This window comes from Mixophyes fleayi, chromosome 8, assembly GCF_038048845.1.
Source record: "Mixophyes fleayi isolate aMixFle1 chromosome 8, aMixFle1.hap1, whole genome shotgun sequence".
In the NCBI taxonomy this organism is placed as follows: Eukaryota; Metazoa; Chordata; class Amphibia; order Anura; family Limnodynastidae; genus Mixophyes; species Mixophyes fleayi.
The window spans coordinates 126,745,466-126,817,554 of NC_134409.1; positions in this window are offsets into that span (position 1 = coordinate 126,745,466).

Sequence of the window (72,089 nt, forward strand, 5' to 3'; positions counted from 1 at the left end):
TCTAGGGATGCTACAAGAAAAGTTCATTTTTATTATGTTGGTGCTACAAACAAATCATTGAACCTGCCATGGTTTTCAGAGAATTACAATTTACCAATGGAAATTTACAGAATTCATAAGTTCCACTATAACATGCTAAAGGCATTTTAAAACAGGGTGTTTTCACTCCCCAAAATTGTAATGATATTAATGATAGATAGGTCAAGGTGACTGATGGCTACGAAGGCAGACAGACACGGATTAAGGCTTTGGGTGGACTGGGGCACTTAAGACAGGGGGGGGGGGGGAACTAAGGTCTAAAATTAAGAGCATAGTATCATTATTCACGAAACACAGAATTAGAAGTAGGTGGTAAATTTTAAAAAGGTAGACCAATACCATCATAAAACGAATGTTTATTTATCACATATCCCAATATAATAGTGTAAAAGTACTTTTTAAAATATATTATATATATGTATACATAAATATATATACATACACATATGTGCCATGAAAACGTATTCCCTGATTTCATCTCTTGTTGCACTTTTGTATCATTGAATGATTTTGATCTTTAGACTAAATGAAATAATAGATAATAATATCTGAGTGAGCAAATAACCCTATTTACCTGTTAATATTAATAATTATTATTGTTATATAGCCCAGATCATAACACACGGTAGTGTACAGAGAATATGTAGTCATCAGTCCCTGCCCCAATGGAGCTTACAATCTAAACACTCACAAACAGACTATGGTGTTTTAGCAAGAATTGGAAGAAAGTGGATAACCCAGTTGGCCCTGGTTCATTTAGGAACGTAAGTCCGTTTACCTGGCATGTTTTTTCATTAATGGCTAAATTATTAACATGTGACAATAATTGAATTTCCCCCGTGTGTTCTGCTGGGACATTATTTTCCATATATGTTTTGTACTTATCCTGCAGTGTGTTGTGTCTGTCACAATACGGCAAGTGTCATATAGGCCGAGCATTCCTACACCTGTATTCATCAAGAGACGTGCGTATCCCTGAATTACGTGCATTTTTTTTAAAAAAAAATCACTCCCCCTTCTTCCCTAATCGGACTCTGATGGCAGCCTTATTATAAATTTGTGGTTATTGCTATGGAGGGTGGCTGCAAGCAGACAAGATATGCCATTCAAATCATTCTCATTGGCTCATTACCTTATTCCGCCAGCCCTCCCGTTGATCCTGCAACCTAGTCTTCTAAATAATGGTAACACAAACAGCACAACTATTCTCTGACACTGCTGGACACTAGTATGGCATTTAAGGGAAGCGGAAGTTATTGAAATCCGAGGCCATGTAATAAATCACTGCCTTCCTACTGGCTGGTGTATTTTCCAAAATAGATTTCTAAAGCAATGATTGGTTACCATATTTGTGAATCCTTTTGCTGCCCGTTAAACACCAATAGATTAGTAGATTCTCCGACTTTGCTGATAAACTGTGCTCAGGTCTATTCTGATAGACCAGACACATCTACTAGTAGAACATTGTAAACCTGATTTAAAGTATTTCAATGTGCCATGTACAAAGGGAAGCAGATTCAGACATAAAGGGGTACATTTATCAAGCTGCGGGTTTGAAAAGTGGAAGTGTTGCCCATTGCAACCAATCAGATTCTAGCTGTCATTTTGCAGAATGTACTAAATAAATGATAACTAGATTCTAATTGGTTGCTATAGGCAACATCATCACTTTTTCAACAGCTTGATAAATTTACCCCTTAGTCATATAGAAATATAGTGAAATAAAGATATTGACGACACCCATAGCTCCCATGTAATTAACATTGTGGGAGATGACAATATTACAATTATAATGATGATATGATGCAGATAGGTAACTGTTCAAAGATGTGGTGTTCTCCACTGTAACCTGGATATATAGACTGTAAGGCTAGGATTTTATTTTATTTTTGAATGTATGACAAACAATACTGTTGTCACTTTGTAGAGAAAAAAAGTTTCCAGCTATCCGAGATTCATTAAACTTTCTAAAAAGGAAGGAGATGGAGATGTTGCCCATAACAACCAATCAGATTCTAGCTTTCATTTGTCTAGTACATTCTAGAACAGTGATGGCTAACCTGTGACACGCCAGGGGGTAAATGTATGAACCTCCGGATTCTTCAACTCCGGCGAGTTCAGCGTCTTCAGCGCTTAAATTTAAAGCAGCGCTGCCTTGTAAAGGGAAGTTTACAAGGCAGCGCCGTTTTAAATTTAAGCGCTGAAGACGCTGAACTCGCCGGAGTTGAAGAATCCGGACGTTCATACATTTACCCCCAGGTGTTGTGAAACTACAAACCCCAGCATGCTTTCCCAGTAGATAACTAGCTGATAGCTGGCAGAGCATGCTGGGACTTGTAGTTTCACAACACCTGGAGTGTCACAGGTTAGCCATCGCTGTTCTAGAACAACAATAGGCAACCTGACACACTTCTGTGGCCACAGGGTGCTGTCCTCTGACCTTTAACCTTACTCTTAGTAATAGGGTAAAACTCTATATTTAATCAAAGAGACACCTATCTGTAATAACATATCAGCAGGGATTTTAAACAAGTGTTACAAGCTATAACAAACAAGTCTGACAATAAAGCAGGAAGGAGCTGGGGCTGCAGGTGACGACTCGGAGAGCCGCCTGTTGCACACAGAGCCGCCAAGAGGAAATTCAGGTACCAGTACAGCCCCTTCCATAGCTGCCAAAGGAGGCGTGGCCACACAAGGTTGGTGGTTCCTCCCACTACAGAAGCAGTCCAGGGGGTAAATGTATTAACATGCGGGTTCTTCAACACCCGCGAGATCAGCGTCTTCGGCGATTAAATTTAAAGCGGCGCTGCATTGTAAAGGGTAACTTCCCTTTACAATGCAGCGCCACTTTAAATTTAATCGCTGAAGACGCTGAACTCGCGGGTGTTGAAGAACCCGCATGTTAATACATTTACCCCCAGGGCTCCGGTAATTTGTACCTGCTCCCCCCCTCTCTCGGCGCCCCTGGTTGCCCATTACTGTTCCAGACAATGATAGCTAGAATCTGATTAGTTGCTATGGGCGATACCTCCACTTATGCTTTTTAGTAGTTTAATAAACCCCTCAGAAAGAACATCCAGAGTTCCGACAATCTCAAAACTCTTGACTTTGAAATGACCAAACTTTAGCAAATGTGCATTTTTTTTTTATTATTAAACTGCATCAAAACACAAAATGCAGGCAGTCATAACCTGATAAAAACACACACAAATACAGCTTTGAAGATATTCTGCACCTCTGCTCCTGTCACCTTGTCCTTTTATAACAGCAGACAAACACGATGCTCTGAAACAAAAACAGAACGTTTGCATTTATCTGTAAAATTTTTCCCAGCAAGGGCTTTTAACTAGATGTGGAGATGTTTCTCCTCCTGCTGGGTCTTATCCACCTGGATTCCGAGCAATCCCCAAATACTTATGGTCAGTGTCTAGAATCTGAAGTGCGTTTTCATTATGGCTCGAAGCTAAAATGCAGAAGACAACAAGGAGAGAGCACTGAACAGCACCACGGGAGCGTACGATTGAAACACAATTTACCACTGAAAGGAAACGCAATGAACAAACACCAGTGTCTATGTTGACTGTATTTACTGAAAGGAGAAGAAAAAAACCAGACTCACTGACCTCTGCTAGTTAGGATTAAGATGAGCGCCCACTCATTTTCTGCATGCAAGTGAACTATTAAATGTTCTCATTAAAAGTACTCTGAAACAGAATCAAATGTAGTGAATATATAATTATGTTCAAATCCACTGTACAGGGCCTGAAACGACCCATGTTAAAGGACCTACGAGGAAAATTTATACAGCAAATTCTGAGACACAGCAAACAAAATGTACACATGTAGAGACCTGCAAAACAAGAAGTCCTTTATTCTCATAATATATTATAGGGATTGAAGTTGTGTAGGATAATGATATGTAGACCTTGTACAAAAATTACACTGGGATTCACGTAACATTGAATAGTGTATAACCAATTGATTCTCTATGATTGTCCCTACATATATCTTGTCTGAGTCCTTTCCCTTGATCCTACTAATAAAAGCCATTCTTTTTAAAGTGTTCATCATCCTCATTTATTTATATAGCGCCACTAATTCCGCAGCGCTGTACAAAGAACTCACTCACATCAGTCCCTGCCCCATTGGAGCTTACAGTCTAAATTCCTTAACACACACACACAGACACACAGACTAGGGTCAATTTGTTAGCAGCCAATTAACCTACCAGTATGTTTTTGGAGTGCGGAAGGAAACTGGAGCACCTGGAGGAAACCCACGCAAACACGGGGAGAACATACAAAATCCTAACAAATAAGGCCATGGTCGGGAATTGAACTCATGACCCCAGCACTGTGAGGCAGAAGTACTAACCACTTAGCGACCGTGCTACCCCAAAGTGTTCATGGGGACCTGTCCTGTTTGGGGGTCTTGCCCCTCTCCACCTTCAGGACAGGCAGCACTCTCTCTTCTAAAGTATATTAGAAGCGGTCGCTATTGACAACCACCTAGAAAAAAAAGCCTCACATACCTATTTGATATACATTTATTTTTGCAATTGTTGATGTTATTTCTGTTACCAGACCATAGTTGCCTACTCTCCCGGAATGTCCAGGAGACTCCCGAATTTTTGGGAGTTCTCCCGGACTCCCGAGAGAGCAGGCAAAAATCCCGGATCCCGAAGTCGCCACTGTTGAAGATGGCAGGGGGCGGGGCTAAATGTGCCATCGTGGCCCCGCCCCCTGCTGCGGTTGGCTAAAATGGGGTAAGATTGACAGGGGGTGGAGCCTAACGGCGCATCATGCGAGGGCACACCCCCTTGACGGACCCCCTCCCGGACAGCTGCCTCTTAAAGTTGGCAAGTATGTACCAGACTGATAGGGGAAGTTGTAATTTTTACCATCATAACGATAAATCACAATTCGAGATGATGCAGTTGTTGCTACTTGTATGCAATGATTGTAAATGAAGAAGCAGAGTTGTGTGTCATAAGATATACAACCATATTATAGCACATAGCAGCCTTCTGCTGGGTAAATAGCTCGAGGGAGTGACTGTGACATGGGACGTCGATGACAACATTCACCCCTAACCGCACCGCAACCCCGTAGTCTCTACCATGTACCGGGGCCAGGTTAACACAATACAATGCAGCGCATCTTCCGCAACCTGTCCGGTGGGTCATGGGGTTAAATTGAATCTCCACCCTAGGACCAATAACACAATAGGTGAATTAGTTCAGTCACCCATTGGCGTATATAAAATTTCATACTTTTATTAGCACTTTTTAACAGTAAGAATGAGAGGAGTCCGGGGGCCAGCGAGCACGGAGGAGCAACGTCAGGCCTCCGACAAAATGTGCTATGGGGCACTGCAATGCTGCGTCCTGCCTCTGGGGGCATCATTTACTGCAGCAAGCTCTGTCCATCTGTAGTATTGCTTATTACAACAGTATTAGCTATTAACTTCCTAACAAATCACATGTATGGAGGGATTAAGAAGTCTTTTGCCTCAATGGCAAACGGTAAATATAGTTATATGTTATCCCCCTCCTGTTTTAGGCAGCAATCTGTATTAGCATTACCTGCAGCCCTTTGTAGTGCTGTTAAGCACTGCAGGAGGTTCATCACTGAGTGTCTTCGTGGAAGGTGAATGTTTGTTTTTAATTAGAAAAGAGACAGAGAACCAATGACAGATGGATAACATCTCACATCTACATATACAGTTTTGGATTCCAGAGCAGAAATAACTGGGAAGGAATCTTGACTTTGCAGGTTCTGCTGAACGATCAAGGACAATACACTGCAGGGTACGTCCAATACATATATGGAATATAAAGTCACTAAAGAATGCAGAGAAAAAAACCCAAAAACTATTCCATTAATGTCACTTGTTAATAATGTTAACAGAACATACAAAAATAAAAATAAAAAGATTTTATGTAATTTCTTTGTTTCACAAGATACATTTATGTTTATTATTGTCTCCTTTACATAAAATGCATTTTTACAGCTGTTCCAGACAGGGCCCTCTTAACAAAGAGGAAAGCAGTGCACCGAGGCCCCTATATAGATAGATAGATAGATAGATAGATAGATAGATAGATAGATAGATAGATATCACTTTTTTTTTATTCAAATCCCCCTTAACTTACCTTTCAATCGCCCTGTTCGAGTCCGATCCTCTTCTTCTAATCTTCGTTGCTGTTCTCCACTCCTCCATGCTGCGCTCCTTCGTGCTGTGCTCGCAGTGAATGTCGGGCATGATGACATCATCACGCCCAACATTCACTGTGAGTGCAGCACGGAAGAGTGGACCAGGGAGGGAGCCGGATCGACACACGACCTGAACAGTCAGGTGACCGCAAAAGGTACGTTTTTTTTTTTTTTTTACAGGGGTCCCCCGGGCCCCCTTGTCTGCTGGGCCCCCGGGCACCTGCCCATCGTGCCCAGTCGGAAAGATGGCCCTGGTTCCTGATTGCAAATACAGGTCCTAGCATGCATACACAGCCGTCATCACTAGTAATCAGCACTTGAACCAGACCTGTAAGTGATATGACTGAAAAACACGCACCTGAGACATGCCCAAATCTTGAATTGGACGATGCAGTGTGCGCTCCAGCTTGGCACGCCCTTGCTGGAAATTGACTGCGTGCATACGCCCAGTCCCCTCCCTGTTCCGCTCATGAAATCGTAGGCTGTAGTAAGGGTCCTTTTTACGCTTGTGGATGAATTGGACGTTTCTGCCTTCACTGGTTCTGGGCAAGCGCAGAGTAATTGTGCGCAATTTAGGCAACATATCACCATTTATGTTCCTTAATGAATCAGGGCCCAGAACGCTCCAGGGATTCCTTCAGGTGGAGTCAATGCTGTGAAAGACATCGTGCTGCAAAGAAAAACATTTACCGCTGTTTAGTAAACTTTTGGTGGATGAGTTTTTTATGCTTTTGTGATGCCACGTGCCGATTGTTCTGTAATTGCAATATCTCATGGGTAAGTGAATGGCATAAAGCCGCATGGGTACTGTAGAAACAAAAATGGGTTCTGTAGGGTGTGCACAAATATGCACAAAGGCAAATAATGGACAACATATCCTAACAAGCTGCTTGTGGAGTAGACAGTTCATTTTGGGGTATTACGGCTTAATGGGTGCCCAAAGAGCATTTATCACCCGGCAAAATTATCTGACTTTTACTCATTCTATAGGGTGCCATTACTTTCAATGTCATGCCTTTTGCGTCATCCTGGAGAATTATACACAAGTGCACTGATAGTCGCACATAAACTGATGTAATAAAACAGTGTATAAATGTGACATTCTAATGTCTCCAGGACTTTGCCTGGGCTGCTCCCCAGCTGTGGAACAATCTTCCATGTTCCGTCAGGTTAGCATCTACTCTCAAAGGCTTCAAGCGTGCCCTTAAGACTCATTTCTTTATTCAAGTCTATCAGTCCTCCTCCTAACTCCCTTGTACTGCCTCTTATCCCCAGTTTGTACCACCCTATTTGTGTCTTCCCCTTTCCTTTAGGACATAAGCTCTCATGAGCAGGGCCCTCTTTTTTTGTATGCTCCTTCTACTATTCCATCACCCCCTGTACCTCTTGGCCTGCTTCCCTAGCCCTGTTTTCTTAAGCTTCGGCCTACTTCTCGCTGGTTTCTACCATCACTTTCACACATTGTCCCAGATATAATTTGATTTGCATTACCATGTTACCTGTGTGTATGTGGTTTTGTTTTGTTTTTTTGCTTTTTTTTGTTCTTCATTTTTTGTTCGTTCTGTATCATGTCGTGTCATGGGTCACTGTTTTCTGTATATGTCATGTACGGCGCTGCGGACCCTTTGTGGCGCCTTATAAATAAAAGCTAATAATAATTATAATAATAATGTCCCATAACTATAATGACATAAATGGAGCAATAGAAGGACATTGAAAAGCTAATCAATTAAATTTATTCCCTGTTTGTGAATGTTTATCTTATTGAAAATATACTGATAAAATCTGTTATATTTTACATGTTGCTATTCATCTGGCAAGAGGAAAATGTGATAGCAAAAAGGAAAATCTGTATACTTTATTATACTTTATTAAAAACCACTAAAAAGGCAGTTTTACTGTCCCCCAGGGCAACAGTTTCCAAAAACACCAATGACTTATATTAACATGATGCCTCTATTTATTTGGTTCCATTATGTAATGAAAACAAATTGGAGTATCATGGAAATTTCTGCATTATAAGCGCATCATAAAAATAGATGGTTTACGTTTAATTGGTTGTTTTACATCACAGTCATTCAAGGCCCCCATAAATTCTGCTAAACTATATTAATGTTTGCACGTTGTGAGGATGCGTTATGGGGTTTCAGTCTCGTAGCTTCAGTGGCAAAAACGATCTAATGTCTGTTTGTCTGCATGAAACAGTTCAGGAGTTATGTGTTTCTGAACAACACCAGAGGGAATGGGGCTGTATGCAGCACCAGATTAAGATTTCTGGGGGCCCCAGGGCAAGTAAGTTGATGGGGCCCCTGACACCTAAAAATGAATTCTCCAAAGTATTTGCCCAAAAGGCACATGTGCAGCATTCGTGGCCCGATCTAGCAGACACTGCACTGACTGCCTGCACTGTCCTGCCTTCAAGGTCCTGTCTGTACTAACTGCCTGCACTGTCCTGTCTGCAAGGTCCTGTCTGTACAGACTGCCTGCACTGTCCTGTCTGCAAGGTCCTGTCTGTACAGACTGCCTGCACTGTCCTGTCTGCAAGGTCCTGTCTGTACAGACTGCCTGCACTGTCCTGCCTGCAAGGTCCTGTCTGTACAGACTGTCTGCACTGTCCTGCCTTCAAGGTCCTGTCTGTACTGACTGCCTGCACTGTCCTGTCTGCAAGGTCCTGTCTGTACAGACTGCCAGCACTGTCCTGCCTGCAAGGTCCTTTCTGCACTGACTGCCTGCACTGTCCTGCCTGCAAGGTCCTGTCTACCATGGCAACCACAGTCATGTGGCACACTATGTAGTGAGCAGAGAGGCTTTGGAACACTCCTCTGATCTCTTTCTGCACTGTGACATCCTTCTTCTCCTACCCTCTGTCATCACATAACACACTGAGATCTGTGAGCTTGTGTCTGTGTAACAGACTGAATGTGTCTGTATCCGGCAGACATTGTTGTTTGCCACCCAGAGAGGCTTTGAAAAGGAGATAATGATTTGTAGGAGGGTAGCTATGAATCACAACTGTTTAAAAGAAAGCTACTACTAGCTTCTTTGAAGTACCCTACTTTGTAACATCTAGCACAGTGCATAAGAATCTGATTGCTTCTCTCTGATCTCAGAGCAAGGCTTCGCGGCATATTGGAGAATCTCACGTTTTAGATACTGACCTACTGTGGTTTTTATTGAGTTTGATATTGATTCAGGACTCCGTTGCAGGATTGTGATCTCATCTGTTCCGGATTATATCAAATCAAGTGGATAATGCTCCACATCGATTAGAAGGATAAAGATATTTAACAATTGGATATAACATTGTCTTCTGTATCCTGCTAACAGACAACTGTTTATTTATTGAATGTTTTCCTAACGAGGGTAAAGTGATAATCTTCTGATGGTGATTGTGAGAAATCTAAATATATAAGCCTATAGTGTTATTAGAATGTGTGTCAGAATGGATTTCTTTTAAATTGCTGTTTCTGTGTATTTTATTTTTATATGTTTTATAGATAATGGGTTTTGCCTTTTATAAAATTTGCAGTTAAAGTTCCACAGGATATGTCATATAAAATCTGCGGTTTTAAAAACAAACAAACAAACGATTCTTGATAGATAATGCCCCGTGTGTTTGATTTAAATATGGCGCTCAGTAATCTCCTTACTGAGGAGATCTGGTGAGTCTCACTCTCACGAGATCTCCTCAGTAAGGATCTTACAGCGCGCCGCGGAAGGACTACAGTGACAGAACAGAAAGAGGTAAGCGCTTGGGGTGGGGGGGGGGGAGGACGGCGGCTCACAGGGGGGCCTCACAGGGAAATGGAGGCCCCATTAGCCCAGGGGCCTCTATTCCTTTAATCCGGTCCTGATTGTAGAGCTAAGGAGCTATGGATCTACTTAAACAGTGTATTTTTAAATTACTATTTCATGCCTTTGTGAACAGGGGAGGGCTGGCAAATTTTAGCTTGGTGGGCAAGACTGGACTCAGCAGCCTGTTAGGAACATTTTAAAGGAATAAAAATACAGGTGGCCCAGTGACCCAGCCTTAGGTAGCCCACTATGGGATCGGCCCGGGGAGCAAATGCCCCCCCTGCCACCCAGCCCAGCCTTCTCCTATGTGTGAATGCTTAAGTTACTTGTTTTTACTCTGTCATTGCCTTAAGAAGAATAAAAAGTTTATTATTCTCAAGAGACAGCTGAAGGCGACGCTCTGACTTTCCCCCTCCGGTATATTATACCAGAGTAAAATTTGTCTTAATGTCAGTAAAGAACAATGGAGAAAAGCAGAGGTGAATCCAACGGAAAAGTGCATGTTTGCTTGAGCGTTACCTGGCGATAGAGCTGGTCTTGTAGTACAAAGAATTCAGCTATACAAATACCCTGTGCCATCTGTGTGTGGTGAGGGAATTCAGCTGGTAGAGGCTCAAGACCTATGTCAGTGTTTTCACAGAAGGACTGTTTATGAACAGATGTTATGTGGTGTTTCTCACAGAAAATGGACTCTGGAGAGGGAAAATGTCTGTCAATGGCTGTGATAGTATACTTAGCTGAAATATTTAACCTTGAAACTGGTACTTGTTTTTTTTTTATATATTTCTTTATTTTATTATTAAATATGTGGAGCTCTTGCAGGACAGGCAGTAAAATTACATGTCACGTTAACTAGAAATTATTTTTAAGTTATATAAGTAGAGACAATAGACTTTCTTTTTAAATTTGACAGACTTTTTCACATATTAAGGACTGGTAAACTATTATTATTATTATTTTATTATTACCATTTATTTATATAGCGCCACTAATTCTGCAGCGAAGTACAGAGGACTCATTCACGTCAGTCCCTGCCCCATTGGGGCTTACAGTCTAAATTCCCTAACAGACAGAGACAGGCAGACAAACTATCCATCTGTTCTGCTTTAAAGACCATAAAAACCATTGAAATACTTGCAGACTTCTGTCTATGGGGTAGATTGATCAAACTATAAAGGAAAAATGGAGGTGTTGCCCATAGCAACCAATCAGATTCTAGCTATCATTTTCTAGATTGTACTAGGTAAATGATAGCTGGAATCGGATTGGTTGCTATGGGCAACACCTCCACTTTTCCTTTATAGACGGTTTGATAAATCTGGCCTTATGACACTTCGTAAACTGGACTGTAATGGCGCTTTATGCAGAGACAAAGCCATAGATGCTGTGAGTAAAATATTTTGTAGGTAAATTATTCTATGGAAGAGCCAGACTGAAAAGTGCCTATAGCTCTAAGATTAGAAACTGGCATTTTGATATTATATATGGACTCGGTTAATAATATTATGCATACACATGCATAGCTGTGCTGTAACCTATAGCAACCAGATTCTGGTATTTGCTATGTGCGGGTGTGAGAGGGTGCCACTCAAATCTGGAGCCCATGAAAAGGGCGGAGAAGGAGGAACTGACTCACCTGACCAGCAATCCAGGGCAGGTAACTTCCCTTTCTTTCTTCTTGCAGATCCTGGTGCTGGTGATAGCGAATCGGCAACAATTCGAAACCCGACATATCAGTGGCCGGAACGGTGAGCCAATCAGGGCTCTCCGCGCCACCGTTCTACGCTGGCGCAATGGTGGCACAGTCCAACTGCGTGGCACAGTCCCAGTTCCTCACTGAGAGTCAAGCTGACAAGATCACCAGCAAGAAAACGCTGTGCTCAAGAAAGAAAACGGTGCTGTCAAGCCAGAAAGAAGACGCCGGGAACAACAGACAAGCTGGCTGAGATAAGAAAGAAGCCGGCAGAGCAGGACAAAAACTAAAGATGATGGCTCGAGGCAATGCAGAGCCAGGGAGCTGCGGGATCAAATTAGAAGACTGAAGTCTCCCCATCAAGCCATATTTACTGAAATGTGTTATAATGTAATTGCATTTAATAGCCTGTTCAACGGATAGTGCTGTACCTTATAAAGACCAGAAGATAATAATAAATGTTGTGCTTTGCCTTCAATATCAAGGAATAAGAGGAAATGTAGGCAGGGCCGCCAAGAGCTAGGCCAAGGGCTAGCTCGTGTGCCCCCTTCTTTGCCCTCCCACAAGTCTATAACCACAGCCTTAGCAAAAACCAGTGCTGCCCGTCCAGCATAGCTGGGTATGAAATCCGTCCCCCCTCCCCCGACTGCATACACCGAATCATCAAAACCTGGAACGGAGCGTGAAGGCCCGTTGCACGGATCCCGGCGCTTCATGCGCAACTTGTGATTGTGATTGTGTGGATCAATAAGAAGCTGCTCACAATACGGCTCAGATAAGTCTGTGAATGGACTGATGGGGACATTACTCCATCTGCCAACACCATCTTTGCCACAACGGGCTTGAGTTTTTGGAACCGTCATCCCTCGCACTCTTGGTGAACTTGAATGTAGGCTGCTATGCTCTAGTCTGAAAAATAGAGACAGTCCAGAGACAAAAATTTCAAACCTCTGGAAAACATAGAGCTATCACTGAGACAGTGAGATGACCATGGACGGCAGCTCCACCTGCTCCCGTTACTTTCCCCTGACCTCCCTATAACTTCCCCTAACTCAGTTACTAGCTCAAAGCATAATAGGAAAAGAGAATTGCTTCATTTGGCCCCACCCCCTCAATAGGGGCCAAAATTCCGTGACTCACTGCAAATTGCGACATGGTGGCTCCCACCCTGCCCACTTCACTAGGAAGTGAGCAGGATGCGGGAGAATTGCCTGCTCTCCTGGGAGTCCAGGAGACCTACCTGGAATTCGGGAGTTTCCCAGACATTCCTGGAGAGTGCACAAGTATGATATATATATATATATATATATATATATATATATATATATATATATGTATATATATATATATATATATATATATATGTATATATATATATATAAGTACAAAGATACAAGTGTTTGTGTAGTTTACTCAAAATCATCCCATTTGCCACAATATTTACAAACAAATTATTGTCATTGAGATAACTATAAACATTTATATAACGCTAGTATACTCAGCCACACTTTACAATTAGGAACAAACACAGCATAAAAATAAGTCTGGGTATTACCAAACAGACTAACAGTTTAATGATGGCCCTGCTCACAAGCTTACAATCTATGTGTCACCTTCTTTAACAAAATAACAGTATTAAATACAAAATAAGTAAAAAAAAATAATATAATTTACATTTTTAAATTCTATGCACAGTACTCCAGTGAAAGGCTTTGCTGTAGAATATTAAAATATTCAGTAAATAGTGTGTAATGACCTGAAATGACCTGTTGAAAAACACTGCATTTTGCATAATACGTACATATACTTTTTCATCTTTTCTTAATGCCCCTATTATTTATTCAATAAATCCCTTTTTTCTTCCTGACAGCAGTTGTATTTATAAAGATAAATCCAGCGTTGAGAAATGTTCATCTTTCTATAAACGAAATGCTAATGTTTTATTTATGTGCAACGGAGAGAGAAAATGAACCAATGCGATGTTTACCTAACAAGCGGCAAAAAAATGTAGAGACAGAATAGAATAGATCACAAGCATTCTGGCTTGTAATTTTTGATGTCAACATTTGAGTTGCAGAAAGAATCTTAGGCAGACACAGCACGTACACAAGAGCATTTTTTTTGATCTACGGTAATAAAAAAAATAACATCTGTTTAAGCATACATTACATTTAAAAATAACTATACAGTGATCAGCTGGTTAAGTACAGTTAACCAGATGTCGTATTAACATGGCAGATGGAATAATGAATTGAAAATTGAAAATTGGAAAAAAAAAAAAAGAAAAAAAAATACTGCGAAAGGTCAAATCAATTAAGCAACCTGTTTTGTTGGCATTTAACATCTAAAAGAAAGTTTTAATGCCTCAAAAATGTAGGAACTCTGTACACAGAGATAACAAAAATGTCACAATTGTAGAGGTCCGGAACTGGTATCTACAAGTGTCACGTTTAAGGTCATCTTATTCTAACCTCTAAAATCTCCAGTTATACTAAAAGCAAAAGACAATTATTGTTAGCATTCCAATTGTTCTCTTTAGTTCTATTTGTCTGATGTCAGAAGCTTGTTACTGTTTTGTATTCCGTAAGAGAAACAGAAAATTATGAGTTTGATGAGGAACTTGAGTAAGTCGTTTAGAATACTGGACACATACGAAGATATTCTCAAAAATGTAAAACAGAAGATAAGGAGGAAAATAATACAAACATTTTTAATTTGTTTCTTTTAGCAATCTGAACAATGGGGTAATTGTACTTATTACATTCCTTTATTCATATTAAACATTCATTCATAATGTAGCCATATTGCGTAAATGTTTTCCAAATTTTTCGAACAAATACATGTCCTCTTCACATTGAACCGGATTATCTCTATACTTAACTATGTCTTTCTAAAAGTTATTTTTTTCACATTAACTAGAAGTTATATTTAAGTTATATAAATTGCAATTTGCTCAGTGATGTGAAACTAATATTTTGCAATTTATTAGAGCACTTGAAATGAAATAGAATCGATTTGCGAGAAGTTGTTTATCTTGTTTAAACCGTTTTACTCAATTTTTCCCTTCTGTATTTTCCCAAATCTGACAACAACCATTGAGTTTTTGGCAAGATCTGTGTTTTGAAATGAAAATAAAAAATAAAATTGCTACAGCCATTCTTTCCCATGATATGTGTTTTCTTCTATTTTACTATATACTATTTTATTTAATTTAAAAAAAAAACATGTTGGATAAAAGATACAAAAAAATGGGAAGATCAATAAAGGTTTTATTACCTTTCTACTTAACTCTATATTCACAAACTTCTAAAGTCATTTTGATACTGCTATAGACAAAATAATAAAATGATCTTAAAAATTTGGGTTTACTTAAATTGTTCCAGATTTAGAGCCTAAATTTGTGAATATAGTGTAAAATGCATCAGTGTTTACAATGCTAACTTCATATAATTAATAGTACAATCTGTTACTTTAAATCTGGAGATACTATTTCCAAAGTAATAAAAGCTGTTTGACTGCTAATGATACCACTTGTATTTTTATGTGCACACAATTGTCTTCCAGAAGGCATTATTTTAATTCTCTATAATATACTAGTAGCCACTTAACTGGCCGGTGCCGCGAAACATGGGATTCAATGGGAGACGGACTTAGGAGTTGCTACCAGACTAAAGAGGATTCATAGCGCGGCCTTAAGTCAGTGTTGGAGAGGTGGCGGTAAGACTGGTTCATTTGTCCACAAATGGCGGTCCTGCCCTAAGATTGTTTAGTTCCGGGATGATGTCGCCAGACTAATTGGCGACATTACTAAAGTTCTAGAATCTAAAGTTCTAAGATCTAAATGTCCCTGTTGCCAGTAGCAACACGTTGAAAACAGCCAGAGTTACCCTCACGGCAGCCACTCCTCAATGAAATTTGTCACTTGTCAACTATCCAGAAGATCTCTGCCTATTGACACAATAAATTTCACAAATGCATGCAAATTTGGTATGATTGGTTCATGAACAACAGCTCACTCACCCAAAGACATTCCTCATTGGACTTTTCAGTTCTACTTTTGAAGCTAAAACAAGCTTAAACTTCAATATATGTACCTGATTCTTAGCATTTTATAATTGTGGCCCCCATGGGTCCAGGTTTTGGGCTCACCCCCCGCCTTTCTTGTGAATTTGGTTATAAAACAATACTTTTTAACATGATATTTGAAGACACATTTAACAAAATAAAATTGTGAATTTTAGACAAATAAATCAATGTTTTCTAGAGGACGGTAGAAAGGAAGGAAAGTACTGAGGAATAAGTATAATAATTCTTGCTTGCAAAGTTTTTTAAAAAAACAAAAACATACATTGTGAACTACAAACGTTTTCATATCTTCTGATATAAAAAACCCTTTGTCGGAACAGTATTTAATTAACTGTTAGGTCAATTTTGAACGCAAATAAAAATGCTTGTTAACAAATGCATGTCAAACACAAAACAAACACCAGTGGATACCTGACTTAAGGCTATCATAACACAGAAATATAAAAAGCGTCATGATAATGTAGGCAGTCGCTATCTGCTCACACTGTGCCTGCTGCTGACTGAGGAGCAAAGCAAATAAAGGAGCAAATTTTCACCTTGGTAAATTCATGATGCATTGGAGGGGAAGGAATATTTAAAATGCGAGGACAGATTTATAGTTGGGGTAGAGCATGTCCTAAGTAAACTTTAACTTTCAGTGCAATAATAAAATTATGAAGTATTTGTGTGCTACATGAAAAAGCAGCCAGTATTTTCTTTATCTGCAGAAAAAATAAATACCCCCCCATGCATTGTAACATGGTTTGTCAGCATCAGGGCCACTGTATCTATGATGGAGGCCTAGCGGAAAATGTATCCTTTGGCATCTTTATCTTGGGTGCCAAAACACCATGTCCCACTGTTGGGGGTTATTGAGAAAGAACACAGCCATTTGACCATCGGAATCCCTACTTCATATTCTGAGAATGTGTCATGCTGGTATTCACACTCCCGCCCATTCCCTGTGCTTGGTCAATGACCGTTGCCTCTCCTCCACTCTGATCACCTCATCCCTTGCCAGATTTCAAGATATCTCCTGGGCTGCCCCCTTCATTGGAAAGACCTCCATCGCTCCATCCGTCTGTCCCCTAATCTGAGCACCTTCAAATGGGCTCTCAAAACCTGTCACGAATCAATGTAGGAATACAGCCAAGGAGCCATGGTTAAGGTGAAAAAACATACAATGTTTATTGCTGGAGAGTATGAACAGATGATGTAATAATGAGCTTGCAGAAATTACCAGATATACAGCAGTTGCAGGTAAATGGGAGGCGAGGAAAGATTCCAGGCAGCAAGTACAGGGAAATGCACAGGTAAGTCCCAAGTTCACAGATGAAACAGGTCAGCAGAATGTATGTTGAGATAGATCTCAAGCAGCATAAATCCAGGAGCGCAACGGGAGGAAGTGACCACAGAGTGTAACATCAATAACCAGCCATGAATGCTGGGAGAGACAAGTATACATAGAGAAAATGAGAACACACCCAGGTGCATGGGATAATTGGTGAACATGTTAACCCCTAAAGCAAACAAAAAAGGCACAATAGCAGCACCTCTGGTAATCAGAGGTACTGCTGCAATAATAATAAGGACAAAAGGCAGGAGCTGCCAGGCAAAGCAGCATCCTGACAAAACCCATCGGTTCCTCAAGGCCTACCAAGCATTCACCTAACCCTCTCCATCCTTCTTCACCTTCTCCCTCTTTCCTGTTCTCGCTCCTCTTGTTCTGCATACCCTTTACTTACTCCTCTCCTGTCTGCTGTCTGTTTCCCCTCCCTTTAGTAAGTAAGTTCTTATGAGCAGGGTCCTCTTCCCCTCTGTCTCAATTTCATTTCTTCTTCTCCTAAGCCATTATACTTGCTGTGATTGGAGCTATTGGAGTCTTAGTTTTACTCGTCTCGTTCTGTATTATTTTACCCTGTATGGTTCACTGCTCGTATTGTACTTTGTATTTTGTACAGCGCTGCGGAAACCTTGTGGCGCCATATGAATAAAGAAGAATAATAAAAATAATGCGTGATAAGAATCACTGTGAGGAGGGCTTAAGGACAACATAGGAGCCTTAAAGACGTCCCACCAGGTCCTATGTTCTAATGCAGGGGTCAGGGAACTTTTTTACCTTTTACCCCCAAATATATTTAGATACGCCGACGTTACCCCCTTGATTTGAAAGGAAGGAAATCATATATTATTAATTATTGGAATTCCAAATTTTATTGAATCTATTCAAAATTTATTTGAAAGCTTCAAATTCAAAACTTCAGGTTTTGGAGAAATGATGTTGCTTCATTTTTGATATGAGAGCATCAATATTGGGGCATTTTGATGTCAGAGCTATTTGGATACAGTCTTCAGCGTCCAATCGATTTCTCTGCTTTGTTTTTATGTTCGTTAGAGTGGAAAATCCTTGTTCACAAAGGTAGGTTGTTGCAAAAGGCAGCAACTTTTTGACTGCCTCCTCATGTGCAATTTTGATGCCTTTGCAGCTGTTGACATCCAAAAATATGACAGATCTGCTTTGTTTTCAAATGCAATAAGTGCTTCATTATTGCATCGAAGCTCAAGAAGTGCCTCTGCCAACCCTTGAGGCTCTTCTGGTACAACAGCAATTTCACATTTAAAGGGGTCTACAATCCAACTGACAGCATGTGAATCGGCAGCATTACCCCCAGGGATTTCATTTTTATCCCAATTGGGGTAATTTACCCCTGTTCCCTGACCACTGTTCTAATGCTTCTGCCCCTTTAGTAACTAAAAAGAAACAAACACTGAAATATTTATATAACTTGACAAAAGGCCTTATCATATAGTATAATACAAAATTGTCAGGTTCTCTTTAAAAGTGCTGTGAGAACAGAATAAAGTAACTTTATTCTGACAATTAGTAGTGGCAGAGCCAGTTTTAATCTTTGTAATCAACAATACTGGTAACAAACAGGTCAAATGATTGCCTTAAGCCTGAAGATGCGCTGATCCTTAGGAGAAGTGACTCAGTATTCACCATTCAAAGTCATTGAATAAGCTTTTATAAATATTATAAATGTCCCTATTTGCTGGTGGTGCCAAATCATTATTTTGGTTTTTTTTTGTGGGAGGGACGACTCTTCTGAGTGTAGCCAATCTATAGTCCTGTTAGGTGTGCCCAATTTCCTGGACAGGATCCTTGTAAGGTACAGTTACGCTTTCTTTCTAAAGGCACCTGTTTTAAGCTGATTTTACGGCGGTTGCAAAACTGCTAGACGCTAAGGCGCCAGAAAACCGCCTGAAGACCACAGTTGAACAAAGTGCCACTTTACAATGCGCCATCCCGATATTTGACATAAATAAAAATACTGTCAGAGTTACTAAGCTGTCGAACCGACTGGATAAAACCGCCAGAAAAACGAGGTGGTTGTGAAAGAAACGATTGTTCAATCTGCATATGATGTTCGAGTTAGCTGGACATGCAGAGGTGATACATAAGAGGTGGCACCATTGACTTTTGATTTATGGGGGCAATCATTATTTATTGATTAAGGGGGCAAAATTAATTTATAAGTAACTTATGGGGCAAATTTAATTATATTAAGGGGGCATTATTATTTCATTGCTAACGGGGACACTAATTATGTATGATAGGGCAACACAAATTATTTAAAAATGGGGCACTATTTATGCTCCATTTTACCTTTTGTACGTTTTTTTTGCTCAGTTTTGTCCTGTGAAACTACAGTTAGCGTCTCCAAAATCAGATTCCAACACATATAAAAGAACAAAAGAAGTGAGCGCAGAACACTCTGCTGTCTTCTGCTACAGTTCAAAATCTCATTATTTTATCTCCTAGAAAAATGTGCCCTTCAGAAATCATTTTGGACTAGATGTTTCAAACCAATGATCCGTAGTTAATTATCTCTAATAACTGTTGCATATTATGGTTAGATCTATGTTTTTGCTAAACTAATTAATAATATCTTCATTAGAATAAAGACAAGGTAGATGGGTAGTTACATTTTTCACGCTGAAAGGAGAGATATTTTAAGTGCTGTAATTTGCTTAAGCCACGCATCCCAAATACTGTTATTAATTAATACACTGATGAAGAAAAGAAGATCCTGTGAGCAAGGTTTTTAACATCTTAAATGAATATTTTTCAGCACTTTGAAACTTTTTTTCAAGTAGGCTTTTGGAAAAAGATATTTTTATAGAAATGTATTTGTATTGCACAAAAGTAAAGGTGTACATGCCTGCCTTCCTAATTTGCAGCCGGGATTTGGGCAGGGGGAGTGGGCACATCACAATGGGGCGTGGTCGTGTCATGTTGGGGTGTGGCCATGTCGCTACGGGGAACGCATAGCACTTTTGAAGCGCTAGGCCGCGCCTTGCCCCCTCCCTTCCCTTCCCTCTTAACACCCATCCAACAATCTGATCATTGGGACAATGATGTCCCAATCTGCGCAACGGAATAGAACCCTCAAACTGGGACAGTCCTGCCTAAATCGGGAGAGCTGGGAGGTATGTGATGGGTCTACCAAAACTAAAGGCTCCCACTGAGATTCCAATGACCAAAGTGCCTTCCGACCCCCCAATAAACAGAAACAATGCTCATAAATTCGGGGGGGGGGGGGGGGGGGATAACAATGTTGGATCCCCCTGACAAAGCCAGTACCCACTTAAACTGTAACAGACTGGGACGGTGAAATTATAACAGGAAAATATTCACCGTGGAGACCCGCAATATCCCTGTGTGGTTGGTGTTGGGGTAATAAATTTAAAAAAAAGGAAGATTTTAGTTTTTGGTTTTTTTTGCTGGTGCACTACTGCTCCCAGCAGCCCCTGGCAGACTTAAACTGTTAAATGCTTGTCAAACGACAAGTGTCAGCCTAGCCATGGTGCATTTAGAACTATACACAATAGGCCTGAGTTATTAAGGAAAGTAAGGCAAAAAAAGGAGTAAATGTTCTCCGGGACAAACCATGTTACAATGCAAGGGGTGCAAATTAGTTTATTATTTTGCACATAAGTTAAATACTGGCTGTTTTTTCATGTAACACACATACACTTGATAGCTTTATTTTTACACTGAAAATTAAAGTTGATCTAGGACATGTCCTATCCCACCTATAAATCTGTCCCCACATTTTAAATTTACCTCCCCCTCCAATGCAACATGGGTGTGCCCAGGTGCAAAGTTACTCCTTCTCTATGCTTTGCTCTCCTTAATGAGTCAGGCCCATTATCTATAGAACATTCTTATGCGTGGATGCGTCCTTCTGGAACCTGGAATTCATGACGCACAAGTCCATATGAAGCCCTGTTATATAAAGCCACAGTCCGCAGACACAGTGTTGTGAATCATGCTGGCCTCTTGCGCCGGGCCACAGGATCGGAAATGATTCCCACATTGTCATTTACTTGGCAAGCAGACGTATAGGTGAGGCAAAAAGTTTATTATAAAGGAAAAAGTAATTTGGGGGTATAACGTCCCTTTTCGTCTACTTTACTTTCGTTGGCATAATGCCTATTTAAACATTAACAAATCCTTGTACCGAACAAATGTAAGTTAAATCTGAAAATCTAAAAAATATTGGCAAAGTGAAATTAATTCTGTGTGTTTTACATTTTATGATGATTAAATTATTAATACATCAAAATCTCCATTGCTCCAGTCCTGTTCTATCATTCTTCTTGCCTTTGTATAAGATATAAGATTATTGAGGTACATTGGTGAAATATTACTGGGCAGAATTTCTTATTCCTCGTATTGTGTTTCTTCTTAAATACATAGACAGGCTATTCTCTTATTTATATGTCTGATTATAATGGGGCCAGGTAGCTGTGATAACTCCAGCCGTCGTGAGCATTTGCTCTCAGAAAACTGCTTGACACATTAACACTAATAAATATAACGAAAAAGGTTTCTGTGAGCATTCATTTCATATTGGAATGACTCCTATTAATTCACCCATATATGAGTTATTCTGTATTCCTCAACACCTGGCTGCTATGGTACAGATGTAATTTTTGCTTGTTTGTCAGAAATATATTTAAAAGTAAGTGGTAGTTTCGATATAGGTTCCAAATCCTTTTATAGACTTGTTATAAGACATTTTCAAGCCACCATTTATTTGTCATTCCCAACAGTCCCTACCCATTGGAGCTTACAATCTAAATTCCCTAACACACACACACACGTGTTAATTTTGTCAGCAGCCAATTAATCTACTAGTATGTTTTTGGAGTGTGGGAGGAAACTGGAGCACAAGGAGGAAACCCACGCAAACATTCATTAAGGATCTTAACTTGAGAAACTTCTTATTTCAGTCTCCTGGACAAAACCATGTTACAATGCAAGGGGTGCAAATTAGTATTCTGTTTTGCACATAAGTTAAATACTGACTGTTTTTTCATGTAACACACAAATATCAACTTTAAATTTCTGTGTACAAATAAGCTCTCAAGTATTTGTGTGCTACATAAAAAAAACAGTCAGTATCTAACTTACGTGCAAAACAGAATACTAATTTGCACCCCTTGCATTGTAACATGGTTTTGTCCAGGAGACTGAAATAGGAAGTTTCTTAAGTTAGGATCCTTAATGAATCAGGCCCAGGGTCGGGAATCGAGCTCATGACCCCAGTGCTGTGAGGCAGAAGTGCTAACCACTGAGCCACCGCACTGCCCAAAAGGTCTGAAAGACAGATTAGGTCGCCTTCGTCAAAGCCCACTTAGCAATGTTAATTAACGGTCAGGAGGTGAATAGGCTGATAGGTCTCTGTATCAATTAAAATTTCTGCAATTGTAATGTTTTAAAGTAGCTTGCAGAATATCATCAAATTGCATTTCTAAAAGTGGCAGTTTAATATACTCCAGAGACATTTATTTACACCGAAATGCAAAAGTCTTTTTATTTTAGGACTAGGGTCACTTGCATACAATTAGTGCATCTCTAGACTTTAATTAGCAAGGTCTTCCAAGTTTAGTGAATTACATAGTTATAATGTCTAAAAGTATGCGTTGTACTTTAAAAACGACGTGACTTTATTTGTAGTACACCGCAGCTAGAAATGAGATACACGCAGTCAGCTATGTGCATCATATTGGCAACAATAACTGACTTCTGACTTGAAAAGTTGTTTTGAGGATCGTCTTTGAAAAGGAAGCGTCACCTCTGCGACATGTTCTCTTTTGTCAAAGGCATTTTTCTCCTCTAGAAAACTTTAATTTATTGTCTTGTACATGCTTTATTGCAGCTTGTACTAAATGTATTGATTTGCCTTTTAGCTCAATAAAATAACATTGAAGGGAAAAAAAGAAATAGAATTAAGATAAACCCATTTACGTTCTGCCCAATAAACTGCGTTGCCTTAGATCCTTCTCTAATTTACCTAGACGGCAAATGCAGCGCTGTGTTTGCTATTTACAATTGCAGTAATCATCCTTCAAAGCTGTTTGATAGTTCTCTTTAGCTATCTCAAGTCAATCTTCAGCCCTTTAAGGTTACCTATTCATTAAAACATAACCAAATAATTATGGTAGTATTTATTAAGATGAACAATAAACAATATATAGCTTGTTTTGAAATTGATCTCAAAATGAGCTATATTTTCTTTTTAGGGGAGAGGTCTTAGCATTGTTGCATCACAGTCTGAAGGCATGGGGTTTGCTGCGACCAGTGGTCTATCTGCACTTGCATCAGGGCCTGGCTGGCAAATATTAGCCCAGGGGGCAAGACTCGGCCCAGCAGCCTAGCTTAGCTACCATGATTTTGTGAAAATCAGCCCACATCTTTAGTTACTGATGTTAATCAGTGAATCCGCGCATAGGCGCATGACAATGCATGCTGCGGCAGACGTTTTAAGTTCCTTTACCCTGTTAACAAGTTAGTAACAGTTTTATTATTATACATCAGATTAGGAACAGCACAATCCACTTGGAGAGAGCTCTGCAGGGGCGGAACATTACATTTGGGGAGGAGTCCGGTGTAGCAGTTCATTCTCCCTTGAACACCACTCCGCTCTCCTGAGCATTCTAATAGATTACAGGTGGTGGAGGAACAACACTTTGCAGGATGTGTGGTGGCTATGGCCCCTCCCTCACCTCTGGGCCTTGTAGCCGCTGCCCCACTGCAATAGCCGTAGTCCCGCCACTACAGCTTCCAGTTAGGCGAGACTGAGATTGCGGCACTAATTTAAGTCAGTACAAGAGGGGAGGGCTGGCAAATTATAGGGCCTATTAGGAACATTTTAAAGGAAAAAAATGCAGGTAGCACAGTGACCCAGCCCACGGTAGCCCACTATGGGACCAGCACGGGGGGGCAGATGCCCCCTGCTTGCCAGCATCTAATTTGCATGTTCTTCCAGTCTTTGCTCAGGTTTCCCTCCTCTGGATCCACTAACATACTGGAGGGTGAATTGCCTTCTTACAATTTGGCCCTAGTGTGTGTGTGTTTGCTGTAGCAGGGGAGTAGATTGCAAGCTTCACTGAGGCAGGGCCTGGTGTGAATTTACAAATATTGTCTGATTGCAATGAGTAATATATTGGCAAGATATAAATAATCAAGAGTAAAAATAATTACTGGCCTATGTTTAAGCTATAACCCCACCCAAAAGCCCCCCCCCCCAGAGACAGAGAAATGGGGGTTGCACTGGTTACATTGAAAAACAAGACCACATAGCTGTGCAATTATTACCTACATTGGTACTGCTGCCCAAAAATAGGTTGGAGTCTACTACTAGTTCAAACAGGTGTATTCTTTCTATATCCCTTGGTCTGTTCTGTAATATGTCAACACATTGTCCATAATAATATATGATTGATCACTATGCTTTTAACATGTTGGTCAATTTGTGTACTATGTGTGCGCCATTAGGAACACCCAGAGCAGAATACATCTCCTATTCAGAAAATAGGCAAAGCACCTAGTCAAACGTTCAACTCTTCATGTTTGATAGCACGTTCATTATAGGACCACCAAACCCCGAAATTGACATTGTCAGATATAAAAAAAATACATTATTCTATGTTATCCTGACATTCCACTGCAGCTCTTTTTAAAAGTTAAAGTGTTGCCATCCTTCTTCATTAAGGACAGCCTAGGCTCATCCCACACCATGTGTCCTGATGGTATCTGATACAGGTTAAGAAGCTGAGAAAGCAGTCATTTGAGTCATTGTGACATCACTGGCCCTGCTCCTGTGCATGAATCCACCAATCCACACAGTGTATTTTGCATAGCAAGTCTTCCAGGTCGTCAAATAGTGTCTACTTACTCTTGTTATTTGGTACTAGGTGCAAAAATTCATACACTGCACATAATACAGTAGAAATCCTTCTTAAAACAGAAGGTATGGTAGGTTAATTGGCTGCTAACATATTGACCCTAGTCTGTCTGTGTGTGTGTGTGTGTGTGTTAGGGAATTAGACTGTAAGCTCCAATGGGGCAGGGACTGATGTGAGTGAGTTCTCTGTACAGCGCTGTGGAATTAGTGGCGCTATATAAATTACTTTTAACAATAATCGTACAAAGTAGTTCCCTACACCCGGCTTACCTGACTTCTGGAGAACCTTCCCATGGGACCCTCTTCCTCCTCAACAAAGGAGAGCCCGATTTGGGGGTAGGCAATTTGTCTTGCCCACTACACCAATAAATAATGCACTGTGTCTCTGAAATGTTATTGTGTCAGTGCTGTGATGGCACTGTGGAAACAATACTTTTCTGCCATCTACTCACAAATGGGGCTCCTCTGTGGAGGAATGATTGCAAAAAGGACCCCAACAGTGCAGTAAAATGGGTTATTAAGATGAAGGACCCTTGGCCCCTCATAATCCAGGTAAGGGGGTAGAGGACTGGTTTTTACAAATATTCCTAAAGAGGCAAAATTTCCCATTAAACCTCACTCCAGAAATTGGCCCAAAGTTCCTCTTCTACTGTGTCTCCCTGCAAATAGCTCCCCATTCAATCCAGAATACAATTCAAGCTGTGTACTCTCCCCTATAAACCTTCCCCATCCTACATCTCCGACCTTGTCAAGACATACTCCCCTACTCACCTGCTCTTTTCTGTCGATGGCCTAGTGGTTAGCACTTCTGCCTCACAGCACTGGAGTCATGAGTTCGATTCCCAACCATGGCCTTATCTGTGTGGAGTTTGTATGTTCTTCCTGTGCTTGCGTGGGTTTCTTCCGGGTGCTCCAGTTTCCTCCCATACTCCAATAACATACTGGTAGGTTAATTGGCTGCTATCAAAATTGACCCTAGTCTCTCTCTGTCTGCCTGTGTGTGTGTTAGGAAATTCAGACTGTAAGCTCCAATGGGGCAAGGACTGATGTGAGTTCTCTGTACAGCGCTGCGGAATTAGTGGCGCTATATAAACAACTGATGATGATGATGACCTTTGCCTCTACTCCCTTCCTATCACCATCTCACCCTTCGCCTGCACTGCACCCCACCTTTGGAACTCCCTGTTCAGCCTGACCAGACTCGCTCCCAATCTCCAATCATTCAAGCTTGCCTATCCCACACCATCCGAAGACGACTCCACCCTCCATCCTCACGCTCTACCTGCTCAATCCACTGGTTTCCCACCACCTCCATTGTATCTGTTTCCTTGACTCTCTAGAGTGTCATCGCTCAGGGCACTCTCCTCCCCCCTTCTCCTGATCATTGTTCACGACAACATGGCTGTAAAAAGTCGCTAAAGGGACATCCGCTCTTCCCTTTATCGTCCTAAACAAGGCTAGTGTGTATACAGTCCATGGACCGAGCGATCAGAACATCGATCGCATGTAAAATCGCTCGGCATAAAAAATTGGTCAAAATTTCTGTAGTGTGTACCCAGCTTTACGCAGTGGATTTTGCTTCTTATCTCCCTTTTCTGAGCATGCACAGAGTGGATTTGCTTAAGATAAGCAAAAAACGGCAGATAAGATCACAAATGAATCAGGACCCTAGATATTAAAGTTATCCATAAATACCTAAAACCTTAGTATTGCCAGTAAGTCAGTTCAGTTTGCTGAAATCTAACAAATTTGTACAACTCTTCATGTTTAAACTAAATAGATTGTTCATTTGGAAGTAGCTACTCTGTTCTTAGAAAGTGCAGATTAGTCCGATGACTAAATTACTGGTGGATTCTTCCCTGTGCCTTGAGGTTTAGATTTTAATCGTGCAGATTGTATTATGATTGTCATACATTGCCGTAGAGATTAGATTATTTGCGGTTAGGGGAAATACAACGTACGGTTGCTGTAATGTGTTTTTGGCATTTACTTTCTTGCAATGAAGACGGGATGAGGAGCCGGCTTTATAGTTTTTGTTTGCAGATGAAGCATGAAATGACTTCTTTCTTCCTCGGTCGGTGAAGATCTCCACTAGGCGGCAGTGCAACCTCTGACATGTTCAGTTCATTTGTTCGAGACTGAAATAGCTAAAAAACATTCCTCTTAAAATACAGAATACATTAGGCGTTTCATATTTTATCGAACGCTGCTCTGCATTAACATTTCTCTGCTAATAGTTATAAATACGTCTTGTGATTTTTCTGTACTTAAAAAGCAGCTATCCCATAAAGTTTTAATTTGCTGACTTTTTCTGTGCAATTTGTTAACCCTTCTCTGCATTACCGAAAAAAATGTCCAATACCGTCCATTCTGTACATCACTTTGTTTGCCATTAAAAACACAGTGATAAGCTTATTGGGTTGCATAAGTTATAAGGCCAAGCAAAGCTACAAGTTCATTAGGCGTGTTATTTTATTAATTTGGATTTAATTGATCTAGAGGATTACGCAATTGTTTTTCATTTACACAGCACTTGTCTGTGGTCTATGACAACTTTTTTTGTTCAAAGTACAGCTCTCAGCAGGCTCTCTCAGGGCCTGAGTCATTAAGGAGAGCAAAGCATAAAAAAAGGAGTAACTTTGCACCTGGGCAAAACCATGTTGCATTGGAGGGGAGGTCAATTTAAAATATGGGGTCAGATTTATAGTTGGGGTAGGGCATGTCCATATCAATTTTAAATTTCAGTGTAAAAATAAAGCTATCAAGTATTTGTGTGCTACATGAAAAAGCAGCCAGTATTTAACTTGTGTGCAAAATAATAAACTAATTTGCACCCCTTGCATTGTAACATGGTTTGTACCGAAGAGCATTTATGCCTTTTTTTTTTGCCTTACTTTCCTTAATGACTCAGGCCCTCAGCCTCTGGTTAAGTCGTTTAGTGTCCAGGCCTCCTGTTTGACCTGCCGTTAGCCACATTGTGAACAAAGCATAGATCATTGGGACAAGAACACAAGAAGCACACAGGCACACCTGGTATTCCTATGGAAGCTTGATGAGCCATGAGCTTAAGGAATAACAGTCATCATGGTCCATTCCATCATGTTAACTTCTCCGTAGGGATCAATGATCCCTGTTTTAAATGTTTTGCTTCCCGTATTTCACCCTTGAACTGAATGCAGCTGAGGCAGGAGAGAACGCATACACACGCAGTGTGCCAATGTTCTGTGACCCCAAGTGTCAGCATTCCATTGTTCTGTGACCCCAAGTGTCAAAGTGTCATTGTTCTGGGAGCCCAAGTGTCAGCGTGCCATTGTACTGTGACCCCAAGTGTCGGTGTGCCATTGTTCTGTCACTCCAAGTATCAGTGTGTCATTGTTCTGAGAGCCCAAGTGTCAGTGTGCCATTATTCTGTCACTCCAAGTATCAGTGTGTCATTGGTCTGAGAGCCCAAGTGTCAGTGTGTCATTGTTCTAAGATCCCAAGTGTCAGTGTGCCATTGTTCTAAGACCCCAAGTGTCAGTGTGCCATTGTTCTGTGACCCCAAGTGTCAGTGTGCCATTGTTCTAAGACCCCAAGTGTCAGTGTGCCACTGTTCTGTGACCCCCAAGTGTCAGTGTGTCATTGTTCTGTGACCCCAAGTGTCAGTGTGTCATTGTTCTGTGACTCCAAGTGTTAGTGGGCCATTGTTTTAGAACTCTAGAATAATGTATTGTGTATCTGATATTCAGGGGACCCTATAAAGAAATTCTGTCCAAAAAACCTGGCCACTCGACCCAAAGGTTGAGCACCTCTGATCTCAAAGACCTACATTAAAAAGAATGAAGTGTTCATAAATTTTCCATAGATGTATTGTGTGCTACTTTTTCTTAAAACATATTTCCTGTTTTACATAAAGTAAAATACACAAAATACAGTTACTATCATACATGTTATACTAGGAGAGAAAGAGGGTATTTAAAGTTATAAACTAAAATAACACCTGTAATAAAATTATAGTTACATATGTTATGTTCTTTTATGTTTATCATTTGTGAAAGCAAACGATCAGTAAGAATTCAGTTTCACCTGAATTCACGCTGATGCAGCTGTCTTCAAACTGCTTGTGAAATATTTCCTGCCAAATTTGGCAAATGACTTTACTCCATTTGGGGTCCAATACAACCTACCTGCAGTGTGGATCCATGAGAAATGTGGAATAAACAGTGACTCACAGTCAGCAATCTCACCTCCCTTTAAAGGGACACCAGCGGGAAAAGAACATGTTTATGCTTTTAAATATAGGGCACTTTCTACATGTACATTGTCCCAACAATACACATTCTGGTTAATGCTTCTCTCTCATTTATCGGTTTGGAATCACGGTTCTGTGTCCATGAATCAGCAGCAAATTCTCACTCACTCCCGGATTTGGGGAAAGGACACAGACGCCTCAGCCTGGGGGCAGAAGTATCGTAGAAGGATATTTGTCATATGGATTTCCGCCAGCATAAAAAAAACGGATAATTTTATTTTATAGAGATAATACACTTATTTATTTCACTTATTTCATTTACACACATGATTCGTGGGGTAGGTTGAGGACATGGAGCTCGATAGTAAAGAGGAGGTGGGAAGCAGAAATAGCCTCGGGGGGGGGATTTAAACACTGACCTGGGGGGGGGGGAATTTTACTAATGCGCGGTTTAGTGAAACTGATGTTTTTTCTGCTATATTTTTGGGGGTGATTTTCTAACCACCAGATTTAATAAGCGCTAGACAGATCTAAAAAAAACCGCTGGCTTTGAAATCGCCACATTAGACATCGCAGTCCGCAGTTTTTTGCATGGTAAGAATACAAAGTGTGAAATTTATCAAACTGCAGTTTGACGAAACACCAGAAAACCCACCAGAAAAAAGAGGTGGTTGTGAGAGGCGGGATAGTTTAAACAATACCTGCCCAGGCTCCCAGAATGTTCGGGAGACTCCCAAATTCCGGGTAGGTCTCATGGAGAGTAGGACATTCTCCCGCACCTGCCCACTTCCTAGTGAAATGGGGAGGATTTGGAGCCTCCATGAAGCAAATCTTGGGGAATCGCGTCCTGTTGCGTCAATTTGGGGGGGGGTGCAAAATTACTTGATTCTCCGAAATTCGGGACGGTCTCACGGACTCCTGGGAGAGCAGGCAAGTCTCCCGCATCCCGCAACTGCCTAGCTTAAATGACGCGATTCGCTGTGATTAGCGTCATTTTGGCCGTGCCCCCCCCCCCCCCTCTAGTCACGCCTCTCTCCCGGACTACACTTGCCGAAAGTAGGCAAGTATAATTTATGTTATACAATTTTGATATTAGTGTCCTTATAAAATGTCTCCTATTTTTAACATACACCTTGAAATTAAAATCCTTTTGCTCATAGGGAGTACTGTTAATTTACTTCTACACTGATGAGAAGACTGCCCTGATTGTATCTTCCAAGCTGAAAGTGTGACACAGGTGTAGAAGCTGGTGCCAGAGGAATATATTTGGGTTTAGAAATAATTTGCCTGCGCTTACAGCTCATAAGTATCATCAGACAGATCTGCAGAACTGAACGCACAGCTCGCCCAGGATCTAAATGAGCTGTATTGTAATCATTGCTAATGCAGCTAGTGACTAAGAGAACACAAGCCTTGTAACCTTGCAAAACAAAATGTATAATTGTCTTGTTTGTAATGACTTGTTACATGCACTTTACATATCTGAAACACAAAGGGAGAAAAAAAAAGTAACAGATGAGTTTTCAACATTGTTTTATTGTGACTCAGAAGCAACGATGAATGCCACCCAATGGGGGATAAAAGCATTTAATTGTGCTCTTTATTTGGTCTATGCATTGTATATGATGTACCTGGAAACCATCGTCACACACTGGGAGAAAGTACAGTATGTTTTCTTTGTTAACGCAGCCCATGTATTGCATAGAAAACAAAGCAACTTAATTATCTTAATTCTAAATAAAGAATAAAACTATGGTTACAACTGTACTCATGCATAATATTTATTACAAGAAATACAAATCCTCGCCTTTGTCTGTTTGAACTAGAGATTTGCATATAAGGTGTAGGATTCTATAGTAAAACGGTTAGGACCACTTGATAGCTAATTACCTATTAAGCCTCACTGGAAACAGTACACACTTTTAGGAGGTTTACAAAGGCATTTTTCCCCTGTGCGATACTTACGTCATTTGTATCAACTCAATAATCAACAAGGTTGACAACACTGTATGACCCCCTGGCTTTTTAAATCTGCTAGCCCCCAAAATTTGAACCATGTCTTTAGTCAAGTTTGAATTTCAGACAACACAAATCCCAGTTATCAGGGGCAGTCTGGAATGTTTAGGAATATTGTATCAGTTTTTTCAGATAAATCTGGAACTCACAGCTCTTGATCAGTAGTTTAAATGAAATAAAATCCTATAACGTTAGCCAGGGTTAGAAACAACAAACATGTCTAACGATCAGCTAATGCTCCCAACTTAAGGTGGAAGTAAATTGACAGCCGCTCTAAGCCTTTGTCTCATGTATAAAGTTTCATTTTTTATGCATATAAAACTGCATGGAGGACAGTTAAAGATTCATCTCCCCATCAGCAAAAGTTGCAAACTTAATGAAGATCTTCCAACTGACTCGGAAGGAACCACACAAGCTGCAGGCCAGAATCTTGGCTGCAGTCAGTCCAGTCATTTGACAACAGCGAAGTTCCCAGTATGCACCGGCGCAGCAGAAGACAGATAACCAGCCACTTTGAAACAATTCATATTTTCATCAGTTTGATCATAGATTGGTCAGTGTTACGCTAACTCTCTTGAACAGAGGCTTTGCATCTTGGGTAGGACGCTGGCAAGTTTTTAGGTTTTAGCAGCAGAAGAGTCTGGGCTCCAACTTCTATTTCCACTAACAAAAAGGACATATCATTCATAGTTACTAGGTAACTATAGCTTAAGGCCCCTTTGTTTGACAGATTGGCAGATAGGCAATCTATTAGACTGTCAGGCGCCGTCCCGCCGTCTCCCTGGGACGGTCACCTGTACTCTCTCCCAGCGCGTCTTGTTGCCAAGCAACCAGACACACAACTTCTGGCCAGCCGGCCCAGACCTCTGCGCATGAACTTCCGGCGGCAGCCGATGACAGCGCCGACGCCTCCTCCCTGTTCATTGGCTGCCCAGACTTTATAAGACAGCTTCAGTCATGCCTCCAGTGTCAGAGTATCAGGTCTCTTTCCTGCTCCAGCGTTCCAGTACCTTTTGGCTTGCCTTTGACTATCCTGCCTTCCAGTGCCCTTTCTACCCGGACCATCTCGACTACTCTTTTGGATTTCCCTTGTACCACATCGCCTGACTGTTACCGACTCGGCTTGTCTGACCTCCCTTCTGGATATTCCCTGTGCACCTTGTTCGCCAGCATTGTTACCGACATGGCTTTTCTGACCATCCCTCTCTCGTGCCTCGCTATCCGGCTTGGGGAAGGACCGCCACCTGCGTACCTCCTGCAGCGGAGTCCATACCTCCTTGCGGGGGTCCCTGGTGAATACCAGGGGCACGTTAGATTCCGCACCTTCCCTCCAAGTTGCGCCAATGCTAGCAGGTACGCAGCGTACAGTTGTGACATAGATTAAGGGACCTTAGAACCAGGAACGCTTGCAGAGATTACCAGTGCAGTTAGCTATTAAAAGAATCATCAGCAACTTGTGTTATTTTTATTTACAAAAGCAATAAATGTGTAAATTGCTCTAAAGGAATAAACACCAAGGAACTCTCTGCAACAACCGTATGCCGGAAAAGACGCATGCACGAAAAAGCGCATTGGCGTGCCTCTGTTCAGTTGGGTTCATCTCAAGTGCGTCAAGGTGTACAGCACCAAAATGTGCTACAGGTTTATACCAGGAGTAACAAGTGTGTATAATTGCGCCCAATGATAATGTATAGATAGCACAGAGAAATAGTATAGAGAGCACAGTAACTTGACAGTGTTAGTAGTAAATGTGACTTTCACATTACCCGATTAGTAAACAGTAATAATGTAATGAAGTGTCATAGACACAGCAGAAAATAGTGTCTTGCAAGTTATTAATAAATACAAAAGTCGCATGTTCCATATAATTTATATATATGTTCTTTCCTTACTCACCCAAATGGAAAAATCAATTAAGCAATGATTTAAGTATAATTATTTGGAGGGGTCAATATGCAACCAGCCAATCAGGAGAGACTAGACAGTGCTGCTGATAGTCATCATCATCATTGCTTCTCATTGCACTAACCCTCTCACACCCAAAAGAGATACATCTCCTGACAAGTGTAACGACTTTTGTGTCCAAGTCTATTGAGTCACGAACTGTGAACACTAACTTTGAACACATCCTTACTGTACTCCCTTGTCCATCCTTTTCCTGTTCAGCCTCTCAAGTAACAAGGAGTAGTAAGTGTAAGATACAACAAAATCTGTATATGGATGTATGCCGAAGTTTTTTTTTGGTAGACATGCACAGTAAGAAAAGGTGCATTTTATGTAAATTAGAGAGACGTATGTCCAGTTTTACACGAGCCCTCAAATATGCATTCATGGCCCTCTCGCCATATGTACACTGATTCCCACTGCATCTATTCTACGTTCCACACAATAGGTTCCTTTAATGAATGGCAGAATAGAATAAGCAAGATATGTTCAAGAAACCCAAGAACGGAATACGTCACATAGGAAAATCTATGCATTCGAAAAATAATAAGGATTTGGCACCATCGCTCTACGTGTGAACACTATCACCTGGTATGCATTACTCTTGCACATAACCACATTTTGTATGCCCATTAATTTTTATTATATTTAGATTTCCTATTTTTAAAGGGTTACCTGACTCTGATTGATGTGCTGAACTCGCTTGAGTATTTGGAATTTGAAAATAATTTCTAGGAGGAGGAACTGTGCGCATGTTTTTTCCATTAGAACAACGAATGGTGATTTATTTCTGAGAAGCAATGTTGGGTCAGTTCATGTCACTGCAGGTCCATGGCCATGGTACAGTTCCGGGGCCCTAAAACTGTTCTTCTTGTGCCTTTAAAATCACTGGATGAATAATTGTCTCTTCATTGACAATGTCACACAGTAAATCATTGTAGCCAGCATGAAAATATCTGACAATAGGCAGCTCACATATAGAAACCACAAAGCAATTTTCAAACATAAATCCTGTATGTAAAAGTCCAAGGCCCTAGGCATGTGTCTAAGGTACCGTTTGGGTAACGCCAAATTTACTTCATTGGAGTCTGTGGGCAGGCAGGCTATGGCTGTCTAAGACATTCCTATACACTAACAACAGCTTTGACTTTAATTTCTTTATTTTCTGATTTAGGATGCGAGTCCTCACGAGCAGGGCCCTCCTTGTGTTCTCCTTCTAATATTCCATCACCTTCTGTACCTGTTGCCCTGCTTCCTTAGCCCTCTTTTCTTAAGCTCCGGCCTACTTCATGCTGGTCACTATCATCGTCCTCACTAACTGCCCTGTAAACAATTTGATCTGCATTAACGTCTTATCTCTATATTTGTTTATTCAATATTTTGTTCTTCATGTATCATGTAATGTGCAATGGATCGCTGCTTTCTGCATATGTCATGTACGGTGCTGCGGACCATTTGTGGCACCTTATAATAAAGGATAATAAAATGAATAATAATAATAATAATAATAAATCAGTCAACGCATTTTTTTATTTAAGGACAAGGAACAATCCCATACTTCAGCTTGTCCCAATCTCAGTGATCTATGATCTGTGAGAACACAGTCATATACATGAGAGATCAAATATGCATAATCACTTTTTGTGGTCAAGTGACAAACTAGCTATACGATCACTAGCTATGCTCTGTGTTACTCCTGGTGCGAGAGTACATGCTCTGAATATACAAATAATCTGCCGTCAAATTCAATGTTTCTATGTATGACAGCTGACAGGGTGTGCTTGCAGTGAGACTAATCAAACAGAACACCTTCAGAGAACTCCTCTATAAAGACCAGGTGGGAGTGTCACCTGTCCATCAATCTAGGGCTTGGGGAGGAGTGAAAAGCATTTAAGCCTGAGTTGTTCATAATGCAGGGTGACCAATGCCGAACAAGTTGGCCAGTGACTAGGGAATTGGTCTTTGTTAACTTAGCATCAGGGCTGCGAGAAAATGTGTGGAATTTTGCGTTGTGAACTACTTTGCCATTCATGTATATATATATATATATATATATATATATTACTGCAACAAAAACAGGTAGGGCGCTCCAATGTGTATTATCAGATATAAAAATGGACAAACGGGTATTAATCTGCGTACCGTAAGGATATGATCACTGATTGGAATAGAAGGGGGATCCTCTTCAGAGGCTATACCCCCAGATCTCCATCAAAATGGACGACAATGTAGAAAGAAGAGAGAACAAATATAGTGTAGTATTGTATGAACTCCACCATGCAAGTATGGTCCACCACCTTATTCACCAAATATAATATAGCAAATCGGTAGGTAAACCCGTGTAAAGTGAGTAATCAAACACATGAAGTTCCATGTGTGCATATCTAGGTGAAAAAGGTGCAAATAATCTGCGTACCAGATTTCACGGGACCGTAGTTTTTCTCAAATCATAGACACATATCAGGTCAAACACATAGATCCTCTGTCAGAAAACCAATGTCCAAGAAAAATATATATTTTGGACATTTTGATGGAGATCTGGGGGTACAGCCTCTGAAGAGGATCCCCCTTCTATTCCAATCACTGATCATATCCTTACGGTACGCAGATTAATACCCATCTGTCCATTTTTATATCTGATAATACACATTGGAACGCCCTACCTGTTTTTGTTGCAGGAACTTCTACCCATCCGGACTAACCATCTGGCCGCAGGCAGGGGCAAACGCAGGACTTGTAGAGGGGGGTTTCCACACCACGCCACCAGTGGGCGTGACCAGCATGCATGTGGGCGTGGTTATAATTTTAGAGAGTGCTTGGCTGCTCTCTAACTTTTCCTATCCCCATAATATACACGGGCAATGCTGCGTGCACTACTGTTAGGTGCACACAGCTCTCTCTTTTCAAGCAGAGCCGTGTGAAGCGGGGGCAGGATCCAGACACCTCAATTATACAGTGCCCCAGGCTTGCGGGGGAGTTTCCAGGCACTAAGAAACCCCCCTCGGTTTGCCTATGGCAGGTTTCTTGAGACTTGAGGGACTTCATATTTTGGACTACTATTATCCCTTGAGACCCACAAAGGTGGCGTTTACGCTGTGGTAAAATAGCACCTTCTTATATCTATTGTTGTTTTATATATATATATATATATATATATATATATATATATATATATATTCTTTTATTCTTTTAAATTGAATGAGGTTTGTACAGCATTGTATGTTTATTTATCACCTACATGGAACAACTCTGCTACTTTGAAGCAATTATTATTATGTATTATTCCTGATGCTTATACATACAGAGACATGTCAGATTATTAGGCACACTGCACTGCACATACATTATAAGAAAAACAAAGTAAAAAGTAAATAATATCAGGCATTATGTGAAAGACAGGAAACTTATAAAACGACTCACCCACACACATTTAACTTAGTTTCTAATGACTACTCATTATGCTGTGTAGGTGTTGTTCTGATTCCTGTAATAATAAGGTAAAATGCAAGTGAAGAGGATTAATATAATGTATTTATTGTCACAAAAATAAAAAACCCTCCTGATTCTCCTGCAAGATTTTCTGCTGTTGATAAAACTTGACATCAATTGATAGAAATAATCTCTAAATATTAGGAAGATGTGTTCCTGGTGTAAAAGCACTTAAATCCCTAAGATGATTCCAATACTTTTCTTCCTGGCTTGAAAGCAGCAGCCGATATCTTTTTTATATTTTTACCATTAATCGGAAATGATTGAATAATAATGTTCTTGAGACAGTCAACACAATTGCACACTGTGGGCTTCATGTAGAGTTGGAGGTAAAATCCTTTTTTGTGTAAAATCCACATTTCGGTACTGCGCATGTGGCCAACAAATGCGTAAGCAGTAAGCACAAGTGCCTAGGTAGACATCTTACACTTACGTTTGTTACGTTTCGAGTGGGGGACAGGGGGTGGAAGGGTCATGCAAGTGCAGGTTAAGTACAGTACGGGCATGTTGGCATAAATGCGACGGAGTCTGACCTGGAGAATGACACATATGCATCTGTCAGGAGGCGTGTTACTTGCACCTCTTAAAAGGCTGGTGCAAAATATGCTTGGATGATAATGACAACACGAACCTGGCAGATATGCGCTGGATGCAGACCTGGGAGTAAATGTATTAAGTGCTGATTTCTGCAGGTCCCGGAACACCGCGATTTCACAGTCACAATTTAAAGTGCTGATGGCTGTAAAGGCAAAACAATGCCTTTAAAGCCATTGCCGCTTTAAATTTTCACTGCAAATTCTCCGATTTCCGGCCACTTCTAGAAATCGGCACTTAACACTTTTACCCCCTGGACACATCTTCTGTGTGCATCTCGGCATACTACGCTTAATGTGTTTTTATTTTTTCAGACTCAATTTACGTTTTTCCGAGATAATTGCACCCAACTCTACATGAGACCATGTTTGTGAAAACAGAACATACAATACATACAAAGTTGATGAAAAAGGTGCAGATATGAGACAGAGCGTAGAGAGGGACTTGCCAGTGAGAGCTTACAACCTTGAAGGAAAGGGAAATGCTGGCAGAGATAGTGGGTCTCTGAGTGAAGATCAGGAAGGTATCTGGTAAGTAGTGTTTGATAGAGCACTTGAAAGACTGAGGGTTGGGGGAGAGTCTGTTCAGGCTGGGTAGGGATTTCCATACATGGAGAGAAGCATGAGAGGAGTCTTGGAGGTGGGAGATTAGTGGTGCTGATCAGAGAGGAGGCAAGACACAGGTCAGAGACAGATCTAAGAGGGGATGAGGAGAGTATCTTATGACGAGGTGAGAGTGAATATTCTGAATTTGGGGAAACAGTGTAAGGATTGTGAGAGAATGTGAGAGAGACCAAGATCTCTGTGGCATTTGGAGATTGTAGGGGAGATAGATGAGGAAGATAATGGGTGGCTGCGATATTCAAGGTAGGAGATAATAAGAGAACTAATAAGGCTTTTGGAAATGCTCACAGAAAGGGACATATTCTGGTGATGTTTCGACGTAGAAGCCGACATGATATGGTGCATGAGGGACTGGGTGAGTTGAGTAAATCTGAGGGCGAAGTCCAGAAAGACACCAAGTCAACAGGAATGATGGACAAGGTAGAGAGTGATGTTGTCAATGTTGAGGAAGATTTGAGTGGGGGTAGTGACACTGGGAGGAGGGAAGCTGATGAGCTCAGTTTTGGATAGGTTGCGTTTTAGGTAACACAGGGACATCTAAGTGAAGATGGTAGAGAGGCAATGAGACGCATGGGATAAAATGAAGGGAAGAGGTCAGAGTAGGAGTCGTAGATTTGGCTTAGAAGTAGTAGTGGCGCAGAGAAGGCTGAAGGAGTGGGGGGTCTAAAACTGTAGCCCATATTCAAGATGTGGTATTTGTAGAGACATTTTATTTACCTTTGTAACCGATGCCTGGCAGTATGTGATGGCGATGGTGTGATACTCCTCCTACAACCCATGTACTCAACATTGGCCTTGCTGCCATTTGTTCATTGATCTTGGGAGATACCACCTGGCAGGTCCCAGCAAATGCCGATTAGGTAAAAGTAGTGCACAGTTTCCTGGTGGAAGTAGGGCCCGACGATACCAAGATTTATACCAGCGGGCAGCTCTTCCATCACCATTATTTCAGGTCCCATATGTGAACCAAAAACCTCCCGATGGCCCTGGCCAAACTATGCTCCTCACCTCACTGCAGGAACACCTTGCATCTGCCTGTGCTTGAAATTAATCCAGCTATGCTCTTCTGTAGGGATCCACAAACCATACAGTGACTTTGTGCAGACTTCAAACCACTCCACTGTCTGACACTTTCCATTTTCTTTTGTTCTTCACATACATAAGCTGCCAGACTGTTTGATATACTGGAAGTGGGAATTCCGAAAACAATTATATATTGAAAGTGATTCAGGAGATTTAGTTTACTTTCCTTAATGACATAATAAAACCACAACTCCAAATACAGTAACATCATGGTTTCAGATTTCCCTACTAATCAAATCCAGTGCTTAGAGAGGGAGAGGTGGCTTAATACACTTATCATAGGATTAATTTGGTCTATTGGACTCATCGGTTAAAATGTAACAGTTGTGTTAAACAGCTAAACAAGAGCTAAAGTCTATTGTTCAAATACCCATAAGCTGTTGCAAAATAGAAAGCATGTATAAGGTATAAACAAGTTACAATGGCTGCTGTAGCTGCGATATAATAATTCAACAAATATACAGCTGAGCTAGGTAAGAAAGAACAAGACAATATTCTGTTTAATGCACAATACTTTGATTACAGCTTGCATTTAAAACTGCTACAAAGGAAGCTATACAAAACAGTGTAGTATTTTTTTTCTAGTACAGTTTAGAAAATAAAAGAAACATCTGATTTGTTGCTATGGGTTCCAGCTTTCTTTTTTGCACAGTTAATTGTGCACCAGTTTTTATTAACGTGTTTATGATGCACACTTCTCAGTCTTTAGTACATTTATTTCTCTCCCTGTCCTCCTCTTATGTTTCTTTCCCCTTTTCTGCTCACCTCTGCTGACCTCACTGATCCTGCTTCATTTTATGTAATCCATATCATATGTTTATTCTTCACCCTTTATCACAGTCATCATCAACTCTTATCTTCATATGTCTCTTCATATTTTCTTTATTCATTTTTTCTATTCATTCATACGCTCCTTTCTTCACTTCATTTGTGTCTTCTCTTCACTCTATCTCTCTTTTTCCATGTTTTGTCTGCACTCTCCTTTTATCCATGTGTTCTCTTTAGTCTCTCTTTATTTGCATATTCTCTTTACTCTCTCTTTACCCATATCTTATTTTCCCTTGTTTTTTCTTCATGTCTTCTATTCATTCTCTGTTCATCCATATCCTCTCTTTACTCTCACTTCATTCATCTTTGTCTTTTCTTCACTCTCAACTAAGTCATGTATTCTCTTCACTCTTTTTCCAGCCATTTATTGTTTTCACTTTATCGTCATACATGTCTTCTCTTCATTCTCTCTTCATCCATGTCTTCTCTTCATTCTCTCTTCATCCATGTCTTCTCTTCATTCTTTCTTCATACATGTCTTCTGTTCATTCTCTTTTCATCCAAGTCTTCTCTTCACTTTCTCTTCATCCATGCCTTCTCTTCATTCTCTCTTCATCCATGTCTTCTCTTCATTCATGTCTTCTCTTCATTCTCTCTTCATCCATGTCTTCTCTTCATTCTCTCTTCATCCATGTCTTCTCTTCCTTCTCTTTTCATTCATGTCTTCTCTTCATTCTCTCTTCATCCATGTCTTCTCTTCATTCTCTCTTCATTCATGTCTTCTCTTCATTCTCTCTTCATCCATGGCTTCTCTTCATTCTCTCTTCATCCATGTCTTCTGTTCATTCTCTTTTCATCCATGTCTTCTCTTCACTTTCTCTTCATCCATGCCTTCTCTTCATTCTCTCTTCATCCATGTCTTCTCTTCATTCTCTCTTCATCCATGTCTTCTGTTCATTCTCTTTTCATCCATGTCTTCTCTTCACTTTCTCTTCATCCATGTCTTCTCTTCATTCTCTCTTCATTCATGTCTTCTCTTCATTCTCTCTTCATCCATGACTTCTCTTCATTCTCTCTTCATCCATGTCTTCTCTTCATTCTCTCTTCATCCATGTCTTCTCTTCATTCTCTCTTCATCCATGTCTTCTCTTCATTCTCTCTTCATCCATGTCTTCTCTTCATTCTCTCTTCATCCATGTCTTCTCTTCATTCTCTCTTCATCCATGTCTTCTCTTCATTCTCTTTTCATTCATGTCTTCTCTTCATTCATGTCTTCTCTTCATTCTCTCTTCATCCATGACTTCTCTTCACTCTCTCCTCATCCTTGTCTCATCACTCTTTTCATCATTGTATCCACTTTATCCATATATTTTCTTCGCTATATATAAGTTCCTTTCTTATTCATCTCTTCATTCATACACACCTCTCACCTTTCCGCTTATTTTCTCCACAAATATATTTTTCTTTCTCTCCTTCTCCTTGTATTCTCTATAGAATCTGCCCACAAACAGTGTCCCTGTGTTCTCCCACTCAGTTTCTTCTTTCTTCCTATCCTTATATGTACCTTTCTCCAAGTGTCCATTTCTTTATTTCAAATTTTTCATTCCCTCATTCCTTATTCTTCTTTCTTCCTCTGTTCAAAATGCAAGATATAATTTGCTGATTCTCTCTATATCTATACACAACATTAATAAAACAATAACACATATGTGTTAAAAATGACACCAGTTTGTGTCACAATCAGATGGCTCTGATCAAATATAATCTAAATACCTCTTACTGAAAATATTTATTTACATTACTACTTTTCATAAGTTTCATAACTCCATTCGATTAAAAAAATGTTTAGATGACTTTTGACTGTATTTTTTACCCAAGATATGTATGTAAGAACATTTAATTGTTGTCAAGGCTGTAAATAACACTTTAAGTGACCAAATTATTTCTTACGTCCTATGTGACTGCGGGAACATTTCTCATCCCTGTTGTAAAGAAGATTGCTTTCCAGCGTGCCGAAAATAAATCTATTTTAATTAACACTTCAGTTGCAAAATATACTATGCCCCGACCATTAAATAATGTTAATTAAAGTTTAAACACTATCGTGACCTACATTTTCTAAAGCAGTGACAATAGCAAATTCAGACGTCATTATTGGTCACATATGGGAGCTTACCCAGTCGGTATTTAACAATTTAAAGGGAAAAAAAACACAGCATTCATTCAAAAAAGGAAATGGCCTCATAGCTACAATAAAAGATATTCTGATGCCAAGTTATTTTTCTTTATGACTTGTTTCTCTAGCTGTGCTTGTTTTATGTCTACAAGGAGAGATTTTATGAGGAAAATAATGATATTTTATAAAGAGCGCTAGATTGAAGCGTTATTACGGCCAAGCCCTACTAACAGGCTGTCTCCATTTGTTGTGCAAAAGTCAAAGTGTCACGTCCCACCTGGGCAAACCTGCCAAGTCTTCGTATTTCCTAAGGGAGGCTTTCTCATTCCGTCTGCTTGTCTGCACATGTATAATTGGTGAGCCCCACTGTTGGCTTATTGTGTTTTCATCTACCAGCTGAATTCTTCAATTTTACATTTTTCAGCCTATTGTTGCATTGTGTCATCGCTGTGGTTCAACGTTTGCTTTTCCGCAGCCTCTCACCATCCTGCCACAAAAATAAAGGCTACCACGGGTTTCCCGTTGTTGAACTGTGTTAGGCAAAATTAATCTAGTGTAAACAGTCATTTGAAAGAAAAATCAGGAGAATAAATGCAATGTGTACCTCAAAGTTTCTGCAATCATTATCAGGCAGCAAAAAAATAAAATAGTGTCCCATCTTTGTCAAACGAGATCATAGGAATCCCGCGCCAGCAGACTTATCAAACCGAAAGATGGTTTCTGGGTCACATAATCTATTGCATTGCTGAATCCATCTGTGTTTGAACATAACATACATGCATGTCACCCTAGAAAGTAATATAATCAACACAGGTTGTTAAAAGGGAACAGAAAATGTCTAAAAAAAATTCTGTTTACTTTTTCCCACTCTTTTCAAGTTTCCTTGCTCCATCATACCTAAAAACTGAGCTTGTCCAATGTACATAAGATCTGAATTGCTCCCGTTGGGACACACGGATTTTATGGTAGCTGCACTTCACCAGGTGCTGTCATTGGAATAACATAGGAGGTAATATACATAGAGCAGACTTGCCAACTCTCCCGCATTTTGCGGGAGACTCGCGCATTTTGCGAGAGTCTCCCGGGCTCCCGGGCGAGTGTGGCAATCCCCCGCATCTGGATAATTCTGCCCACTTCCTAGTGAAGTGGGCAGAATTAAGTCCCAAACGCCGCGATTCCCGGTGAATCGCGGCGTTTGGCCCCGCCCCCCGCTGTCAAATGACGCATTTTGCGTCATCACGTCATGGGGCAGGTCCAAAATGACGTCACTTGGAGCCCCGCCCCCCCCGTCACGCCCACCTCCTCTGCAGGCTCCCGGATTTCACCAACAGAAAGTTGGTAAGTATGACATAGAGCAAACCGGTCGCTCTGCAGCGCAAATACAGCTTTGGATCCGCAGTGTGCCTTGATTGATTGAAATGCACCTAGATTACAGCTGGAATTCATAGGTGGGCGGATGAAACTGAAGGCACCGGCTGAGAAGCAGTAGTTTGCAAAGGCAGAGGGGAGGAGTTAGGGGCAAGGTAGGCAGCTCAGGAACTTGCAGGGCAAAAATTAGATAAAGGGGGCATGTTTTAAGGGGCATGTATTCTGCCTCTGCAAAAGGACTTCTGCACCAGCTCAGGCCTGGCAGAGATCAGGCCGTCCTGTGCTTTGAACGACACAAAACACTTCCAACACACAGCACACGTCTTCCTCGTCCAAATCCTCATCCAGTCCCATCACTAGACAGCCTGGTTTCCACTGTAACAAAGAGACGAGGCTGGTCGGCCAAGGACTGCTGCCTATATAGGGAGTGCATATAAAATATCATATAGCCCCCCCTCCTATTACCCGAGGTTACCGTAGCCGCCCCCCTCCACTCTGCCTCTGACCGCCGCCTCACTGCTTCACTGATCACCTCTTCTCACTCCCGTCTCCAGGACTTTGCCCGGGCTGCTCCCCAGCTGTGGAATTTATCTTCAGGTTAGCATCTACTCTCAATGGCTTCAAGCGTGCCCTTAAGACTCATTTCTTTATTCAAGTCTATCAGTCCTCCTCCTAACTCCCTTGTCCCAGCTCTCTCCCCCAGTTAGTACCACCCTATTTGTGTCTCCCCCTTTCCTGTAGGATGTAAGCTCTCATGAGCAGGGCCCTCTTTCCTTGTGTGCTCCTTCTACTATTCCATCACCCTCTGTACCTCTTGGCCTGCTTCCCTAGCCCTGTTTTCTTAAACTTCGGCCTACTTCTCGCTGATTTCTACCATCACTTTCACTCATTGTCCCAGTAATAATTTGATTTGCATTACCATGTTACCTGTGTCTGTGTATATATTTTTGTTCATCTTTCTGTATTATGTCGTGTCATGGGTCACTGTTTTTGGTATGTTATGTACGGCGCTGCGGACTCTTTGTAGCGCCTTTTAAATGAAAGATAATAATAATAATTATAATAATAATAATAAAGTTACCAACATCATGCCGAATTGTGCTGGGGCTCTTACTTAACCTCCTGGACATCGGGAACACAGAGGGCCTGAGTCATTAAGGAGAGCAAAGCATAAAAAAGGAGTAACATTTGCACCTGGGCAAAACCATGTTGCATTGGAGGGGGAGGTAAATTTAATAAAATGTGGGAACACATTTATAGTTGGGGTTGGGCATGTCCTAGATCAACTTTAAATTTTAGTGTAGTAATAAAGCTATTAAGTATTTGTGTGCTAGATGAAAAAACAGCCAGTATTTAACTTATGTGTAAAATAATAAACTAATTTGCACCCCTTGCATTGTAACATGGTTTGTCCCAGAGAACATTTACTCATTTTTTGCCTTAATGACTCAGGTCCAGAGAGTGAGCAGCAAGCTGTACTGGGAATTGGCATCTAAGCTTATGTTATTACATAACACCTATGCTATGTCTGTTAAAAAAAAAAATTAAGAATGGGTCACACAGAAATCACAAGCCTACAAATTGTAAACAAAAAAGTAAAAATCACACACACCAACAATATAAAACATATATTATGAAATATTATTAGTGAACATAATCTTTAGTAAAGTAACCATCTCTGTATAAGCATTATCAATCGTAGAATACATTTAGCAACCTAAAATGTTCTAAAAGTTCTATAATTCACTTGTACAGACTACCAAATAATAATAAAAAAAATAAAGTTATTTCTGACGACTGGTCTGGGCACGTGGGGGGTAAAGCCAGGAGGAAAGGGTGCACTACTGATCCCAGCAGACGCTGGCAGCCATAAAGAGTTGGGTACGCTTGTAGAACATTGATGTTCAGATAAAATATAAAAAAAAGTATCAATGGTCCTCACTGATCCTATGAAGTTTATTGTGACCCCATGAGGGTCTTAGCGGCAACCAATCAGAGTGGCTTTCTCACATTCTGACCAATCATTTCCTTTGGATTACAAGGAAGAAAGAAGAGAACCCTCTAGGATTTAGGCGATGATTTCATTGAAGAATGAGGCATTGGGGGAATATTTATTTTTAAAAAGATTATTTCTAAGGTGTTTTTTCTCATTACTTTTCCTTTTAGTACTACAGGTTTCAATGGGCCGGACAGGCTGGTACTTTAATTCTACAAGTGCCAGCATACCCAAGCAGTTTATGGCTGCCACGGCTTGCTGGGACCAGTAGTGCCATATAAGCAATTCAGTTCTGCACTGAACAGGCTGGAGCTGTATCCCACTATAACCGTGGACATCATGCTGTTGCTAACATCCCTTTTTTTTGGGAGGTTCTAATATTTTTTTTAAAAAAGTATTTTATTTTATTTTTTTTATATATACTGCAAAGGGTTGTGCAGATGATCATCAGAATCTTTAAATCATGGTTCGAGCACCTGCAAGAGATATGCCATACTTGTCAGCTCTCCCTGAATGTCAGGGAGACTCCCTGAAATAGGGGTGATCTCTCTCACTCCCTGAAGAGTCTGGCATTCTCCCTGACGCTGAGCCAGTACAAGACGTGGTTGGCTTCGCCATCTGTGGCATGATGACACAGTTCAGAAATTGTGTCCTATGTTCATGTATGGATGCCTATGGAGGTGGCCATTTTCATGGAGACCAAGATTTAATCAAAGACTGACAGATAAGACAACATGACTTCAGTAATGGAGACAGAAATGTAAAAGACACTTCAGTCTCTAGAGATTCATTAGCTGCTTTTCTTTAACACATAGTTGCCTACTCTCCTGGAATGTCTGGGAGACTCCGCATTTCTGGGAGACCTCCCAGAAGAGCAGGGCAACCTCCCAGTTATCGTCCCAACAATAGATAAGTGGCGGAGGGGGGGGGGGCTTAATGATGCAAATACTGCAACATCTTAGCCCCCTGCTGTAATTGACCAAAAATGTGACAACCGTTTAGGGGGCGGGGCCAAAAGTATGTGATTTGTTAAGCCCCGCCAACGCACGCCCATCCACCCAGGATCTCCCTGAAGCCAACGAGAAAAAGTTGGCAAGTATGAGATATGCCTGCCTGCCTAATTACGTTAACATGCTCTTACTGCAATTGGCCTATTAATTAACCAACCCCCATTCTGTCTCTGTAAGCGGAATGCGTTGTAAGTGTAAGCCCAATCTGCACACAGATGTGTATTTTATACAAGAAAAGGACTTACGTCGTACTATACATGAGGCCTAATGGATATAATAGGCAACATTTCGGAAAGCATCGCCCCCTTCTCATGACCCCTGACACACACATACTCAAATAGTCTTTTAAACTAAAACCATGGATGTTATAAACATGATGTCATTCATGTATAATCTCTGTCCTATAAAGTAACCTCCTCTGTCCTTCCCCATTGAACGAAACAATTTTAATACAAAAACTAATATAAAAACAAAATATTATTTTGTGTAAAACAGTTTTAAATGAACAGACCTGTGTGACGTCAGAGGCATCATTCATGAAAATGCATTACTGTATATGCAATGTCAAATAGCTATATTTAACCACAAGGACATTGAAACAATATACATATATTAGTTGCAATAAATGTAACATTATGACCCACAGACTAAAACAAGCCTTTGTGATATCTGGTTTTTTATATATATAAAAAAGCACCAAAAACGGAGCTTGTTATGGTAACCAATAGGCAGCAGCCGGCTCTCTTAACACATATCAAAGCAGACCGCTTAACCTAGGTACTATGTCATTTGCTGCAAGACTTCATAAGATAACTGGGAGCCGAGGGCCCAAACTGGCACTGGGTGCATTCAATGCTTATTTGCACTGTTATGCCCTAAGGGGCATGATAGCACTGTGGGATGTATTGGGTGGCATCCTAGTTCTGAAGGGGCATACTTGCACTGGTGTTAATATTTGCATACTGGCACTTGGGGCATACTGGTAATGTGGGCAAACTGGTACAGGGGGCAAACTAGCACTGTGAAGCATACTGGCAAAGGAGGAGTGACAGGTATGTGTCCTAAAATTTGCAGCCTTGAATGCTTATTCTTTGTCTTCTGAAATATGGTTATCTTTGCATGTTAGACTTGGCACCACATAAGGCTATATATTTTATAAAGGGCATCATGTATGGCTCTGCATATTAGACTGAGCATCAAGATTAGATTGGGCAACAGATGAGGTTCCTCATATTAGACTTGGCACCAGGATCGGTACTGATACTGCATAGTAGACTGGGCACCAGGACCGGTACTGATACTGCATAGTAGACTGGGAACCAGGTAAGGCTCTGCATGTTAGACTGGTCATTATAAAAACCTTTAATACTGTAATATTTATTTAATCAATTTTAAAAACATTGTTATTACTTGTCTATTATTCCAACACCTTTCTCAATCTTTAATATTGAACCTATCTCATTGTTTCTAGCAAGAAATATTTTTTTTAGAGCTTCAACACTGCTTCAATGTCATCACAAGAAAATATACAGCAAACACACCCTCTGAAAACCAATCCATGTGTGCACCCCATTCCTATACAGCAAGGTACATGCGTACAGCCGAGGACAGCACGGCTTCAGTCATGGCAGCTAGAAGGATGTTTATTGATCGGTCTAGTATAATTACTTGAAGAAATACATTTTTATTTACAAAACATTTGTGGTATTGGCATTATTTTGTTTCAGAAGCCTGAATGATCTCACCCTACCTCGTAGATGGCAATCTACACCAGTACTGCCCAGGGCAGCCCTTATATTTGTATGGTAGCGGACAGAGCCGTAACTTAACATTGTAGCGCCTGGGGCAAGAAGGAAAACTGCCACCCGCTAGCCTTCAATTTTAACCAAATTAACCTAAAATATTCACACCCCCTTCTACAATATTCATGCCCCCCTCTTTAACATTGCACCCTGGGCAGTTGCTCATATCGCAAAGCCCTAGTTATTGCCCTGGTCAAACGGAATGCTTTTAATAGAGATCATTATTAGTGAAAGAGCAGATCCCTCTTCTGACCTGGGCATGCTCAGTAGAGTTTACTACACAACCGTTCTGCTCTCAAAAGAATGCATTCCATTACGTACCTGCCAGATTTTTATTAAATAGGAAGATGATAGATATATATATATATATATATATATATATATATATATATATATATATATATATTTATCTATTTTTTTCTTTCTGTTTTAATATAATTCTTGGGTGTTTTGCTTTAACTAGCAGATAAAAAACCAGAATCTCTGTTCAAGTTTGTTCTCCCTATCAAATGATCTTCAACCTTTATCTGAGAGGAGCAGTGTGAAAAATATGATTGTAGTTGATTTTAATGGTCTGCTGAAAAGTGTGTCAAGTGGAGCTCACTGCGTTTTGAGTGTTCCTGTTAGGTACGGCACTTCAAACCAGGCTCGGTTTATGAACCGCGTGAAGATTGCTTTGATTCCGGCTCACAAGGAATGATAAGCTCGAACACTACCACAAGTTACAACACATGTCCTTTTTGTATTTTGGCACAGATTCAACCTTAATTTTCCTCCACACGCTAAAGCTTTACCACCAACAAAACACATGCCCTAATCTGTAGTCTATTCTTCAATAAATGGGATTTATCACATGCTTCCGTGCCTCTGAGCTCTGTTTGCCCAGTGTGGCATAGGACCACCAAGGGTTCTGCTGTTTGTACAAAATGACAATCCCTGACTCATCCCTAGTCGTATTCATTTTGAAGGAAGCTTGCTTTTTATTCTAGCTGTTGTTTAAGGTAGTGAAATTTAGATAGCTCTCGTCTTAGATCCGGTTTTACATAACTGCAAACAGTGAAATGGCAAAAGCCTCCAGTCACTATTAGTTGCCAAAAAATATTATTTACTTGTGCCAACGCTGTCCCCTTCTGATCTCAATCAATCAGTGTTCCCTCTAAGATCATCGCTTTGGAAATTAAAGTGTTAAAAATTGAATTTGTTAGGGGAAAAAACGATTGTGCAAAGTTACACCATATTCTCCTGGAATGTCCGGGAGACACACGAATTCCGTGTAGGCCTCCTGGACTCCCTGGGAGAGGAGGCAATTCTCCTGCAATCTGTCCGTAGGGAGCCTAAATGGCGTGATTTACGGTGAATTGCATCATTTTGTCCCCCCCCAAATGATGATTTTGTCATGGGGCTCAAATGGTGCAATTCGACCGGCCCAGGGGCGCACGCAGGGGGGGTTTCTGGTTTTCCAGAAACCCCTCCCCTCCGCGAACGAACGGGCACTAAACACTGACTCTACCAGCAGCACTGTACTGTACAGCAGCCGCGGCGCTGTCAAAGAAGCGTCCGCGGGGGTGCTGTACATGAGGTTCCGTAGTATCCTGCCGAGCTATGATGTGAAGCGATCTTCACTCATTTCTGCTTGTACTTCACAGTTTGTCGTTACTGTAATTGTTGGACTTTGAGCATAAACTTAATAGGTGAGGCTACTGCAGAACCTCATGGTTAATTTAATCGCCCAGATAGCAAACTAAATCCTGTTTTAGGGCTTTTCCAGTTTTTTAAGGAGCGAATGGTTACCTGTTCGAACTTGGAAGTAGAAAAGGGTATGTCAAAATTATACATGTGAAACAGAATGTGATGTGCTGATCACTAAGGATAGTGATTTGCTTTCCATACTCTCTCAGGGGTATATTTACTAAACTGCGGGTTTGAAAAAGTGGAGATGTTGCCTATAGCAACCAATCAGATTCTAGTTGTCATTTTGTAGAATACACTAAATAAATGATAGCTAGAATCTGATTGGTTGCTATAGGTAACATTTCCACTTTTTAAAACCCGCAGTTTAGTAAATCTAGCCCTAAGTGTCCTGGATTTTCTTTTCAATCTCATACATGCACCCCTGAGTTTGAATAAGGAAGGTTTGAACCCCCTACTATCCCACCACCAGATATTTGGATGGGCGAAAAAGGTTCTGTGGGAATTAGCAACACCTTCAAATATGCTCTGTCTCTATCCTTGTAGTTCTTAATAAAACAAAATCGTGTTTTTTGGTTTCTGCATAAAAACAGGTGTATTATTGGGACTAGAACTGAGAATGGTAATTTTCAGCATCACCATCTGTTTGTTAGGAACAACAAAACCATGTTGCATTGGATGGAGAAATAAAATTAAAATGTGGGGACAAATTTATTTTTGGGGTAGGGCATGTCCTAGATCAACTTTAAATTTCAGTTTAAAAATAAATCTATTAAGTATTTGTGTGCTAGATGAAAAAACAGCCAGTATTTATCTTATGTGCAAAATAATAAACTAATTTGCACCCCTTGCATTGTAACATGGTTTGTCCTGGAGAACATTTACTCCATTTTTTTTGCCTTACTTTCCTTAATGACTCAGGCCCTAAATGTTCGGTAGAGTTCGTTTTCATACCACTTTCAGAGCCTGCAAGTTATTTGTTTCCCAAGTCGCCAAGAAACATTTTTTCCCAGCACAATAAGAACTGCAATAGGCGGTTAAAATTATCAGAGTATTGTGCACTAATTCATAACAGAGACATTTTCATTCATCAAATATTAAAAATGTTTTTCTTTCTAGTCTAATAAATACCAAAATAAGGTGGTTCAAATTATCCGAATATTCTTTGTACTAATTGTGCTAAAAACAATTTAGCCAGTGTAATAAATACCACAAAAATGGGTTTACTCGTTATAATTTACATGATATAAATTGGGTCAGAAATTTGTCTGTCTGGTCAGCAAGTCTAGTAAATGTCTTTCGATAACTATTAAAACGTGACCAACTAATAAACAAAATATATGAAGTTTACAAGAAAATAAACTAACAACAAAGACTGGAAACAATTATAGTGTTAAAAACTACATATGTTCGGGAACAAAAAAAAATAAATCAATTTTCCTAAGTTGCACTAAACAGCAGATTCTCCATACAGACTTCCGGATGACAGAAATGGCAAAATTATAATAAAATAGGAGGATGAAGGGGAAGGAATACATCCCCTTTAAGGTCAAATCCTATGGGTTTCTCTTTCTTGTCTAAGGAGCAGTGCTGGTAAAAGACACAAAGGTCAGATGTCTAGTGCATACTTGACCATTCTTCCGGAATGTCCGGGAGACTCCAAAATTCTGGTTAGGTCTTATTAACAAACACCCTCCACAGCTTCCAAGATGGCTTTTCGAGTGGAGTAAGGCTGGGTACACAGTACAGGGCTTTCAGACGATTATCGGGACAATCACATTAAAAATGACAGTTCGGCCCGATATCGCATTAGTGTGTACGCTGCTAGGGGCAAACACAGGATTTGTAGAGCGGGTTTCCACACCACGCCGCCAGTGAGCGTGATCAGCACGCATGGGGTGTGGCTATAATTTTAGACAGTGCTTGGCTGCTCTCCAACTCTTCCTATCCCCATAATATACACGGGCAATGCTGCGTTCACTACTGTTAGGTGCACGCAGCTCTCCCTTTTCGAGCAGAGCCATGTGAAGCAGGGGCAGAGTCCAGCCCCTCCCAAGCCTGGGACTTGGAGGGGGTTTCCAGGCACTAGGAAGCCCCCACTCCCCACCCCCTCGGTTTGCCTTAGACTGCAACAATGAACGATTATCGCTCCAAAGCACAATGTATCATTTCATCTGATTTTTAAACTGAACTAAAAATCGTGTTCAACGATGGAATTATGTTGTTCCAATCCTGCAGTTTATATGCGCTCAGGACTAGCAGAGTCCATAGATCTCTGTGGAGTGTGCAGAGTCACTATCTTTTCAGCCGATGGTTATGACAGATGAAGAGCAAGATATGAAAGTGAATCGTGTAAAACGCGTATAGTGTGTACACAGGAATCGACTGCTGATCGGGACTTTTATTTTTAATCAATCGTTGGTAAAATCGTTATATGACTAGCTCAATCGCAAATCAAATTTCATGGCCAAATTTGTGAAATATTTTGCTATGAACCGGTGAAATGATTAAGGCACAAAGGCCCTGGTTTCTGGTGAACCAATAGGTACAGGTATAATTTAATTTGCTAATTCATATTGTCATGAACTGGTCTCTCACAGCTGAACAAAGCAGTAGAGGAAAACAAAGCTATAAGGTCACTTAAGAAGATATTCGAAAGGTTTCCTGAAAGCCTTAGTTTTTTATATTACTCCAGCCTAATTACACTTTTCATCATCCTTTGTAATTTGTTATTTGCAAAGCATAACAGGTGAGCGTTTCCATCGCAGTCAGATATCAAATAGTTCCTATATTATCAACAAAGTCCTGTAAAGTTAATAAACTGTGGCATGAAAGTGGAATTGTTCTAGGCTAATTATGGCATCAGTTGCTATGGCAACAATGTTCCATTCGGAGAATAAACACCCATTTTCATTTCATAACATGGTATGAGTGAACCAAGCTGTATACACTTGACAGCCGGAGATTTATCATAAAAATAATTTATATTTGCAAGCGAGGACTGTATACATAGGTGACATTGGAAAGTTCTACGCTACAAGAGAACGATCAGTTGAAATAGTTATGCCTAGAAATGACTTGAAAACAAGTTCCATGGGGAGTGTTTGGATGGTGGGTTTAGAGAGGTTCCTTATACTCCCTCCCTTTGTGCTTTAAATGCCCAAATATGTCCAAAGCAGGAGGTGTGAAATGGGGAGAAATCGTTGAATATCACGGAGGGCGGCATATAATCATATGCCGGTTGTCAGAAAGTTGTTCCTGAACTTCTTTTTCATATTTCCCCAGCCAATGACTGTCAAGGGAAGCAATCTCCAAAAAATAAAATAGGAGGATGGAGGGGAAGGAATACATCCCCTTTAAGGTCAAATCCTATGGGTTTCTTGACCATTCTCCCGGAATGTCCGGGAGACTCCAAAATTCCGGTTAGGTCTCCCTTTAATCCGAGGGGGCGGCGCCAAAATGACGCAATTCGCTGCTCCCTGCCCCCTTCCATCCTCACATTTCCCCTCCGGAAAGAATTAAAAGTTAGTAAGTATGGTCCAGTGCAGATCTTAAGTTTGAGCCAAGACTGAGATCCCCTACTGCTAGGCATCGGGGACTTACCAGTGGAAAACGCAGAATTTGTAGAGGGTGTTTCCACACCACGCCGCCAGTGGGCGTGACCAGCATGCATGGGGGCGTGTCTATAATTTTAGACAGTGCTTAGCTGCTCTCCAACTTTTCCTATCCCCATAATATACATGGGTAATGCTGCGTGCACTACTGTTAGGTGCACCCAGCTTTTCCTTTACAAGCAGAGCCATGTGAAGCGGGAGCAGGGTCCAGCCACCTCAATTATACAGTGCCCCAGGCTTGGAGGGGGGTTTCCAGGCACTAGGAAACCGCCCCTTGGTTTGCCTATGCTTACTATGGAAGCACTTGGATCCTCACAGCCTACACCGTACCTGCATAATCATTTGTACCTCTTCACAATTTCCTTTGAACAAACCACAAGTGTCTCAGAATACGAAAGATTCAAAGAGTACTGTGGATCTTATATACACACAGCACTGTGACACAGTAGTTAGCCTTGCTGTCTTTTCTTTTGGGGTCATGGGTTAGATTCCCATAGGGCCCTATCTGTTTGAAATTTGCATGTTCTTCTCGTGTTTACATGGTTATCTTTTGGGTGTTCCTGTATCCTCCAACAGTTCAAAAACGTCACAGCACAGAGGCTTAGTGGTTAGCACTTCTGTCTCACAGCACTGGGGTCATGAGTTCAATTCCCGACCATGGCCATATCTGTGTGGAGTTTGTATGTTCTCCCCGTGTTTGCGTGGGTTTCCTCCGGGTGCTCCGGTTTCCTCCCACACTCCAAAAACATACTAGTAGGTTAATGGACTGCTATCAAAAATTTACCCTAGTCTCTCTCTCCTTAGTGTGTGTGTGTGTGTGTGTGTGTGTGTGTGTGTGTGTGTGTGTGTGTGTGTGTGTGTGTATATTAGGGAATTTAGACTGTAAGCTCCAATGGGGCAGGGACTGATGTGAGTAAGTTTTCTGTACAGCGCTGCGGAATCAGTGGTGCTATATAAATAAATCTTGATGATGATGAAACGTCCTGTTAGGTTAATTGGCTGCTGACAAAATAGACCTTAGTGTAGTCGAGAAATAAGACTGTAAGCTCCAATGTGGCAAGGATTGGTGAATGACTAAATCTGTACAGCACTACGCAATATGGTGGCGATATATAAACAAGCGATAATAGCATTTTAAAGGCATTCTCTTTTCATGCATTTTCTGCACTCTGCACTTGTCGAATCAGGTGGTATCATGGTTTAAGTATTTTGTTTCTCCATGCAGGAATACATACACAGTCACGTATATCATTTTAATGCAGTTTAAAAGTTATCATTTAATTAGAAATAATGACAAGTGAGGCTGCATAGGACGAATGCACTTAAAGGGCGACAGGGTTTGTAGTAAACTGAAATCTTACCTGAAGGGGTTAACATAGGTTTTGGCCCGAGCAATGTGTGCTCCAGTGGGAGGGACCTTGATTGGTAAAGAAGGCTGTACTTCCTGTTCTGCCTCATTCCACAGCACGAGATCCCACCCACCCACTCCTAGTTGCGAGTATTTCCGGGTTTATGTTGCGGTAGGAAGGCACTGCGTTCAGCGGCTGATTTGTGGGCGCACAGGTAGTTGTCGTAGGTCACTGCCCCCCTTTGAGGCACCAGTAACTCCCTTTTTGGCCCTTCGGTGAGGAGGGTCCCTGTCCGGCTCGGTGAGGGAGGGCAGCGTGAGCTTTAAAGGGGCAGTCACTCTGACGCCAACTCAGCGCAAAGTTATGTTGGCATTTGTTCCCCGTGGTGGTGGACGTATGGCGGTTTGCGCCAGTCCAATTGTGATATTGTGTTATCAGCTTGAGAGTTGTTCCGCAGTGCCCTTTCTCCGCCACCATAGGTTTTAGTTAAAGTTAAAATCATAATAAAAGTTCTGGCAATTTTTAATAACTTATACATGTCTCCGTGTGTTTATTTGCATGCAAAATGTTAGAATTCTATGGTTGATGTAAGGTTTACGGGAACATACACAGTGAGCCCTTTAACTTTATGAGCGAGGTATTTGAAACCGTTCACCTGCCAACTCTTTCTGAAGCAGCCTGGCTACTGAGCAGTCATTTTCGTACACTCTTTAAAGGTCGATAAGGTGATTGTTACAAGTGACCTCTGTTTCAATCCAAGGAACCTTGCACAAATGTCAAACATGGAATCCAGAGTCGGCATTTTTATGCTAAGTATTAAAACATGTCGAGTGATCCACAAATGATTCTGTTCCATGATAAACAGGGGATTAAAATTAGTCGTCTCTTCTTTCATCAATGTAATATGAATCAGCGGGAGGGCTGTTCTCTAATGATAATGGAGCCTTTGCCATTATATGCCATCGCTTATTAAAATCTATCACAGTTGACGGATATTTTAAATCAGTGCATGTTTATATTGGTTTAATTTTTTTTCCATGAAAATATTTTAGATGAGAGGCAGAAATTATGCATTTGGCAAATAATAGTTTGAATGTTTTGCCGGATCATTTTTTTTTTCTAAACCTCAATTATTTTCAATGAATTTACTGAATTTTAAATGTAATTGAAAAAGACCACCTGCAGTTCTAAACGCTGAATAAAAGATTATTTCATCAAGAATATATAAATAAGCTCAAATGGATCTTAGTTTCATTGTACGAAAAAGAAAGCCTACTGTCAGCTGGTTGACAGGTCCTACATAGTTTGATTTTATTTGTCCCTTTACTAATTACTAACTCATTATTATAATATTTATTATAATTATCCTTTATTTGTAAGATGTCACAGTGCTCCGCAGAGCCGTACAGTAGGGAACACAGCACACACATAAAACAGGGACATACAAGGTAGACAAAATAAACGGTCAGGTTAACAAAGGGAAGGGAAGGGCCCTGTGCACGTGAGCTTACATTCTAATTGGAAGAGGACAGCATTGAGACAAGAGGAGCGAGTGTGGCTCGGAGTGGAGATTGGGACTGTTGTGAGGGTGAGCCAGTGTTAGTAGTGTAGTTGGGAGTAAGGTAAACTCTAACAATGATGTGATTTTCAGAGAGTGTTTAACGATTAAGCGGTTAATAACCAGTTGGAAGCAAAGTGAACGCTGCACACAATACGCTTTTTCATTTGGTTCACGCACATGAAGTGTCTGCCTCGCCAGCACAACGTGGATGGAACAAGGTAAATGTGAGGGAACGGAGGGTTGGTCTTAATATAATGTGTGAGCGAAGAGAGGGAGGGTCTTAATATAACGAGTGAGGGAAGAGCGGGGGGGGTCTCAATATAATGCGTGAGGAAAGGGGAGGGGGGTCTTAATATAATGTGAGTGGGAGGTAGGCTACTAAATTAATGGTGGAGTGTGGTTGGGGGGCAATTATTTAATGGGTGCTATTGTATTTGGGGGTGATGGTGTGGAGGGCTGCATGCATCTAACAGTAATGCACACAACACTACAGGTTTTTCCCCTGATTATCGGGCCAATCACAGGATAAACGTCCATTTGTCCGGATATCGCATTAGTGTCTACGTTCCAACGATTATCGCTCCAAAGCACATTGTATAGTTTGATTTGATTTTATAAACGGACTAAAAATATTGTTTAACGACGGAACAATGACATTCCGATTCTGCAGTGTGTATGCACTCAGGACCGGCAGTGTCCATAGATCTCTATGTAGTGTACAGAGTCATGATCTTTTCAACCAATGGCTATGACAAATGAAGAGCACAGATCTGAAGGTAAATCTTTTAAAACGTATATAGTGTGTACACAGGAATCGCCATGCTGATCGGGTCTTTCAGTCGTTGGTAAAATCGTTAATGATATCGCATCGGGAGAAATTTTCTGTAGTGTGTACCCATCCAATTTAGACCAGAGAGTCTTAAGGGCCCCGGGTTTCCCCAGAGCCATAATCCAGCTCAGGTTCCCTGGTTTTAACACCAGATTTTCTGAGGTAAAGTGAAAGTAAAATTTTGAAAAATCTAAATCGATGGTTTATAGAAGTTATAAACTTAAGAAAGTTGTTGTCTCCGTTGATTTACTGAACATCTTTTGATAAATAAAATGGAAGCAATCAGGCTATGTTTTCCTTTATCAACACTTTTGAGAATAGTCACTTACAGAAGAAATGTTTTCAAGGATTATTCACCATGCCCATATCATCTTATAAAGCTATTTTTATATTAGGTGGAAATTAACTTTTATGTTTGAACAAGTCATTGATATAGAATACGTTTTCGTTAAGAACAAACGTTTTCACTTACACTGAATATACATTTTCTGCGTTGATTTAATAATCGACTCATTTGCCTCTGCTTCTTAAACTTTATTTATTAAGTACAAGCATGTCTCTCAGCGTGAAATGCTTGGAGAGCAGCAATTACAAACACAAATGACTTCCAAATAACAGAAACTTATTAATGAAATCTTCTATGAACTATAACGAGCTTCAGTTTTATTAATTGTAGAGCTTACATTACGGGGGGTGAGGTGAGCTGGAGAGATACATGCTGAGTTTCTTGGTATCGAGAGATGAGTGAATAGAATCCTCATAGAATTCTATAATCTTTTCAAGTAATATTTCAGTTTTACAAATTAAGATCCAACCAATCTGTATTCAAATGAATTGATTGCTGTAGTTTGCTGCAAATTTGGAGGCGAGATATTGTTCTCGGTTTATCGAGAGCTCCACGGGTGAGATCATTCAGGACAGGGGAATCCCAGGTTTGAGTAAATGTTTGCTCCTAACGAAAATGTATTGTTTATCAAAGACTAGCTCACATATACAGGCAGCAAACTGGACACAGGTCAGTGAAGTAAAAATAATATTTAATAAGTTTGATAAAGTAAAACAACAGTGAACACATAGAACTGAGCATTGGAGTAAAGCTCTAGCGGCTGGACACAGATATAGACCTCTGGCTGCTGGGCGCACACACAGGGCTCTGCAGTTAGGCATATGCCCAGGGCTCTGGCAGTTAGGCACAGGCCCATATCTATGGTGGCTTGTTCAGGACAGCAGGTATGTCAGGGCTCTCTGGAAGAGGCACATGGCAGGGTTCAGGGCTCTCTGGAGGAGGCACATGGTAGGGTTCAGGACTCTCTGGAGGAGGCACATGGCAGGGTTCAGGACTCTCTGGAGGAGGCACATGGCAGGGTTCAGGACTCTTCGGAAGAGGCACATGGCAGAGTTCAGTGCTCTCTGGAGGAGGCACATGGCAGGGTTCAGAGCTCTCTGAAGGAGGCACATGGCAGGTTTCAGGGCTCTCTGAGGAGGCACATGGCAGGGTTCAGAGCACTCTGAAGGAGGCACATGGGAGGTTTCAGGCCTCTCTGGAGGTGCCTGCTTCTGGAGATGCGGGAATGGACGTGCAAAACTATAGGTGCAAGTATATTAAAGGCGTGTACACGAAAATGCCGCTCAAGCAGACTTGCAGAAACATGCATGAACGCACCGTTGATGACGACTTCTTCAGACAAGCTTATAGTATTCCTCTACCACCCTCTTAATCACCCCTATTACCACCCTCTACACAGCTAACACAAGACAACAACCCTCTGACCAACATTGGTACACACACAGCCCACTCAGTACTTTTACCTTTGCGTTCTAGCTGGTCCAGTGTGCAATATGATGTAGCACATGTCCTCGTGTTTCAAACTCCCATTGTCCCATAGATTGTAAGCTTGTGAGCAGGTTTCTGTTACCTCTCTGTCTGTATGTATTACCCAGTATTGTTTTATTAATGTTTGCTCCCAATTGTAAAGCGCTACGGAATTTGCTGGCGCTATATAAATAAATGATGATGATGATGACGATGATGACTTATCATAAACCAGTAGCATACGCTGTTGGTGCAGAGGCGGAAGCTCAGTGTATGGACATAAATATGGTCAATTTCTGTGCTCTTTTATTAAGACTATGTTACTTCCTCTTTACATCCAACTCTGAAGGAGGCCGCTGTGTTTTCTGCAATAACAGTTCAAATTGAATCTATTCTAGTACATACTATTACACTTGCTATGCCCCTCAGAAATCATGCGCCTAGCTTAGCATCCCTAATTAAGGAAAATGTGTCATATCAATTTTATTTTTTTGATTCTATAAATCATTACTTTTGCTATTATTTGGGGGGATAGTAGATTTACTGTTCCAGACATTTATTTATCCTGTAAAAAAAAATCATGTAAGTGGGACATTTGGATAGTAAGACCTCATTTTTAGTGCAACTAATAAAATAATGGCCCGTAGTAGCCCAAAGTGTACGCAGATCAAAGCAACATTGCGTTTTACATGTCTCTCTTTTTTTTTTTTTTAAACAATGGATATCTAAATATTCATAATCTGACTTGTTGGCAGCTAACATATTGCATGAATATACACAATAACACAAATCAGCTGTTAAATCCCAATTTCCGAGATGAAACTATTTTAATTCTCAAACCCAATGCTTTATTAGTCTATATGGACTAAGCCAAGCCCTCTAGAGTATTACACCAATTACCATCTTCCTCTATGTCAGAGGCTACTGCATAATTACCAGCCATGATACACAGATAATAAGGAAAATATTGCAATTTTCATGGAGTCCCTTGGAAACCGAAAATAATATAACACAAGAGTGTTAGGGCCTATGTGACATTGAAGTGTTAGTGTCAGAATTTTCTAATTTGTCGTTTATTCCCTTTTTTAACCTCCCAAAATACCAATCGCCTACTTAATCACATTTCCAAGTATTACATGTAACGCGCATCCATAGAGATCGGTAAGAGCTTCTTTATTGGATCGCCTTAACGTGTCCTGGGCATTCACGGTCCTTCAGTGCCGCATACTGGTATTAAAAGACACATTTGTCCGCTTCGAAAGCAATAAATGCAATAGGATGTGTTATGTGTTTAAAACAAGATACATTTAGGATTTAATGCTTAACTGTATTACTTGGAACCCGTGCCAGGGACAAATATCTGCAGCGGAGCATACACACCTTGACTTGTAGCCTCTACGAGTTTATCAGTGCCGGGGGAGCCGTTTGCTACCATGTACGCGGTCTTCCACAATGACTGAACAGATTGCTGCTACAGATTAATCTACTTCATGGCTCAAATGAAGTGCAAGGAAAAATATTATCAAAATGTCCCTAGTCCTTATTGAAATATCAGGCTATTATTAACAGCTTGGGTTGAGCTGAGTGCCTTTGTTTTATTTTTACTTATTTTCGTGACTGCTTGATATGTTGTGTTTGTTTTTTCTTAATGGATTACGTTGGATCTAAACACGGATAAAAGCAAACGTTTTGTAATGTTATAAAAGAGGGGGAACTGAAATGAATTGCCTGTTAATAATGGGAACAGCTGTGGTTAGTCGGGAATGTAGATGTTGTTCATTGCACGCTGTGAGTGCTACCATTTTTTTGTGAAAGTTGGCCCATGTCTTTAGTTACTGATGTTAATCAGCGAATCGGCGCACGACAATGCATGCTGCAGCAGACGTTTTAAGTTCCCTTACCCTGTTAACAAGTTAGTAAGTTTTATTATTATACATCAGATTAGGAACAGCACAATCCACTTTGAGAGAGCTCTGCAGGGGCGGGACACTAAATTTGGGGAGGAGTCCGGTGCAGCAGTTCACCCTCCCTTGAACACCGCTCTGCTTTCCAGAGCATTCTAATAGATTACAGGTGGTGGAGGAACAACACTTTGCAGGATGTGTGGTGGCTATGGCCCCTCCCTCACCTCTGGGCCTTGTAGCCGCTGCCCCACTGCAATAGCCGTAGTCCCGCCACTGTTTTAATTACAGCTTCCAGTTAGGTGACACTAAGATTGCGGCAATAATTTAAGTCAGTACAAGATAACCAAGAGGGGAGGGCTGGCAAATTATAGGACCTATTAGATTCTCAAAAAAGAGATTTATTTGGCGGATCAAAATATGCAAATGATCTGGAGTGGGTGAAGAGTGCATATATAGGAAGCCATGCCACCAAAAAGGTGACGTAAGTCCTTATTAACCAAAAATATTGTGCCTTGTAAGCAATGTGAAATCTGCAGAAGTAGACCAATGCATTCAATAGCACAACATTTCTATACCTGACATAAATAATAAGGAAGACTCTTACTTCCATGGGGCATATTTATCAAACTGTGGGTTTGAAAAGTGGAGATGTTGCCTATAGCAACCAATCAGATTCTAGCTATCATTTATTTAGCACATTCTACAAAATGACAGCTAGAATCTGATTGGTTGCTATAGGCAACATCTCCACTTTTCAAACCCCAGCTTGATAAATTTACCCCCATGAGTTTATCTATAGTAAATATAAGGTCAAACGAGTAGTATTTGAGACGCAAAATGGGAAAGTCAAAATTAAGAAGGAGTGCCTTCCTAATCTGTTTGTAGGCCGTTCTTGGTGATAACATTCTTTTTATATGTCCAAACTGTCCCAAGTATTTTGAGCCTTTTAGTAATTACTTATTTGGTTTTCTTTTGACACTAATGGTTTAGAGGTGCATATTGTTTCAACAAATAGTAAACATGCACTAAATCCAAATGTAAATAGCATTACAAAGGATGACCCTTAGTTGTAAAATTATTTTCTATACTTTTAGTTCATGGAACAATAATTCTGTGTCATGCACTTTCCTCTAATCTTCAAACCTTCAAGCATTCTCTGAAAACCCACCCCTTCAGACAAGCTTATGATATTCCTCAACCACCATCTTAATCTCCCTAGGTTACCCTATTACCACCCTCTACACAGCTAACACAAGACCACAACCTCTGACCAACATTGCTGTGTGACTGATCACACAGCCCACTAAATACTTTTTACCTTTGCATTCTAGCTGGACCAATGTGCAATATGATGTAGCACGTGCCCTTGTGTTTCAAACTCCCATTGTCCCATAGATTGTAAGCTTGTGAGCAGAGCCCTCTTACCTCTCTGTCTGTATGTATTACCCAGTATTGTTTTATTACTGTTTGTTCCCAATTGTAAAGCGCTAAGGAATTTGCTGGCGCTATATAAATAAATGTTGAAGATGATGATGATACATTGTTGTCTGGATGCTAAGGATTTGAGCGAAACCTGAATTTAGCTTTAAAACGAACCAAGGAGTTACTGGAATCCTGAAACGAATACTTGAACCAGTACATCTCCCCCAAATGGACAAGTGTGTAGAGTCTGTCATCATTCAATTACACACTTGTCACTTAACCATCCCACAGGATATTATAATTATGGCATCTGTCCATCTTACATTGTAGTGGGGCTACATTCTATACTTCCACTGCTCTTACCGTAAAGAACCCTTTTCGCAACAATTGATAAACCTACAAAGGGTGACATTGTGTTATCTGCTTAGAGGTGTGCACGTTACGAAAATATTATTGGGTTAGGCTATCATGACACCTTGATAAAATAGCATCTTAACATGTGGTCTGATTCATTAAGGATCTTAACATGAGAAACTTCTTATTTCATTCTCCAGGACAAAACCATGTTACAATGCAAGGGGTGCAAATTAGTATTCTGTTTTGTACATAAGTTAAATACTGAGTGTTTTTTCATGTAGCACACAAATATCAACTTTAAATTTCAGTGTACAAATAAGCTATCAAGTATTTGTGTGCTACATGAAAAAACAGCCAGTATTTAACTTATGTGCAAAACAGAATGCTAATTTGCACCCCTTGCATTGTAACATGGTTTTGTCCAAGAGACTGAAATAAGAAATTTATCAAGTTAAGATCCTTAATGAATCAGGCCCATAGTCTATAACTGCTATTGAATACATTCATTATATTCATTGGTTGCAGACGCAACAAACTCAATCAATCCCTTGTGCTACAAATTGAGCAGCCTTTTTTCTCAGCTATGGTTTATTGTTAGTAGATGTTGGGTCAATTGGGTTGAGATTCAAGTCATATTATTTGAGTTTGTATTCTTTCAAGAAATTGCACGCAACATATTTTATTTTAATTTAGCCACCTGTTCCAGATAAACTGTGAGTAAGCGCGTTCTCTCTGCTTGGATCAGTAGAGACAAGTACGGTAGTTAATGTTGAGCCAATTAAAGAGATGCACAAAATAAGTGTTCACGTATTTATATTCTACAACACACTATGCAAAAAAACCCTCTTTAAACAAAAAAATATAAAATAACATCATTATGTATATTAACTAATCCAGTGTTATCCATTGCTTATATATAATAGAAAATTATCTTGCTTTTGCAAGAGCATAGTTGGCTTTACAATGCCACAGGTGAAAATTCACATGGACACTTAAAATATGAAAGTACACCCTGCCATTACTCCCAATTTTGCAGCTAGTTGAAGCAGTAAAAATGGCGTCTCCCAGAAATTCTGGGAAAGAAGGCAAGTTTGCCCATCTAACGCTCTGTGACTTCCTGCTTGTCTACATTCCCCTCCTCCCACTTTGACACCCCCCTGTCACCTACATCCCTCACTAACACAATCACACAGGTGGACAGGTCTCTGCCACCCACAAGATCTGCACACTAATCCCTTGAAATAGTTTTGCTGTGAGGCTTGTGATGCTTCGATTGGCTGCAGGTTGTACTATCCCTTGGCAGCACGGTGGCTTAGTGGTTAGCACTTCTGCCTCACAGCACTGGGGTCATGAGTTTGATTCCAGACCATGGCCTTATCTGTGTGGAGTTTGTATACTCTCCTCGTGTTTGCGTGGGTTTCCTCCGGGTGCTCCGGTTTCCTCCCACACTCCAAAAACATACTGGTAGGTTAATTGGCTGATATTAAATTGCCCTTAGTCTCTTGAGGTCTGTGTGTGTGTGTGTGTGTGTGTGTGTGTGTGTGTGTGTATGTTAGGGAATTTAGATTGTAAACTCCAATGGGGCAGGGACTGATGTAAATGAGTTCTCTGTACAACGCTGTGGAAATAGTGCTGCTCTATAGAATAAATGATGATGATGATGATCCCTGCCCACATTAAAACTATGGACACACAGACATGCCGAAAATTAATATTAATAGCAATATAAAGGTGTTCAGGCCAAACACAACAGTAACAGTTAAAAAATTAACATACTTGCCCACTCTCCTTGTATGTCCGGGAGACTCCCAAATTCTGGGTAGGTCTCCCGGACTCCCTGGAGAGCAGACATTTCTCCCTCATCACTAGAAAGTGGGCAGGAAGGGAGCCTCAAAGTTGTAATTTGCCGTGAATCTTGTCATTTTGGCTCCGCCCTCCGTAACAAGATGTCACTTCCGTCACGAGGGGCAGGGCCAAAATGGTGCGATTTGCCACCAACCGCACCCTCGCGCCCTCCGTGAGGACAAACAGTCAATGTTGGCAAGCATGGGTTAGCATCTGTTCCCTGAAACCGGGCTTCGGCCTCTACATCCTGCTAGTTTTTGCAGCCAGTTACAGTAAGTTTACAGACTTGTGATCTGTACATGTCTGTGATATTAGGAGTTTTCTTATCCAAGACAAAAAATGCACAATCCAGACGTTTGCCAAGAATAAGCAACATACTGAGAATGAATCGCTCCACGGTATTGTTTTAGGCATAAAAGAAAAATAAAGAAAATAGTAAGGAAATTAGTCCCGAATGAACTTGTTTAAGTTACGTTAAAATATGCAAATAAAAGTTTTGTCTATACAGTTCTATCAATACAAAAAGGAGGACCTGGTTTGACCTAATTTGAAGAGTTTGCTGTATTGCAGTTTAATATCAGGCCAAGCCCACCAATATAATAACATTTAAAAGATCCAACATCAATAGAGCCAGTTACATCACTTGGACTAGTGTTATTACATCTCAGGCTGGTTAAGCATGTGGTGGGATGATGCGATTATTCAAAAAATAAAGCACCTTTTTACTAATATTAATCTGTTTCTACCATCCTGAGGTCGCAATAACAGAACATGTATCACAGCGCTATAATGCCGCCATCATACTTGTTAAATAGGCTTCCTGTTAAATGTGAAAACATTTGGAAACCCCTTCTGGAAATCCTGAACTTGCCCTGTAAGGAGACGGAGACTAACAGGATTTCTGAGAGGAAAGAGAAACAAGTAGAGAGATGGAGAGGGAGATAATTAGATAAAGACTGACAGGATTACTGAGGGGAAAGAGAAACAATTAGTGAAAGAGAGTGAGAGGATTAGATAGAGACTGAAAGGATTTCTGAGGGGAAAGTGCAACAAGTAACGAGAGAGAGAGTGAGAGGATTAGATAGAGACTGACAGGATTTCTGATGGGAAAGTGCAACAAGTCGTGAGAGAGAGAGAGTGAGAGGATTAGATAGAGACTGACAGGATTTCTGAGGGGAAAGAGCAACAATTAGCGAGAGAGAGAGTGAGAGGATTAGATAGAGACTGACAGGATTTCAGAGGGGAAAGAGCAACAAGTCATGAGAGAGAGAGTGAGAGGATTAGATAGAGACTGACTGGATTTCAGAGGGGAAAGAGCAACAAGTCATGAGAGAGAGAGTGAGAGGATTAGATAGAGACTGACAGGATTTCAGAGGGGAAAGACCAACAAGTCATGAGAGAGAGAGAGAGAGGTTTAGATGGGGACTGACAGGATTTCAGAGGGGAAAGAGCAACAAGTCATGAGAGAGAGAGTGAGAGGATTAGATGGGGACTGACAGGATTTCAGAGGGGAAAGACCAACAAGTCATGAGAGAGAGTGAGAAGAGAAAGGAGAATAGAGGGAGGAAAAGACTGACAGGATATTTAAGCATAGATATGTGTTAACATAGTAACTAAACACTTCAATGTACCAAATATTTATGATTTTGCAAAGCGTAGTATTAAGTGTTTAATCTTGCAACAACGAAATGGCTGTATGTATTAGTTATCAATAACTATTTTAACGCTAACTAGGCTTATCAGCTAGCCCTGTGTATGGTGCACCAAAGACCATAATGAAGGCACACTGTGATTATTCTAGAGATGCTCACTGACCCCCGTGAAGCGGTTTTGGTTTTGGTTTTGGTTTTGGATTAGCTTTGTGTTTTGGTTTTGCCAAAACCACCCTTGTGTGTTTTGGTTTTGGTTTTGGATCTGTATTTTTAAAGAAAAATTGCTAAAATCACATAATATTGCTCTTTTTTTGATCCTACATTATTATTTACCTCACTAACACTAATTTAAAGTCATTTGCAGTCAATTTGACCATCTCACAGGTCACATTATTATTTTCATACACTTTTGGACAAATACTGCAGCGACCTGGCTGGATGGTAAGCGACAGACAGTGTCGGACTGGGGCATGAAGGGCCCACCGGGGGACTGCAACACTAGGGGCCCACCAGAGGGGGTGTGGTCAGTCATCATAGAGGCGGGACCAGACACTAGAGGGGGAGTGGTCAATCCACGAAGGACAGCTAGCACCTTAGTGTAGTATATAAAAAATGCAGTGTGTGTATAAAGAATACACAGTGTTGACCTGCCCCTTAGATTGGGCAGAACAGTCACCAAAAATCAGGATTGTCCCACTATATCAGAGTTGGCTAACCTGTGACACTCCAGGGGGTAAATGTATCAATCTGCGGGTTCTTCAACACCCGTGTGTTCAGCCTCTTCCGCGATAAAATTTCAAGCGGCGCTGCATTGTAAAGGGAAGTTAAACCTTTACAATGCAGCGCCGCTTGAAATTTAATCGCGGAAGAGGCTGAACACGCGGGTGTTGAAGAACCCGCAGATTGATACATTTACCCCCAGGTGTTGTGAAACTACAAGCCCCAGCATGCTTTGCCAATATATGGCAGCTTATTGCTGTAAGGGTATGCTGGGACTTGTAGTTTCACAAACATCTGGAGCACCACAGGTTAGCCAAGCCTGCACTAGAATCAGAACATTTGACAGACTGTCCTACCTGTTGTTGTCACTTTTACCACCTGTGGCTGCTGGTTTCTTTAGTTGCGGCTTGTCTGTATCCTGCAATGTTGAGGGCTCTATTTGTAAAAAATAATGGGTACATTTAGAAACGTCAACCATCCCTGGCATTAAATCAACAGCACCCACATTTAATAATTAGGCCTCTCTCCAGCCTCGACATTAAGGTAATAGTGCTCACATGTGATAAATAAACCTATTACCCTCCCTCCAAACAGCCCCAGCAATAAATTAATAGCATTTAAGTTTAAAACATCCATTTCCCACGACCATTCATAGCATTAAATAATTAATATTCACATTTAATAGATAGCCCTCCTCCCCACACTCTGCCACACAGTAATGCCCCAATATTATGCCACACAGTAGTGCCCCAATGGTATGCCACACAGTAGTGCCCCAATGGTATGCCACACAGTAGTGCCCCAATGGTATGCCACACAGTAGTGCCCCAATATTATGCCACACAGTAGTGCCCCAATGGTATGCCACACAGTAGTGCCCCAATGGTATGCCACACAGTAGTGCCCCAATGGTATGCCACACAGTAGTGCCCCAATGGTATGCCACACAGTAGTGCCCCAATATTATGCCACACAGTAGTGCCCCAATGGTATGCCACGCAAGTGTCCGCAATTCACACACACACATTATATATGGGACCTCTCTGCCGTTTTGTGTTAAAAAAAAACAAAAAACAGGCTGTCTGGCAATGAGTGTCTTACCTGTGAAATGCTCCGGCATGCTGCTCCTCTGGGCGGCCGCGACAGGCAAACAACTCCTCCTCCCCTGCTGAAGTGTAAAACACACTACCGCGCAGGTGCAGAGAGTCCAGACACGGCTCTCTGCACCTGCGCGGTAGTGTGTTTGTTACACTGCCGCCGCAGACATCCGGGACCATCAATTTGGTGCTCCCTGCAAGCTCCGCTCCAACGTCGGAGGAGGCAGGGCTTAATCGCGCCCAGGCCTACCGGTGTATAGCCTGGCTGGTCGGCAGGCCAGTCCGAGGCTGGCGACAGAGCAATGACACAAACACACGGCAGTTCCTAGCACATCTAGGACACATTGCCAAACAGCAGTGGCAGAAAAGAAAAGTGGTGCAAGATGGAATTTTCCTTGGATTATGAAACCAGTACTGGTTCATTTGATCGCTCCTCCTGTTTCTTGGGTAAGTGAGATAATTCTACAGCTAATACATGGCAACGAGCGCTGACTCCCCGGGATGCGTGCTTTTATCAGACCCAGACCAATCCAGGGTGCCAGACAGTGCACTAAAAAGAGCCATTGTAATTCCCAGCAAACCCAGTATGACCCTACACTTTTTGGTGCAAATTCAGAAAAAGACCCTGCAAGGTTGACTAGTATATTATATTTGTATTTCAGCAATGACAAATTCAGTAATGGAGCTCTGGTCTTTGGGTGTATATAACACCCTACACTTTTGGTGCAAATTCAGAAAAAAAGCCTGCAAGGACTAGTATATTTGGACTTCAGCAATGACAAGTAGCAATGGAGCTTTCTCTAACACTGCTACCACCCTCCTGTTTCAATTCTATCACTTTGCCTGCCCAACTGCTCTGTACTCTGTCCTACCCCTTCTCTGTCCCTCTCTCAAATGGCGCTAGATCGCCGTGGAGGGCAGTTTTTATTGATTCCAAAACTCGCAAGATCCGACGACGCCACAATGACGTTTTGCCTCGTTTTGGAATCCGAATTAGCGCAAATGTACCGAGCCAACTCGGCTCGGTACTCGGAACCCCGGAGTTCGGGTGGGTTCGGTTTTCAAGAAACCGAGCCCGCCCATCTCTAGATTATTTTACTTGTTATGTCCAAGGAGAACAATTTGGCACATTTCTGCGTATGGGAATGTATTGCACTCTCCTAATTTTGCAGATCATAAATTACCTTATTTTAATTCCACTGCACATTATTAATAAATGACATATCACCTTGCTTGCATAGATTTGTCTGTCTTTAATAAAAATATTTTACTTTGGGAAAGAGATTATTTTGATCCTCCAAACATAAAGCACAAAAAGGTTATTTAGCACTGGCAATGAAAAAAAAGAACAAAAAGATTAATGATTAAGTTTTAAAACAATTAACCTAAAATATTGTTTGAAAGCATTCAATTCCTGAGTTGGCACATTAATGTATAAATATAATTAGAGGCTGTTGGGGGGGAAAAAAAGCCTAATTTTTGTTCGTGATATATGTCATCAATTGTGTATTTGAAATGAAATCATAAAACGTAAAGCTTTGTTTAATCACAAATGTCAAAAATTATTAGGTAATAACTACCACAAAGCAGAAATGGAATCAAAGACAAAAGGCTCATATTTAAATCATATTTCCGCAGCACTTACTAGGTGTCACATTGTCACACGGGCCTCAAATGTTCCCCCGGAGAACCTATTGTTTTTTAATATCACATGTTCAATTTGCGTTTACAAAGGGGTTAAGAGCAGCGTAAACATAATACAACAATCTGTAGTCATCTGTAAAATAATCTACTATTACCCTAACAAACTGGGTTGCGGGAGATGTTTATAAGACCTCTGACGGATAATTTGGGGACCAGTAATTGTGTTTTGCAGCTGCTTGTTTTCAAAATGTTGACTTAACACTGACAAAAGAAGCAAACGGACTTGCAATGATAAACAGCATTCAGTAAATGCTTTTAGCAGGTCATGCTAACAACCATTTAACCCAGCTTGCAAGGAACGTACTTTATAAACCCGAGACCCTGATTTTTATTTATTTTTTATTTTATTTTACCATCCAGTTGAAGAATAATTACATATGCATGATAACTGCTGATTTACATGTATTCTTTGACAGCAGACATTGTTTCAAGTGCTCTACGCTGTATAAAGACAGAATATTTTACTGTCAGTTCGTAATCTACTGATCTAGAATGGGTGAGATTGCTGAAGCATAGCAAATAACGGGGTAGATTTACTAAAGTATATGATAATAAGTGTGGCTAATGGAGCATTGACATGCAACTGTTTGCTGGCGCTGTTTATTATTTCATGTGAATTATTTTATTTATACTATTTTACATATATGAAATATACATAAATGCATATTTTGTACATTAAATATTTACAAAGCATTTGAATGCAGCCGGTCCAATTTAATAAGATGCAAACACGGCCGTCTGTTTTGCAAAAATGTAATATATTTTGTTGGGCTCCCTGTCATGGTGTAATTAGACAAGTGGAAAAATTCCAGTGAGTTCCCGCAATGGCTCAGGGGCTGATGCAGAGAGCACTGCGTCGGTTTGCGTAGCGGATCTTGCGTGAAATCGCGCTGCGCTAGCCCAGCCGCATGCATATGAGCTTAGGCAGATTTGCGTGATTCCAGATAGCTGCGCACACTTGCGCTTGGATGCAGGACAGGGGAAGGAAGGGGTGCTGCAAATTAAACCGTGTATGTTAATTGAATGTTTGCGCAATTGTGAGCAGATGCAGACAGGACACAGGCGCATAAACTCCTGTACAAATTATTATTTGCGGGTAGCGAAGGGGGCGGGTGCAAATAGCGGATGATGATGATAACGACGGACGCCAGCAACAGTGAGCCGCTTGTGATTGGCTGATGTGGACAGGTGCTTTCTTCATTGCACATACATTTATTATGTTATTATGTGTATGTTTAAGCACTTTTTTTCCCATACGCGAGGCGGGGAGTTGTTTTTCCTGTATTAGACAGGTTGAAGATTGTGCTGAGGTGGAGGTACAGTTGAGAGTGACTCTGTGGCAGACAAATATTGCATACTTGCCAACTTTGGCAGGTTGGCCTCCGGGAGATCCAGGGGGGAGTGGGCATGTAGGGGCGGAGTTCGGGAATTGCTTCATTTGGACCCGCCCACTAAACAGTCATCACAATTTCTAGCCTATTACAGCAGGAGGCGGGGCCACAATGACACGTGAATCACATCCTAAGCCTCACCCCTGTCACTTAACTAAGTGGCCAGGAATCGGGAGATTGCCCAGCTCTCCTGGGAGTCCGGGAGAACTCCCAGAAATGTGGGAGGTATAACCTTCAGGGCACAACTGGGTAAAAAGATGGATATGGCTAAAAAAATATATATTGGTCACTGCTGGCTATAATGTGCTAGGCACTGCACTTTGTATTGTACTGGTCACTTCTGGGTTTATTGTGCTGGGTGCTACTGATATAATGAGGTCGGCACAGCCAAGTATAATATGTTGGTCACTGATTGGTATAATGTGTTGGCACTGCTGGGTATAATATGCTATTTACTGCTGGGTATAATATGCTATGATACCACAGTGTGCAGCACAGCTCCCATACCACCAGTATACAGCACAGAGCTCCCATACCACCAGTATACAGCACAGAGCTCCCATACCACCAGTATACAGCACAGAGCTCCCATACCACCAGTATACAGCACAGAGCTCCCATACCACCAGTATACAGCACAGCTCCCATACCACAGTATACAGCACAGAGCTCCCATACCACCAGTATACAGCACAGCTCCCATACCACAGTATACAGCACAGCTCCCATACCACCAGTATACAGCACAGCTCCCATACCACCACTATACAGCACAGAGCTCCCATACCACCAGTATACAGCACAGAGCTCCCATACCACAGTATACAGCACAGAGCTCCCATACCACCAGTATACAGCACAGAGCTCCCATACCACCAGTATACAGCACAGCTCCCATACCACCAGTATACAGCACAGAGCTCCCATACCACCAGTATACAGCACAGCTCCCATACCACCAGTATACAGCACAGAGCT